Source organism: Papio anubis, chromosome 16, assembly GCF_008728515.1.
Source record: "Papio anubis isolate 15944 chromosome 16, Panubis1.0, whole genome shotgun sequence".
Classification (NCBI taxonomy): Eukaryota; Metazoa; Chordata; class Mammalia; order Primates; family Cercopithecidae; genus Papio; species Papio anubis.
The window spans coordinates 11,323,748-11,386,295 of record NC_044991.1 but is presented as its reverse complement, the minus strand read 5'-3'; the positions used below and the strand labels follow the sequence as shown (position 1 = coordinate 11,386,295).

Below are 62,548 nucleotides of genomic sequence, written 5' to 3'. Positions count from 1 at the left end.
GCTGGTCTTGAACTCCTCACCTCAGATGATCCACCCGCCTCAGCCTACCAAAGTGCTGGGATTACAGGCGTGAGCCACCGCGCCCAGCTATGTTGGTCTTTTGGATGCATAAATATTGTCAGTGAGACCCCAGGCTTGGCACCCCCTTGTCTCTCTAAACTGCATCTCTATTTAGATGGGGCACAGCCTTTTCTGCCAGAATATTTAATGGTACAGTTTTTTGTCCTGGCCCTAAAGTCTCTGGGAAGGAACCTCCTCTTTTTACTCTCCCCAAACACCATGCCCTATGCCCCCAGGATTTTACTAGTTTGACCAGTGCACCTAATATCCATCTGAGTCTTTCTTTCTTTTTTTTTTTTTTTTTTTTTTTTTGTGAGATGGAGTCTGGTTCTGTCTCCCAGGTTGGAGTGCAGTGGAGTGATCTTGACTCACTGCAAGCTCTGCCTCCCGGGTTCACACTATTCTCCTGCCTCAGCCTCCCGAGTAGCTGGGACTACAGGCGCCCGCCACCACACCCGGCTATTTTTTATTTGTATTTTTAGTAGAAATGGGGTTTCACCATGTTAGCCAGGATCGTCTCAATCTCCTGACCTTGTGATCCGCCCACCTTGGCCTCCCAAAGTGCTGGAATTACAGGCGTGAGCCACTGCGCTCGGTCATTTTTTTTTTTTTTAGATGAAGTCTCGCTCTGTCGCCCAAGCTGGAGTGCAGTGGCGCGATCTCGGTGCCTGCAACCTTTGCCTCCTGGGTTCAAGCTATTCTGCCTCAGCCTCCCGAGTAGCCGGGACTACAGGCGCCCACCCGCCAACATTGCTGGCTAATTTTTTTGTATTTTTAGTAGAGATGGAGTTTCACCATATTGGCCAGGCTGGTCTCGAACTTCTGACCTCAAGTAATCCACCTGCCTCAGCCTCCCAAAGTGGTGGGATCACAGGCGTGAGCCACCGCGCCTGGCCCATCTGAGACTTTCTTTCCTCTGGTGTAAAGTGTAAACAAACACATTTAAATCAAGGGGTTACTCGTGCATTCATTCAACAAATATAGAAAGAGGTCCCATTACAGGCCAGATTCTGTTATATTCATTGTATAATTACATAATGAATATATTCACTATATAGTTATAATATTCACTATCTCAGTCAATCTTCAAAATCCCCTAAAACAGTGCTTCTTAAACTTTTAATTTTTATTTTATTTTGAGGCAGAGTCTCACTCTGTTGCCCAGGCTGCAGTGGTGCAATCTCCGCTCACTGCAACCTCTGCCTCCTGGGTTCAAGCGATTCTCCTGCCTCAGCCTTCCAAGTAGCTGGGATTACAGGCACCCATCACCACGCCCAGTATTTTAGTAGAGACCGGGTTTCACCATGTTGGCCGGGCTGGTCTCAACTCCTGACCTCAAGTGATACACCCGCCTAAGCCTCCCAAAGTGCATGGATTACAGGCGTGAACCACCGTGCCTGGCCCATCCCTGCCTTTCTTTACCTACGTCTGTCTTGGTAAATTATTTTACCACCAGAGACACCAGCCCCAGCCAGTTGCACAGGGGATGAAAGTTAATTTCTGTTCACCAATCCATTCATTCTCCCTGGTAATCCTTTATTGAGAGGCACAGTAGAATTCCCCTTCTCCCCACTTCCATAACCTGTTTTGCCAGGATGGTAACAAACTTCTGAACCCTGTTGGGCAAGGTAGAAATCACTGCGTGGTTCTCCCATGTACACATCAAGAACATGTGTATGCCTTTTATCCAATTAATCTGCCTTTTTTGGTTTCTTTGAGACAGCATGTTGCTCTGTCACTCAGGCTGGAGTGCAGTGGCGCTATCATGGTTCATTATAACCACGAACTCCTGGGCTTCAGCAATCCTCCCACGTCAGCCTTCTGAGCAGCTGAGACCACGGTGCCCACCACCATGCCCAGCTAATTTAAAAAAAAGTTTGTTTTTGGTAGAGCAAGGTCTCCCTCTGTTGCCCAGGCTGGTTTTGAACCCCTGGCCTAAAAGGATCCTCCCTGTTGGCCTCCCAAAGTGCTGGGATTACAAGTGTGAGCCACCGTACCCGGCATGATCTGCTTTCTGTGAGTTAATTCTTCAGGGAAACTTCATATGGGGAAGGGAGAGCTTTCCCTTGTCCCCTGCAATACACACTTAATCCACAGGGTGTGTGCACAGTCCTCCTTACATCTGTTAAGTGCAGCCTAAAGGTTTTTCTTTTTTTTGAGACAGAGCCTCGGCCTCCCGAAGTGCTGGGATTACAGGCGTGAGCCATGGTGCCCGCCCATGAAAAGATATTCAAGACACATCATTAACTTAAAAAAGCAAGTTAGGGAATAATACAAATGCTATGATCCCATTTATTTAAAAATTAGAGACATAGCTGTTTAGGAAAAAAAGGTGTTTCTTTCCCTACATTAGCTAAAGGAAAATACTGGCGTTTCCCCCCCTCCCCCCCTCTCGCTGTGCTGCACAAATACCTCTGGCCACTTCACTTCTTACACCAGATGGGGGAGCTAGTGGGGGCATTCTTCCTACATCAAGCGATTCTCCGGTCCTCTGCAGACACCAGCTGGGTGTACACTACAATTCAATTCAGTTCTATTAGCTGGGGCCGGGCGCGGTGGATCATACCTGTAATCCCAGTGCTTTGGGAGGTGGAGGCAGGAGGATTGCTTGAGGCTAGGAGCTCGAGACCTTGCCTCTAAAAAAAAAACTTCATAACAACCCTGTCTCTAAACAAAAAAAAAAAATTTATGGGCCGGGCGCAGGGGCTCACGCCTGTAATCCCAACACTTTCGGAGGCCGAGGTGGGCGGATCACGAGGTTAGGAGTTCGAGACCAGCCTGGCCAACATGGAGGAAGCCTGTCTCTACTAAAACTACAAAAAAAAAATATATATATATATATATATATAAGCCAGGCGTGATGGCGGGTGTCTGTAATCCCAGCTACTCGGGAGGCTGAAGCGGGAGAATCACTTGAACCCGGGAGGGGGAGGTTGCAGTGAGCCGAGATCGCGCCACTGCACTCCAGCCTGGGCAACAAGAGCGAAACTCTGTCTCAAAAAAAAAAAGACTATTTTGCCTTTTAGTGCGTATGCCTGAGCCCACTCACCCAACTACCCAACTCCGTTTTTTTTTGTTGTTGTTGTTATTGTGTTTTGTTTTGTTTTGTTTTTTTGTGAGATAGAGTCTCGCTCTGTCACCCAGGCTGGAGTGCAGTGGCATGATCTCAGCTCACTGCAACCTCTGCCGCCTGGGTTCAAGCGATTCTCAGCCTCCCTAGTAGCTGGGATTACAGGAGCCCACCACCACACTCGGCTAATTTCTGTATTTTTAGTAGAGACGGGGTTTCACCAGGTTGACCGGGCTGGTCTCGAACTCCTGACCTCCTGATCCTCCGGCCTTGGCCTCCCAAATTGCTGGGATTACAGGCATGAGCCACTATGCCCAGCCCCAACTCCTGAGATCTTATCGGGAAGCTGCTAGTTACCAGCTTCAGATATTTTCTGTCTATTGGAAAACTGCCTTTTCTTGGTGCCACTGCAACCAAGTTTTTTTTTTTTTTTTTAAATTTTTGTTATCCCATACTTAAATACTAAACCAATTATTTTATTTTATTTTATTTTATTTTATTTATTTTTTGATGGAGTTTTGCTCTTGTCACCCAAACTGGAGTGCAATGGCACAGTCTTGGCTCACTGTGACCTCCGTCTCCCGGGTTCAAGCGATTCTCCTGCCTCCACCTCCCTAGTAGGTGGGATTACAGGCACACACTACCACACCCGACTAATTTTTGTATTTTTAGTAGAGATGGGGTTTCACCATGTTGGTCAGGCTGGTCTCGACTCCTGACCTCAGGTGATCTGCCCACCTGGGCCTCCCCAGGTGCTGGGATTACAGGCGTGAGCCACCGCACGCTACCATAAACCTGCTTGTCTTGTATTAAACCGCGTTTTGTTCTTGTAGTCTGTCCCAGCCCTAAAAGGGTTGAGATGGATCTCACTCTGTTGCCCAGGCTGAAGTGCAGTGGTGCTGTGGCAGGCCAAACCTTCCTGATACTCACACAGAGAAGCCTGCATAGCACTCCAGTTTCCCAGACAAATTTCCACAGTGCTGCTTTAACATTGAGCAAATAGTTAAACCTAGGGAAATCGGTGCCCAAATATCAAAGCTAGAAATGAAACATATGATCAATAGGAACCTTGCAGAGGCTTCTCCCTAACCTGGAGAACGTCAAAATAATAGACAGCCTCACATTCCTAGTGCCAGGACCTGACTTGGGTCAACTAAATCTGAGGTGAGTCAGGGTAACAGAGGCAGCTGTTTGAATAGATTCACTGGAGAGCCTAAGGCAGCTCTCCAGACCAAGCCATAAAACAGATAACAAAGAAGGAATCACTCTGGTACCACAGTAGATAGGCCTTGAAGATACTTGGGCCCTCACAGCTTAATTGGACTTAAAAAACGTTTCTCCGTCTCTGACCTAGTTGAAACAAAATTAGTTACCTATAGACTTCCGCCAATGCTATACTGCAGTTAGGCACATAACCCCAACCTACATAAACACTAAGAAAATTGTAACACTTTGAGTTGTTCTGGTGGCATTATCTCCCACCTTCTCCCTGTATCCAGTTACAGCAAGAAATTCCCTTCTTTCCTAGTTTGTCTGCTTCCTGTTACTGGGCCACGAGAAAACGCAGCCAGACCCGGCCTGTTTCTGAGGACAGTGCAATCACGGCTCACTGCAGCCTCTACTTCCCAGGGTGAAGTGATCCTCCCACCACAGCTTCTCGAGCAGATGAGACTACAGGCACAGACCATCGTGACTGGCTAATTTTTTTTTTTTTTTTTTTTTTGAGACAGAATCTCACTCTGTCGCCCAGGCTGGAGTACAGTGGCACGATCTCGGCTCACTGCAATCTCTGCCTCCTGGGTTCAAGCGATTCTCCTGCCTCAGCCTCCCGAGTAGCTGGGGTTACAGGCACCTGCCATTATGCCCAGCTAATTTTTTGTATTTTTAGTAGAGACGGGGGTTTCACTGTGTTGGCCAGGCTGGTCTCGAACTCCTAACCTTGTGATTCGCCCGCCTCAGCCTTCCAAAGTGTTGGGATTACAAGCGTGAGCCACTGTGCCCGGCCATTTTTAAATTTTTTGTAGAGATGGGGTCCCCCTATGTTGTCCAGGTTGGTCTCAAATTCCTGGGTTCAAGCAGTCCTCCCACCTCAGCCACCCATAGTGCCTAGCCAACATTGTTACTTACTAGCGAAATATTTAAAAATAAAAATAAAAGTGAACTTCAAAGAAAATCCAAAACAAAGAAATCATCTGGGCTTTTTCAAAATATAGATACCACCCCAGAGCCTGCTGAGTCAGAAGCTGGGGGAAGAGGAAGCACAGGCGTTCTATAAAAGATTCCCAGGTAACTCAGATGGGCACGCCTGGTTAAGCACCATGCAGCTAGGGAGAGTTTGGGCAAATCATTTAAACTTAATGTCCAAGTAATTGCGAACCAAATAGCTCTTCTGGGACATTAACAACTCACATTGGGAGACTTTGAGTGAGTCCTTTCCTATCTCTGGGCCTGAGTCCCTTCTGGAAAGTGAAGGGGCTGGATGAGAATCTCTTTAATGGATGGCCTGAGACTCCTTCCACGTACTTACCTTTTAGAATTCTGATGAGCTGTGTTTCTTTTTTTTTTTTTTTTTTTTTTTTTTTGAGGCGGAGTCTTGCTCTGTCGCCCAGGCTGGAGTGCAGTGGCCGGATCTCAGCTCATTGCAAGCTCCGCCTCCCGGGTTTTTACGCCATTCTCCTGCCTCAGCCTCCCGAGTAGCTGGGACTACAGGCGCCCACCACCTCGCCCGGCTAGTTTTTTGTATTTTTTTGTAGAGACGGGGTTTCACCGTGTTAGCCAGGATGGTCTCGAACTCCTGACCTCGTGATCCACCCGTCTCGGCCTCCCAAAGTGCTGGGATTACAGGCTTGAGCCACCGCGCCCGGCCCGGCCCGGCCTGTAATTCTTTAGTAGAGACGGGGTTTCGCCATGTTGGCCAGGCTGGTCTTGAACTCCTGACCTCAGGGGATCTGCCCAGACCGGTATGAGAGTACAGGAGGATTGTTTATTTTAGGTACGCACCAGCTCAGTGGGCTCACATCCAAAAAGCAGAGCCTAGATCAAAGACGCAGCAGGGTTTTTACAAGCTGGCTTACAAAAGTAAAGCAAAAGCAGCTAATCATACGATAGGTCACATAATCTATAGCATAGCATAACTTGTGGCCTTGCATAGCTGGTGGCCTTGTCGCTGCATTGAAAGAAAAACATGAACTGGCTAAATACAGACATTTGTAAAACATAATCATGCTTAAGAAACCAGGGAAAGGAGTAACAGTAAAAAAAATTTGTCTTTCTCTCTTTTTTTTCCTTCAACCTGACTCTGGAGAGGAGGTGTCTGGAGCACACTCCTCTGGCCTTGGCTTCTCAAACAGTGTTATCATGTAACTGTCCTTGAAGTGTGCTTGCTGTTCTTTCCTTTCCTAGGCAGAGGAAAACGTGTTATTTTCCTTTTAACCCTTGCCTTGCCTGTTACTTTTCTTTGAATGAATGCATATTTGTTTTTAAATTTCTGCCTCAGTAGTATTGTTACAGGAGAGGGGTCCAGTCCAGATCCAGGTCCCAAGAGAGGGTTCTTGGATCTTGCACAAGAAAGAATTCAGGGTGAGTCCACAGAGTAAGGTGAAAGCAAGTTTATTAAGAAAGTAGAGGAATAAAAGAATAGCTACACCATAGACAGAGCAGCCCCAAGGGCTGCTGATTGCCCATTTTTATGGTTATTTCTTGATTACATGCTAAACAAGGGGTAGATTATTCATACCTCCCTTTTTAAAATTTTTTATTTTTTACCTTTTATTTATTTATTTATTTAAGATGCAGTTTTGCTCTTTCACCCAGGCTGGAGTGAAATGGCACAATCTCGGCTCACTGCGATCTCCACCCTCCGGGTTCAAGCGATTCTCCTGCTTCAGCCTCCCAAGTAACTGGGATTATAGGCACCTGCCGCCATGCCCGGCTAATTTTTGTATTTTTATTTATTTGTTCTTTTCGAGACAGAATTTCACTCTTTTTCCTCAGGCTGGAGTGCAGTGGTGCGATCTCAGCTCACCGCAACCTCCACCTCCTGGGTTCAAGCTATTCTCCTGCCTCCGCCTCCTGAGTAGCTGGGATTACAAGCATGCGCCACCAAGCCTGGCTAATTTTTGTATTTTTAGTACAGATGAGGTTTCTCCATGTTGGCCAGGCTGGTCTCAAACTCCCGACCTCAAGTGATCCGCCTGCCTCAGCCTCCCAAAGTGCTGGGAATACAGGCATGAGCCACCAAGCCTGGCCAATTTTTGTATTTTTAGTAGAGACAGGTTTTTGCCATGTTGGCAAAACTGATCTTGAACCCCTGACCTCAGGTGATCCACCCGCCTCCCAAAGTGCTAAGATTACAGGCGTGAGGCACTGCGCCCAGCCTGGTTTTTTTTTTGTTTTTTTTGAGATAGAGTTTCACTGTTGTCACCCAGGCTGGAGTACAATGGTGCGATCTTGGCTCACTGCAACATCCGCCTCCCTGGTTCAAGCAATTCTTCTGCCTCAGCCTCCCAAGTAGCTGAGATTACAGGCGTGTGCCACCACACCAGTCTAATTTTGTATTCTTACTAGAGACAGAGTTTCACCATTTTGGCCAGGCTGGCCTCAAACTCCTGACCTCAGGTAATCTGCCCGCCTCGGCCTCCCAAAGTGCTGTAATTACAGGCGTGAATCACCATGCCTGGCCATGCCTTCCCGTTTTTACATACCATATAGGGTAACTTCCTGTCGTTGCCATGGCATTTGTAAACTTTCACAGCGTTGGTGGGAGTATAGCAGTGAGGACCACCAGGGGTTACTTGCCATCTTGGTTTTGGTGGGATTTAGCCGGCTTATTTACTGCAGCCTGTTTTATCAGCAAGTTCTTTATGACCTGTATCTTGTGCCATCCTCCTATCTCATCCTATGACTTAGAATGCCTTAATCATCTGGGAATGCAGCCCAGTAGGTCCCAGCCTCATTTTACCCAGCCCCCACTTAAGATGCAGTTGCTGTGGTTCGCACACCTCTGACAGTTTTGCCTTTGGAAGGTGGAGCCTTTGGGAGGCCCTTGTGTATGTAATTAGTGCCCCAGAGAGAGCTGCCTTGCTCGCTTCTACCGTGTGAGGATACAGTGGGAAGGCACCAGGTGGGAATTAGGAAATGGGCCTTAGTAGATGCTGAGTCTGCTGGGGCTTGGTCTTTCACTTCCCAGCCTCCAGACCTGCAAGAAATACATTTTTGTTGCTTAGAACCCACCCAGTCTATAGTATTTTGTTATAGCAACCCAAACGGAATAAGATTGTTATTAAAAACAAGACACCTAGGCCGGGCGCGGTGGCTCAAGCCTGTAATCCTAGCACTTTGGGAGGCCGAGACAGGCGGATCACAAGGTCAGGAGATCGAGACCATCCTGGCTAACACGGTGAAACCCCGTCTCTACTAAAAAATACAAAAAACTAGCCGGGCGAGGTGGCAGGCGCCTGTAGTCCCAGCTACTCGGGAGGCTGAGGCAGGAGAATGGCGTGAACCCGGGAGGCGGAGCTTGCAGTGAGCTGAGATCTGGCCACTGCACTCCAGCCTGGGTGACAGAGCAACACTCTGTCTCAAAAAAAAAAAAAAAAAAACAAGACACCCAATGACTGCCCTCCTGATAAACACAGAGGAAAAGCAGAAACTCATCCCTTTGTAATCTCCAATTGAGTCAGTCGAGGATTACCAAGAGATGCTAAAACCACTGAGTGAAATACAGGTGTTAACCACCGTGCCTGGTCAATACTCTATAATCCCAACACTTTGGAAGCCCAAAGCAGAAGGATTATTTGAAGCCAGGAATTCCAAACCAGCCTAGGTAACATAGAAGGCCCTGTTTCTACAAAAAAATACAAAAAATACAAAAAATGACCCAGGTGTGGTGGTGTGCACCTGTAGTCCTACCTACTGAGGAGATTGAGGTGAGAGGATTATTTGAGCCCAGAAATCTGAGGTTACAGTGAGCTATAATCATGCCATTGCACACCAGCCTGGGCAACAGAGTGAGACGCTGTCTATTAAAAAAATAATAATAATATATATATATATATATATCACTTTTAAAGTCAAAGTTGGACATGGGGAGAAAATTCTCACTTTAAATATAATGATGGAGGTAGGTTAAATGTGAAAGGATGGAAAAAGAAATATCGTGAAAACACTAGTTTTACAAAAGTGTTTACTAGTTTTAAAAAGTGTTGCACTCTTTTTAAGAGTGTGGCTGGACATGGGCTCACGCCTATAACCCAATCACTTTGGGAAGCCAAGTCAGGATTGCTTGAGCCCAGGAACTGGAGACCAGCCTGGACAACACAGTAGGACCTCATCTATTTTATTTTATTTTATTTTATTTTGTTTTATTTTATTTATTTATTTTGGGCCAGGATTCTCACTCGCCACCCCAAACTAGAGTGCGGTGGTGCGATCTCTGCCCTGCAACCTCCCACTTCCTGGAGTTCCAGAAGTGGTCTCAGCGCCCTCACAACTTCTAGTGGCTGGGATTACATGTGTGCCCTACACCAGCTCATATATATATATATTTTTTTTTTTTTTTTTTTTTTTGAGGTGAGTCTCACTCATGCGCCCAGGCTACAGGTGCAGTGGCAGGATCTCAGCTCACTGCAAGCTCTGCCTCCCAGGTTAATCGCATTCTCTGACTCAGCCTCACGAGAGTAGCTGGGACTGGCCATACCTCGCCCTGGCCTAGTTTTTGTACTTTTTAGTAGAGGCGGGGTTTCACCATGGTTAGCCAGGATGGTCTCGATCTCCTGACCTCGTGATCCGCCCGTCTTAGCCTCCCAAAGTGCTGGGATTACAGACTTGAGCCACTGCACCCAACCTTATTTTATTTTTTAATCCTTCTAAAAAAATAAGGAAGAAAGAGTGGCTATATTAATATCAGGCAAACTAGGTCTCAGAACAAGTCAAATTAGCAGGCATAAACAGGGACACTACCTAACAACAAAAGGGTCAATTCACCATGAAGACATAACAATCCTAAATGTGTATGTGCTAACAGAACCTCAAGATATATAAAGCAAAACACGGACAGAATTAAAAGGAAAAATGCACAAATCCACAGTTACAATGAGATGACAACACTCCTTTTATAGCAATTGATAGAAAAGTAGAAAAAAATACTAGCAAGAATATAGAAAAACAACACCATCAGCTACCAACTGGATCTGATGGGCGTTTACAGAATACTCCACAGTAAGTAGAATACACGTTACTTTCAAGTGCACAAGCAAAATAGAATACACATTGTTTTTATGTGCATATGCAATATTCACCGAAAATGGACCATGTCCTGCCTCATAAAACAAACTTCAACAAATTTATTTATTTATTTATTTTTGTGTTTTTTTTTGGAGATGGAGTCTCACCCTGTCACCCAGGCTGGAGAACAGTGGCGTGATCTCAGCTCACTACAACGTCTGCCTCCCAGGTTCAAGCCATTCTCCTGTCTCAGCCTCCCAAGTAGCTGGGATTACAGGCGCCTGCCACCATGCTAGGGTAATTTTTGTATTTTCATTAGAGACAGGGTTTTTCCATGTTGGCCAGGCTGGTCTTGAACTCCTGACCTCAGCTGATCTACCCATCTCTGCCTCCCAAAGTGCTGGGATTACAGGCATGAGCCACTGGGCCCAGGCAACACATTTTTTTTTTTTTTTTTTTTTTGAGACGGAGTCTCGCTCTGTCGCCCAGGCTGGAGTGCAGTGGCTGGATCTCGGCTCACTGCAAGCTCCGCCTCCCGGGTTTACGGCATTCTCCTGCCTCAGCCTCCCGAGGAGCTGGGACTACAGGCGCCCGCCACCTTGCCCGGCTAGTTTTTTGTATTTTTTAGTAGAGACGGGGTTTCACCGTGTTAGCCAGGGTGGTCTCGATCTCCTGACCTCGTGATCCACCCGTCTCGGCCTCCCAACGTGCTGGGATTACAGGCTTGAGCCACCGCGCCCGGCCAGGCAACAAATTTAAAATAACTGAAAATATATAAATAATGTCTTCCTACCAAATGTTAAAGCACCAGTTATCAGAGTGTGGGTTGCAGACTCCTAGGGTTCCTGAGATACTTTCAAGCAAACCGCAAAGTCAAAATTATCCTCACAATAATAGCAAGATTTTATTTGTCTTTTTCCCTGAGTTGACATTTAAACTAATGATGAAAAATAATTATAGGTAAAATTTCTGGCTTCGCACTATGACAAGGCAGTGGCACAAACTCCATATGTGGTCATTATGTGCTTCACCTCCCTGCTCTAAAAGTAGAAAAAAAAAAAAAAAGACACTTTTACTTAAGAGTGTCCTTGAAGCCAGGCGTAGTGGGTCACAACTGTAATCTGTAATCCCAATCCATTGGGAGGCCAAGGCGGAAGGCTCACTTAAGGGCAGGATACCAGTCTGGTCAACATAGCAGACCCTGCCTCTACAAAAAGATTAAGAAATAAAAATTTAAAAATTAACCAGGCACGGTGGCACATGCCTGTGGTCCCAGCTACTCAGGTGGCTGAGGCTAGAGGATCGATTGAGCCCAGGATGTTGAGGCTGCAGTGAGCTGTGATAGCACCACTGCACTCCAGCCTGGGTGACAGAACGAGACCCGACTCTAAGAACAAAAAGAAAAAAAGAAGTTAAAATGGAGAAAATTTTAAAACCACAGTTTGGCTATCAGTTTTCTTTCAAATAAAAACGATGCTACATTTGGCTGGGCGCAGTGGTTCACACCTGTAATCCCAGATACTGCGCCTGTGGTCCCAGATACTCAGGAGGCTGAGGCAGGAGGATCGCTTGAGCCCAGGGAGGTTATGGCTACAGTTAGCTGTGATTGTGCCACTGCACTCCAGTCTGGGCAACAGAGTGAGACCCTGTCTCAAAAACAAAACAACAAAATTACGTTACATTTTGAAAAAACCCAACTAGTTCAGCTCAAAAATCAAACAATTGCATCAGTGGATAATCAAGTTCACATCAACCATTCAGTATGCCACCCAAGGAGGCATATGTGTGTTTCTCATTTTGTAACACAGATGTTAAAAAGTCCTGTTCCTGGCCAGGCAGAGTGGCACATGCCTGTAATCCCAGCACTTTGGGGAGCCAAGGCGGGCAGATCACCTGAGGTCAGGAGTTTGAGACCAGCCTGGCCAACATGGTGAAACCCCGTCTCTACTAAAAATACAAAAATTACCCGGGCATGCTGGCGGGCACCTGTAATCCCAGCTACTCGAGAGGCTGAGGCAGGAGAATTGCTTGAACCCGGGAGGCAGAGGTTTCAGTGAGCCGAGATCATGCCACTGCACTCCAGCCTGGGCAATAGAGTGAGACTCTTGTCTTTAAAAAAAAAAAAAAAATTAACCGGGCATGGTGGCATGTACCTGTAATCCCAGCTACTCAGGAGGCTGAGGCAGGAGAATCGCTTGAACTCAGGAGGTAGAGGTTGCAGTGAGTCGAGATCGTGCCACTGCACTCTAGTCTGGGAGACAGAGCAAGATCCATCTCAAAAAAAAAAAAAAGACCTGTTCCCAAGGTTGAGATTTAAGTAATAAGTTTTATCGTTATATCAAGGACATCACCTCCATTTAATTTTTAATTTTTATTTTTTTATTTTTTTTAACACACAGGGCCTTGCTTTGTTGCCCAGGCTGGAGTGCAGCGGCGCAAACATGGCTCACAGCAGCCTCAAACCCTGGGTTCAAGCAATCTTTCCACCTCAGCTTCCCAAGAAATTCCCAAGAAGCTGGGACTACAGGCGTGTGACACCATGCTCAGCTAATTTTTTTTTTTTTTTTTTTTTTTTTTTTTTACTTTTTAAAATCTTTTTGTGGAAATGGGAGTCTTACTATATTGCTTAAGCTGGTCTCGCATTCCTGGGCTTAAGCAATCCTCCTGCCTCAGCCTCCCAAAGTTGTGGGATTAGAGGTGTGACCACTGCAGCCAGCCTTAATTTCTAATATGGTAAGTATTGATAGCTCTTTGGGGTTGTTCAATAATTTTTTTTTTCTTTTTTTTTGAGATGCAGTCTCACACTGTTGCCCGGACTGGAGTGCAATGGCATGATTTCGGCTCACTGCAACCTCCGCCTCCTGGGTTCAAGAGATTCTCCTGCCTCAGCCTCATGAGTAGCTGGGATTACAGGCGCCCGCCACCACACTTGGCTAATTTTTTGTATTTTTAGTAGAGACAGGGTCTCTTCACTACCTGGTCTCGAACTCCTGACCTCGTGATCCACCTGCCTCAGCCTCCCAAAGTGCTGGGATTACAGGTGTGAGCCACCATGCCCGGCAATAATTTTTTAAGGTATAAAAATGTCCAGAGACCAACAAGCTCAAGAACCACTGCTTTAAATACATAAATGATAGCAAACCATTTATATTATTTCAAAACTACTTTTTAAAAAATTTGACACAGAGCATAAGCTCCATGAGGCAGAGGTTTTTCTTTTTGTCTTGTTCATTGTGGAAACTAAGTCCCTAGAACAATGCCTGGAACATAGTGGGTGTTCAATAAATACTGATTGAATGAATAAAGAATTATATTTTGGGTTTTATCCATTCTGATACATGGACCTCAAACTCGTTCTACTGTTCAGTATTCTATTATTCCTGAAGATGAAAATATCACAATAACAATTCTCCTATTAATGAACATTCATGAACATTTGTTCATAATTTTTCATGGACATTTTTATACACAGATAAAGAGTTTCTTCAGGGTATATACCTAAGAATGAAACTGTAGTAAATAAATCTTCTGGCCGGGCGCGGTGGCTCATGCCTGTAATCACGGCACTTTGGGAGGCCAAGGCGGGTGGATGACAAGGTAAGAGGATCAAGACCATCCTGGCCAACATGATGAAACCCTGTCTCTACTAAAAACACAAAAATTAGCCGGTTGTGGTGGCATGCGCCTGTAGTCCCAGCTACTCAGGAGGCTGAGGCAGGAGAATCGTTTGAACGCGGGAGGTGGAGGTTACAGTGAGCAAGATCCCACCACTGCACTCCAGCCTGGGTGACAGAGTAAGGCTCCATTTCAAAAAAAAAAAAAAAAAAAAAAAAGTGGTCTCCGTTCTTTTCCACCAGCAGAGTTTGAAAGTTCCTCTTGCTCTACAGCCTCAGAATCTAACATTTTCACCCATATGGTGGGTAGAAAATGGTATCTCATGATGGTTTTATTTTTTATTTGCCTGACTACTGATAAGATTGAACATTTTGTCATTTGTTTACTGGCCATTCTTAGGCCCTGTCTTCTGAAATGCCTGTTCATTGGCCAGGCACAGTGGCTCGTGCCTGTAATCCCAGCACTTTGGGAGGCCGAGGCAGGCGGATTACTTGAGGTCTGGAGTTTGAGACCAGCCTGACCAGCCTGGTGATACCCTGTCTCTACTAAAAAGAAAAAAATACAAAAATTAACTGGGCATAGTGGCGTGCGCCTGTAGCCTGTAGTCCCAGCTAATCAGGAGGCTGAGACAGGAGAATTGCTTGAACCCGGAGGCAGAGGTTGTAGTGAGCCGAGATCATGCCACTGCACTCCAGCCTGGGCGACAGAGCAAGAGCCTGTCAAAAAAAAAAAAAAAAGATTTGCACTCAATTATGTCTTCTTTATTCTCTATCACACGACCCTTCCTTGTCCCCACATCATAAAAATATTCTATCATTCCCCTCTCCTCTCTCTTCTTTCTTTTCTCTCTTTCTTTGTTCACGGTAACCTGTCTCAAGGCATTACATCATTCTGATTACCCAGCTCATTCTTCAGCTCTATCCATCTTACTGTTTTCTCCTCCTATTGCATTCTTTATTTCAATGTTTATATTTTCCATTCTTAATATTTCTACTTGATTCTCTTTTATTATTTCATGTTCTTTTATTTATTTATTTATTTATTTATTTAGAGACAGAGTCTTGCTCTGTTGCCCAGGCTGGAGTGCAGTGGTACGGTCTCGGCTCACTGCAACCTCCATCTCCTGGGTTCAAACAATTCTCCTGCCTCAGCCTCCTGATTAACTGGGACTACAGGTGCCCGCCCCCATGCCCAGCTAATTTTTTTTTTTTTTTTTTTAATTTGAGACGGAGTCTCGCTCTGTCGCCCAGGCTGGAGTGCAGTGGCCGGATCTCAGCTCACTGCAAGCTCCGCCTCCTGGGTTTACGCCATTCTCCTGCCTCAGCCTCCCAAGTAGCTGGGACTACAGGCGCCCGCCACCTCGCCCGGCTAGATTTTTGTATTTTTTAGTAGAGACAGGGTTTCACCGTGTTAGTCAGAATGGTCTTGATCTCCTGACCTCGTGATCCGCCCGTCTCGGCCTCCCAAAGTGCTGGGATTACAGGCTTGAGCCACCGCGCCCGGTCTTTTTTTTTTTTTGAGACGAAGTCTCACTCTGTTGCCCAGGCTGGAGTGCAGTGGCACGATCTTGGCTCACTGCAACCTCTGCCTCCCGGGTTCAAGCGATTCTCCTGCCTCAGCCTCCCGAGTAGCTGGGATTACAGGTGCATGCCACCACGTCCGGCTAATTTTTTGTGTTTTTAGTAGCGACGGGGTTTCACCATGTTGGCCAGGCTGGTCTCAAACTCCTGACCTCAGGTAATCCGCCCGCCTCAGAGTGCTGGGATTACAGGCGTTAACCACTGTGCCTGGCCTTCTCTATTTTTTTTTAAAGGAATGTTTTTAATGTTTCCATTGAGTATACTCATTCTGCGGGAATTTTGTAGATAATCTTTATTAAGTTGAGGATTATTTTTAGCTTAGTAAGAGCTTTTACATTGAGTGTACTGATTTTACTAAGTACTTTTACTGCATTTACTAAGATGATCATATAGTTTTTCCCTTCGAATCTATTCATATGATAAATTATATTTATAGATTTCCTAATAATGAACCAAAACGCATTTCTAGGATAAACTCAATTTGTTTATAATGTATTATATTTTTATACATTCCAGGATTAAGTTTGCTAATATTTCCTCAGCATTGTTTGCACTGACATTCATGAGTGAGATTGGTCTGAACTTTTTCTTAATTTAAACTAGGATAAAACTAGGAAAATATTCCTTTTTTTTTTTTTTTTTTTTTTTTTTTGAGACACTTTGTTGTTTAGGCTGGTTTCAAATTCTTGGGCTCAACTGATCCTCCCGCCTCAGCCTCCCAAAGTGCTGGGATTACAGGCATCCACCGTGCACCGTGCCATGCCAAGACTATTAAAATTTCAAGGTACTAGGGAGCAACAGTTGTTAGGGAAGCTGTGCCTTCAGGACGCACTCATTTCTCTGGGTTCGTGCCTTCCTGCCTTCCTGCCTTTTTGTTGTCCATTCATTTTTTTCCCCTAGCATTTACAGTTTTCAGCTATCTAGACTTCCATATGGCTAGTCTTGTTCTTTTTTTTTTCTTCATAAAGATTCTTTCTTTGAGGATTCCAAACATTTATTTTAGTCTTTTATCTTTCTATAAATTCATCTCATCTGCAGTTACTTCATTTTCTTTTTCTTTTTTCTTTTTTTGAGGTAGAGTTTTACTCTGTTGCCCAGGCTAGAGTCCAGTGGGACGGTCTCGGCTCACTGCAACCTCCATCTCCTGGGTTCAAGCAATTCTCCTGCCTCAGGCTTCCGAGTAGCTGGGACTACAGGTGCCCGCCACCACACCCGGCTAATTTTTGTATTTTTAGTGGAAATGGGGTTTCATCACGTTGGCCAGGCTGGTCTCAAACTCCTGACCCCAGGTGATCCGCCCACCTTGGCCTCCCAAAGTGCTAGGATTACAGACGTGAGCCACCATGCCAGGCCTGCAGTTACTTCATTTTCTGCTTATTGTGATTGGTGAATTTGCTGCCTCTCAATTTCAACAAGGCTTCTGAAGTTTGGGTTGCAGCCTCATTTGCAATGGCAGGGTTTTGTTTTTCTTTACCCTTTCCCTTCCCTGTGTGCTCACCCTCCCCCTCCAGCCGAGTTACTCCTGCTTCCACCAGGCTTCCAGGAACCCATCTCACAATGATGTCTGTGGCCCCTTCCCATGGGCACACTGGGGACACTGCAGCCTCAGTGGCAGATTCAGAGGGAGGTTTGTTTCAGCATCCTGTGGGCTGCCGAAATCTGTCCTTCCCTCGCTGAACCAAGCACTTTGTCTAAGCCAGAGTCCCAGGCAGAGATCCCCTGCAGTTTTATTTTTTGCTTCCATTCCCGATAGTGGAGCGCCACCCCTGTTGCTGGCTTCAGGCAGGAGGCTGACTTGGCTTCTATCTCTTGTGGAGCATTTTAATCTCATTACCCTAAAAAAGCTGAAGATTTGGTGGCTGTGTGGACCCAGTACCCAAGTGCCCATGGCTTCAGTCATTTCCCTGCTTTCATCTCCAGAGAGTTGCTCATTTTTGAGCATGGCTTCGTCTGTTTAGTTTTGCCTTATGTTTTATCTGCAATTGCTTTGGGTAACATGCAGAAGTTTCTGTTGACTTATTAGGCTTGTTATGTATTCCATTGCAAATGACAAATTACTTTAACACTTAGTGGCTCAAAACAACAGTCATTATATATATACACACGCACATATATATATATTTAAGGCAGAGTCTCACTCTGTCACCCAGGCTGGAGTGCAGTGTCATGACCTCGGCTCACTGTAACCTCCACCTCCCAGGTTCTAGCAATTCTCCTGTCTCAGCCTCCTAAGTAGCTAGGACAACAGGTCCTGCCACTATGCCTAGCTAATTGTTTGTGTTTTTAGTAGAGACGGAGTTTCACCATATTGGCCAGGCTGGTCTCAAACTCCTGACCTCAAATCATCCACTGGCCTCAGCCTCCCAAAGTGCTGGGATTACAGGCCTGAGCCACTGTGCCCTGCCTGTATATTATATTATATGATATTCTATTCTATTATAGTCATGATACGCTTCATTTGGGCAAGGCTTAGCTGGGTGATTCTTCTCTTCAAAGTGCAATCAACTGAGGTCACTTTTTGGATTCAGTTGGTTACACGAGTTAGTCCTGGGAGCTCAAGATGCTGGTGCTGATGGCTGGAAGGCTGGAATCCCCTGGGCCTCTTGGCCAGAGTATTTACATGAGGTCTTGGTGGTCTCAAGACTTCTTTCATGACAGCTCAGGACTGAGGTTCATGGTAACCTGTCTCAAGGCATCATTCTGATTACCAAGAGATGATTTCCAAGAGATGAAAATTGAAAGCAAATATTTTCTTAATGCCTGGGCCAGGAAAATGGCCCAATGTTGCTCGGTTAATCAATCACAAGCCTCCCCATATTCAAAGGGAGGAGTTTCAAGGAATTTGTGGCCATATGTCACCTGCTACCCTTGCTTATTATTATCCACCCCCCACCCCCCAGGACTTTGAGATCCTTTAGGGCAGAGACCATGTGTAATGTCACTGTTGGATCCCAAGGGTCTTCAATGACCTGGCTCAAGTGATGTAGGCTTGCCACCAACTAGATCCTGTGTGTACTCCCTTCATCCCTTCTTTGAAAAAAGAAGGCCGGGCACGGTGGCTCAAGCCTGTAATCCCAGCACTTTGGGAGGCCGAGGCGGGTGGATCACGAGGTCAGGAGATTGAGACCATCCTGGCTAACACAGTGAAACCCCGTCTCTACTAAAAAATACAAAAAACTAGCCGGGCAAGGTGGCGGGCTCCTGTAGTCCCAGCTCCTCGGGAGGCTGAGGCAGGAGAATGGCGTAAACCCAGGAGGCGGAGCTTGCAGTGAGCTGAGATTCAGCCACTGCACTCCAGCCTGGGTGACAGAGCAAGACTCTGTCTCAAAAAAAAAAAAAAAGAAAAAGAAAAAGGAATAGGATTGCTGGGTCATATGGCACATTCTTCAGTCAATTGAAACACACTACCAAGCAGCTCTCCAACTAGGTACCACTGGTCAATGTTTATTATTATTATTATTATATGTTTGTTTTTTTGAGAGGGAGTCTCGCTCTGTCACCCAGGCTGGCATGCAGTGGTACAATCTCTGCTCACTGCAACCTCCGCCTCCCAGGTTCAAGTGATTCTCTTGCCTCAGCCTCGCAAGTAGCTGGGAGTACAGGTGCACACCACCACACCCAGCTAATTTTTGTATTTTTAGTAGAGACGAGGTTTTGCCATGTTGGCCAGGCAGGTCTGGAACTCCTGACCTCAGGTGATCTGCCCACCTCGGCTTCCCAAAGTGTTGGGATTACAGGCGTGAGCCATCGCATCCAGCCCCGTTGGTCAATTTTGAAGATTATCATTATGCTGGGACTGGTGGCTTACTCCTCTAGTCCCAGCAATTTGGGAGGCTGAAGAGGGCCAACCCCTTGAGCTCAGGAATTCAAGACCAGCCCTGGCAACATGGCGAGACCCCATCTCTACAAAAAATAGAAATAAAAAAATTAGCTGGGTGTAGTGGCACACACCTGTAGTGCCAGCTACTTGGGAGACAGAGGTGGGAGGATCGCTTGAGCCCAGAAGGTTGAGGCACCATTGAGCCGTGATCACATTACCGCACTCCAGTCTGGGTGACATTGAGATCCTGTCTCAAAAAGAAAGAAAGAAAGAAAGAAAAAGATTATAATCATGCTGTGGCTCATGCACTCAAATATGGTGAATGCATCTCCCTTCTGTTCAGGCAACTCCAACTTCACATACAGAAAACAGAACTAGCACCTTGGATGTCAAAATAGCCTCAAGAGGGCAGGAGAGAGGGAGCAAAGGCCCGCTGCAATTGGGCTGGGGCTGGGAATTCGAACTACCGGGCATGGTGCAGGCAGCTCCGTGTTTGCAAAAGCTTGTCCTGCAAAGACCAGCCTGACTTTCTCCTTTGGTCTCAACACTAACACAGAACATGTAATTCCAGATGGCAGAGGAGGACGTTTCTACAATTTGCAATGACATAAAGTATATTTATATACTTCGCAATGGTATAAAGTAGAGGTTCATGGGTGAGCCTGAGAACCTATCCACCATTCATAGCTTTGTGTTTCAAAGAAAATGCCTACATACCTTGTTATTCTGTTAAAGAAAAAATTATTCAACGATATGTGTTAAAGCATGATCAGAAAAACTTTACGCAAGACCATCGTTATAGACACAGGAACCACTGCAATGAAGTCTTGCAATGGGATCGAGAGATTGGGCTTAACTCCAAACATGGCCAAGTGTGGGGGCCAATGGACGGAAAATTACTAAGAGGAAGCATCAGCGGTAAGGAGGATACTGGCTAAACTGACCTAACGGGATTCCTGCTGAAGACCAGCCCGGGTAATCAGACATCACCTGGAGTGGAGGATGAGAAACCCGATCAGATATGGAGGCGATCCCACATGGAGGATGAGGGGTTCTGGCTAAACTGACTTAGGAGGGTTCTTTGCTACAACTGGATTTTACAAGGAAGTGCATAGGTGGGCTTAACAGAAGATCCAGAAGCCTGACTAAAGTTTGGCAATGCAAAGAATCTTTGTCAGTACATATCTTTGTCACCCACCTTGAAAACCAACCGTGACGGTGCGGCTAATAACATTTACTGAGCCCATTCTTTGTATCAGGCACCATTCTAAGCATGTCTTATGCATTCTCTCATTTAATCTCAGCAATCATCCTCCGAGGCAGGTACTATGCTTATTTCTATCTTCCAGATCAGGGAACAGGCTCAGAAAAGTGAAGCTGTTTGTCCAAGGTTACACAGTGAGTGAGGATAAGGGAAGCCAAGGCTTCCATTAGTCCCCCCAAAATATCTGAATCTGAAACTCAGGATGCTAAACAGCATGCTTTCTGAGATTTAATGTATTAGTATGATCAAATCTTAGGGGCAGAGGGTTAGGGACAGTCCAATTATTCAGCCATATACCCCATGGCTAAGACAAAGCCTAATGCAGGGTGGACTTCAAATAAAGGTTTATTGAATTAATAAATGAAGGAGGCTGGGCGTGGTGGCTCACACCTGTAATCCCAGCACACTGGGAGGCCAAGGCAGGCGGATCATGAGGTCAGGAGTTTGAGACCAGTCTGGCCAACATAGTGAAACCCTGTCTCTACTAAAAATACAAAAAATTAGCCAGGTGTGATGGTGTGCACCTGTAATCCCAACTACTCGGGAAGCTGAGGCGGGAGAATTGTGTGAACCCAGGAGGCGGAGGTTGCAGTGAGCTGAGATTGCGCCATTGCACTCCAGCCTGGGTGACAGTGTGAGACTCCATCTCAAAAAAAGTAATAATAATAAATAAATAAATAAATGAAGGGATATTGTCCCTGAGAGACCAGCCTGAGCAACATAGCGAGACTTCATCTCTACAAAAAATAAAAAATAAAATAAGTAAGCTCAGTGGCACGAGTCTGTAGTCCCAGCTACTGGGGAAGCTGAGGCAGGAAGATGGCTTGAGCCCCCGGATTCAAGGCTTCAGTTAGCTATGATTGCGTCACTGCACTCTGGCCTGGACAACAGAGTAAGACCCTGTCTCCAAAAAACAAGGTGTAACTTAATGCAGTGAAAATCACCTCTTGTATGGATAGCTCTGCAAGGTTTTTGTTTGTTTGGAGACAGAATCTCGTTCAATCACCCAGGCTGGAGTGCAGTGGCACAATCTCGGCTCACTACAACCTCTGCCTTCCGGTCAGTTCAGGCGATTCTTGTGCCTCAGCCTCCTGAGTAGCTGGAATTATAGGCACACACCACCACGCCTGGCTAATTTTTGTATTTTTTGTAGAGATAGGGTTTCACTATGGTGGAGAGGCTAGTCTCCAACTCCTGGCCTCAAGTGATTTACCTGCCATGGCCTCCCAAAGTGCTGGGATTACAGGCGTGAGCAACTGCACCTGGCCTATTCTGCAAGTTTTGATAAACAATTTTTTTTTTTGAGGTGGAGTCTTGCTCTGTCACCAGGCAGGAGTGCAGTGGCCCCATCTCAGCTCACTGCAACCTCTGCCTCCTGGGTTCAAGTGATTCCCCCGCCTCAGCCTCCCGAGTAGCCGGGACTACAGGCGTACACCGCCATGCCCAGCTAATTTTTTTTTTTTTTTTTTTGAGACAGAGTCTCACTCTGTCACCTGGGCTGAAATGCAGTGGCTCGATCTCAGCTCACTGCAACCTCCACCTCCCAGGTTCAAGCGATTCTCCTGCCTCAAGCCTCCAGAGTAGCTGAGATTAAACAGGCACCCGCCACTACGCCCAGCTAATGTATTGTATTTTTAGTGGAGACAGAGTTTCACCATATTGGACAGGCTGGTCTTGAACTCCTGACCTCGTGATTCGCATGCCTCGGCCTCCCAAAGTGTTGGGATTACAGGCTTGAGCCACCACGCTCGGTCACTAATTTTTTGTATTTCAGTAGAGACGGGGTTTCACCATGTTAGCCAGGATGGTCTCAATCTCCTGACCTCATGATCAGCCCACCTTGGTCTCCCAAAGTGCTGGGATTACAGGCATGAGCCACCATGCCTGGCTGACAAACTTTTTTTTATTTTATTAATAAAACATGTTTTATTAATAAAATAAATTGACAATTTTATTGTGTAACCAGTCCCATAAACAAGACATGGAATGATTCTATCATGCCTCTAAATTTCCCCATGCCTCTTAGTAGTAAATCTCTGCCCACCAATCCCCTGGCAACCACTGATCTTTTTTCTGTCCTTAACAGTTTTGCCTTTGCAAAAATGTCACATAAAGGGAATCCTGCAGTCTCTAGACATTTGAGTCTGGCATCATTCACTTTGCATAATACATTTGAGGGTCACCCATATTGTTGAGTGTATCCACTGTTCGTTGCTTTTTATTCCTGAGTAGTGTTTATTCCTGAGTAGTGTACCACAGTTTGTACCCTCCCCACTTGAGAAGCATTTGGGTTGTTTCCAGGTTTGGGTTATTACAAATAAAACTGCTCTAAATATTTCTGTTTAGGATTGGGCTCGGTGGCTCATGCCTATAATCCCAACACTTTGGGAGGCCCAGGCGGGTGGATCACCTGAGGTCAGAAGCTCAAGACCAGCCTGGCCAACATGGTGAAACCCCATCTCTACTAAAAATACAAAAATTAGCCAGGCATGGCAGCGGGCACCTGTAATCCCAGTTACTCATGAGGCTGAGGCAGGAGAATCACTTGAACCAGGAGGTGGAGGTTGCAGTGAGCCAAGATCGCACCACTGTGCCTCCCATAGTGCTCGATTAAACTTCTGTACATGGTCTCGATCTCCTGACCTCATGATCCACCCGTTTCAGCCTCCCAAAGTGCTGGGATTACAGGCATGAGCCACCGCAGATGTTGGGCATCTTTTCATGTGCTGAGTTGCCATGTGTGTATCTTCTTTGGTGAGGTGTATAACTATTCAAATCTTTTGCTCATTTTTTTTTTTTTTTTTTTTTTTTGAGACGGAGTCTCGCCCTGTCGCCCAGGCTGGAGTGCAGTGGCGCGAACTCCACTCACTGCAAGCTCCGCCTCCCGGGTTCAAGCCATTCTTCTGCCTCAGCCTCCCGAGTAGCTGGGACTACAGGCGCCCGCCACCTCGCCCGGCTAAGTTTTGTATTTTTTTAGTAGATACGGGGTTTCACCATGTTAGGCAGGATGGTCTCGATCTCCTGACCTCGTGATCCGCCCGTCTCGGCCTCCCAAAGTGCTGGGATTACAGGCGTGAGCCACGGCGCCCGGCCTGCTCATTTTTTTAAAAGTGGGTCCTCTCCTTATTTTTGAGTTTGAACGTTCTTTATTTGGGATGCAAGTTCTTTATATCTATGCTTTGCAAATATTTTCTCCCAGACTATCGTTTGTCTTTTCATACATTCTTTTAACAATGTCTTTTAAAGAGCAGAAGTTCTTAATTTTGATAAAGTCCAGTTTATCAATTGTTTCTTTTATGAATCATGTTTTTCATGTTGTATCTAAGAACTCTTTACTTTACCTAAGGTCACAATGTGCTTTTTTTTTGAAATGGAGTCTCACTCTGTCCAAGTTGCTTACTGCAACTTCCACCTCCTGGGTTCAAGCGATTCTCCTGCCTCAGCCTTCCGAGTAGCTAGGACTACAGGTGTGTGCCGCCATGCTAGGCTCATTTGTGTATTTTTAGTAGAGATGGGGTTTCACCATGTTGGCCAGGATGGTCTTGATCTCTTGACTTCATGATCTGCCCGCCTGAGCCTCCCAAAGTGCTGGGATTACAGGCGTGAGCCACCGCGCCCGGGCTTCTCTTGTGCTTTCTTCTAAAAGTTTTATATAGTCATAGTAGCACCTTATAAGTGTGCTGGATTAAATGCAGAAATGTATGTAAAGCCCTTAGAACAAGGCCTGGTAAAGACTAAACAATCAGCTGAGCCTAAGATGGATATTGCGTATGTAATGTTTATAAGGAACACCCTCAGGCCCAGCACACATTTCCTCCACACAGATGTTGTGTCCTGTCATCACAGAATGGCAGGATGCTAGAGAAGCAAAAGCCTCTACCCATATCCTCATCCAACCTGCTCCTGGAACCAGTGAAGGTAACTGAAGACATAGAGAGGCCACAGAGCTACAGGGCAGCAGGAGAGCCAGCCCTGGAAGGTGGCCCTTCCCCTGCAGGGAGCCCTCCTCCATCTAGCCTCTGTTTCCGTGAAACCTGGAGGTCTAGCCCAAGCTGTGATGGGCTGATGGGGACTAGGCTCTGTTTACTGAGCACCTACTGTATGCCAGGCCCTTGGGTAAGGCACTGAATAAGTTAGACAACACCTGGGCGTCGGGAGCTCACGGACTAGCAGAGGAAGAGGCCATGAACAAACGATTGCGTAATTTATTGATGGATTCAGGAAAGGGGCAACGTTCTGGGGTAGGAGGGGATGGGGAAGAGGAAGTCTCAGCTGCCGCCTCTGTGCTAGGCCCCTCCAGGCTGGGGGTGGGAGGGTGCGCGGGCACAGGGACACAGATGACGTCATCGTAAGAGGCAGGGGAAAGGTGGTCCTGGGAGGTGGGGGCTGCTCTGGAGGGCTCTAAGAGGGTCATTCACTCGTGGTTCATTCATTCATTTGAGAAATACTCATGCGGCGCCTACTGTGTACAAAGCACCCCCTAAGAAGGACGAACACGGCTCCTGCCCTCTCACTATGTTTGGGGCCAAAGCGGCAGGAAACAGCCAAACAAATCAAGCATGAAGATGGTTTCAGCAGAGTCGACGGCTCGGAGGGGCTGCGACCGGGGCAGGGGACCGGGGATACGGTGCAGGGACACGGCCCGCGCGAATGCACACACACCGCCCTCCCCAACACTTTGCATGCAAAGAGGTCACCGCACTGGCTGCGAGCGCGCCTGAGCCCGGGCCGCCGCACCTGCCCCGCCCGAGGTCAGCGCGCCCGCCCAGCCCGCCGCCCGCGATACCGCCCGCCGCGCGACGCCCGTAAGGGAGCCTGGAGCCGCCGACCGCGCGCTCAGGGGAGGGGCGGGCGCCGCGCACGCGCACGGGCCGGCGGCGCGCGCCGAGCGGGGGGCACCGCGCGGGTGCAGCCACGATGGAAGGGGGTGCGTACGGAGCGGGCAAAGCCGGGGGCGCCTTCGACCCCTATACCCTGGTCCGGCAGCCGCACACCATCCTGCGCGTCGTGTCTTGGGTAAGGACGGACTGGCCGGCGGCTCCGCCAGGCCGGGGTGGGGGTGTGGGCAAGGGCGGCGCGCCCGGACAGACCCGGACCCCACCGGGCCCCCGGCGGCGGCGCGGCGGCACGGCGGCGGGCGAGGAGCTGTCCTGCCTGCGGGGCCCGCTGCCGCTGCTCCTCCTTCCTGGGCCCCGGGCGGGCGGGAGCCCTGGCGCTCGCGGGAGACGCCGCTCCCGCTCCCGGAGCCCTGGTTTCCTGGGGCCCCCCGGTCCGTGCGCCCCCCTTCCCGCCCCGATTGCTGTGACCTCCAGGCGGCGGCTATGCAGCTAAAGGCTCGGATTGTGCGCGGCCGCCAGGGCGGACTGGGGACCGCGGGGACGGAGCCGGGGTTTAAGGTGGCCTTTTTAGAGGGTGGATCAGGGCGTGGACCATCTCGCTGGGGTGTACGCCGCGCCTGCGATGGACGTTGGAGGAGGAGAGGGTAGGGAACCGGGTTCGTATTGCCTAGCCCGGCCCGTGTGGAGCGATGAGTCGGGAGCTGGGTACCTCTTTTCCACCCGGGAACTGCCTCTCCTTCTCGCGTGACCTTGGGAGCCACCCAGGAAATGTTCTCGAGAAATGAGGACTTCAATTCCAAGGTGGGGAGTGTCATCTCCTCTTTCATGCCTCAGTTTCCCGATTTATAGACAAGGTGGGAGGAGCCTTCCTGAGGCCCCCTTGGGCTCTGACATTTCATGAACCGGTAACACCCCTCCCACTCAGCATGCACCTGGATGCCCATGGCGGGTGTCTGGGAGAAAGGTCTGCTCCCACAGTGAAGAGGCCAGGGTGGCCTCCAGCCCAGCTGAGGGGTAGGGTCCTCAGTGCGGAGGGCTGAGTGGGACTCTTGTTCAGTCCGGTGGTCAGGGGGAGGATGGGTCAGAGACAGTGAGCACAGAGGGAGGAGTTCAGGTGCCTTGAGTGTCACCCCATGGAAAGAAGCCCTGCTGGGGTCTGAAGAGGGGGTTCCTGGGGCTCCCTGGGGTTGGCTGGCTGTAACCCAGAAACCCCCACTCTAGGTTCTGGCCTCTCCAGGCCTGGGGCCCATTCCTGATGGGCTCAGACTAGAAGGGCTTGGACTGGGGATGCTGGGCAGGGGCACTGTCAGGGACCCCAGGGGCTACCCCAAGGCCAACTGTGACCTCAGGGTGCTCAAGCTCCCTCGTTTCCTTGGTTTTCAGGGTCTGGTTGGTAGGATGGCTTGGGTATGTATCCCTGGCCTGCCAAGGATGACCCCATTTAAAGCCTTTTCTTCTCAAATGCCATCAGATGGGAGCTCTTTGAGGGCAGGAAAGCCTAATTCCTTTAGCCTTTATGTCAGCACCTGCACAGAACCCGGCACCCCAGCACATCTGCGAGTGTTTGTGGCTCTGAATTCATTCATCTGTGCCAGTCTCCTGCTCCCCAGATGCCCCGACAGACCCTTGGCAAAGGTGGGAGCCCTGAGGGGCACCTGCCGGATCAGGCGGGTGGGCTGTGTTCACTGCTTCAGTCTGCCTGCCCCTGGGCCTCTGGCCTGGAAGGGCGAAGCCGCTGGCTTTGTGAGGGGGCGCGGACATTCTGTCTGTTTGGGTCATTTCTGCCTGTGATACCTTCATTTAGCAAAGCTTTATTGAATCTGCTGGTCCCTGAGGGAAGGCAGCGTGACTCAGAAGCAGCCCTTGTTCTCAGGAAGCCACAGTCACACTGGGAAGTGAGCCAGGTGCCCCTAGGCAGAGGCCACAAGAGCCAGGAGAGGGGTCTCCCTGCTGTGGAATCAAATTTCATGGTGAAGGTGATGTCAGATTGGGCCTGGTGGGATGAGGGTTTACACGTGTGCACATCCAGGGGCGAGGACGTGGAAAGCAGGAGGAAGGATCAGCCTCTCTGAGCATCCATGGGGTGCAAGACCACACATAGCCACCCAGCTGGTTCCCCAACACTAGAGGAAGCTGAGGCTCAGCAAGGCCAAGTGCCTGGCCCAAGGTCACTAAGCATGTAAGTGGCAGACGAGCATTTGAGCCTAGGTCTTCCTGTCTCCAAAGCATAGTTCTCCCCCTGGGACAGGGAAGAGTCCAGAATCCTGGAGTGTCAGGATTGGAAAGGACACAAAGGTCACCTGTGCCAACCAATGCTCAAACAACGCCGCAACCTCCCAACCCCGCTCACACATGTGGATACAAGGCGCTCACTACTTTTGTCGAACCAAGAGATAGGCTGATTGACACCTTTAAAAGTAGCTTTTTTTCCTGATCAAAGTAACACCTGCCAATTATTGGAAAGTATACAATTCACGTGTGATGGTTGCACGGTAGGAATGTACTTAACACCACTGAAATGGTGAAGATGGCAAATTGTATGTTACGTGTATTTTCCCACAACAGAAAAAGTTTGGTGGGGGGTGGTAATCATGTGATACCACCACTTAGGGAGGGCTGCAGTGAATATGGGGCTGTTTCCTTCTGGTCTTTTCAAAACTGTGTGGTGTGCTGAGCCATTTAAACACATCAGGAGCTGCGGGGGATGCAGCCGGTGCCTGCTCTTGGGCCTCACAACACAGGGCAGAGCAAGTGAAGACTGACCTCCAGGACTAGGGTAACCCGTTTATCCTGGTGTGCTGAAACTTCCTGCCTTTAGCGTTCCGAGAGGCCCTCAATCCAGACAAACAGGGACAATTAGTCACCCTGTCCAGGACTCCTGGACAACCCAGACCTCTACCACAGCCCTGGAGGGGCCCTACCAGTATGTGCATGTGGACCTGTGATTTTTTTTTTTTTTCTTTTTTTGAGACGGAGTCTTGCTCTGTCCTCCAGGCTGGAGTGCAATGGTTTGATCTCGGCTCATTGCAACCTCCGCCTCCCAGGTTCAGGCAACTCTCCTGCCTCGGCCTCCCAAGTAGCTGGGATTACAGGCACACACCACCCGCCCAGCTAATTTTTGTATTTTTAGTAGAGATAGGGTTTCACCATGTTGGCCAGGCTAGTTTCGAACTCCTGACCTTAGGTGATCCACCCGCCTTGGCCTCCCAACATGCTGGAATTATAGGCGTGAGCCACCACACCCTGCCTAGACCTGGGATTTTTGTAAAATTTGTAAGAGAAAGATTTTTTTTTTTTCCTGCTGCTTTTCCAAAAGAGGGCCTCCAAATCATTTTAGCTTCAGGGCCTCACCAACCTGGACCTACCCTGGAACCCAAGCCCTCCCAGTCCCTGGGTCAGCCTGCGCAGAAGCAGGGCCTCCGGGACCTGGCTTGTCTCTTTTTAATTTTTTTAGAGACAGGATCTTGCTGTGTTGCCCAGGCTGGTCTCAGACTCCTGGGCTCAAGTGATCCTCCCACCTCAGCCTTCTGAGTAGCTGGGATGACGAGGCGAGGCGTGGGCCACTGCATCCGGCATGGCTTGTCTCTCGACTAAGGCTTTCTCACCTCTTGGTGTCATCGCCCCGGTGGCAGATCAGCTGCCACTCCTGGCACCCCCAGGCCACAGCTGTGACCTTCAGTAAGCGTCCCCTCCCCACCCTCTGTGCCTCAGTCTTCCCACCCAAACTGGTCTGGGCTGGGGCAGAAGTGCCTGATCTGTTGCGCTGTGACTGCAGCCTGTCAGTGACTCATTTCTTTGTTCTAAAGCCAGATGGGAAAAAAAGGAGTTACAGGAAGGAGCTAAACTGATTCAATAGAAAGGACCACCTTTTATTTGGAGTTTATATTCTTTTTTGCAGGGGGCTAAAATGGACTATAGGGAATGAATATCAGTGCTGGTAGATGAGTTTTTTGTTTTTGTTTTTGTTTTTTTTGAGATGGAGTCTTTCTCTGTCGCCCAGGCTTTGGCTCACTGCAACCTCTGCCTCCCGGTTTCAAGTGATTCTCCTGCCTCAGCCTCCTGAATAGCTGCGATTACAGGCACCTGCCACCACGCCCAGCTACTTTTTAAATTTTTAGTAGAGACAGGGTTTCGCCCTCTTGGCCAGGCTGGTCTCCAACTCCTGACCTAGTGATCCACCCGCCTCGGCCTCCCGAAGTGCTGGGATTCCAGGCGGGAGCCGCCGCGCCCAGTCGATGTTTCTTTAGTTCTCCATTTTGACAAAATGACAATGATAAAATGTTTGAAATGTTGCCATTTTCAGGGTTCATTTTTTAAGGGCTTTGGCTGTAATACCACATGGTTCTGTAAGTGGAGTGGGTATCTTCCCCCCCCATTTTACAGATGACAGAATTAAGGCTCAGCCTGGAGAAGTGACTTGTGCTAGCTCAAGGCCTGGGCTTGTCAGAGCCTTGGTTTGAACCCGGCCTACCGGGTTCCACGTTCTATGTACTCCCTGTGGCTTCCCTGCCTGGATCTCCATGACTCCAAGGGGTGGCCTGAGGGAGGTGGCTTTGTACCCCTGGTTTTATCCACCCCTCACCCCACCCCCCATCATCCCAAGTGAACACTGAGTAAAAAAAGCTGAACTTGGCCAGGTGAGGTGCCTTACGCTTATAATCCCAGCACTTTGGGAGGCCAAGGCGGGCGGACCACTTGAGGTGGAGAGAGGGGCTATGAGCAGATCAAGGGTATTTCAGAAGCTCGTGTAGAAGCTTGGTTTGGAGAGGGCTCTGTGGCTGGAAATGTATGGTCACATCCAGCTTGTCCTCTCCCAGTACCAGGCACAGCCCTGTCACCTAGACAGGAGGGTGGACCCGTGGCCCTCATTTGGCATTTATTGCTGACCACCCTGCAGTGTTTCTCGCCTCTTCACCTCCTGTGGCCGGCTCCTCTGCTGCTTCTTCTCTCTCTGGTCTAGGACAGGGTCAGCTGCAAGGAGACCCCCAGGAGGTGATAGATTTCTGCTGTGTCTTGGGCACTTCCTCATGTCCAGGGACAGCCCAGGGGCAGCCTGGAGAGCCTGAGAAAGCCTGGGGCATCAGGGGCAGGGCCATCAGAGTGGGACCTTGGAAATCCCTACCTCAGTTGCCTCACCTGTAACATGGGATTGAAGGGCCTGGGGTTGGGGACGCTGCGAGGGCTTATGAAAATTCTAATTTTGGCTGGGTGCAGTGGCTCATGCCTGTAATCCCAGCACTTTGGGAGGTGGAGGCAGGTGGATCACCTGAGGTCAGGAGTTCAAGACCAGCCTGGCCAACATGGTGAAACCCTGTCTCTACTAAAAATACAAAAAATTAGCCAGGCGTGGTGGCGGGCGCCTGTAGTCCTAGCTACTTGGGAGGCTGAGGCACGAGAGTCACTTAAGCCCTAGAGGCAGAAGTTGCAGTGAGCCGAGAACATGCCATTGCACTCCAGCCTGGGCTAAAAGAGTGAAACTCCATTTCAAAATAAATAAATAAATAAAAATAAAGGAAAAGAAAAGGCAAGTTTTTTTGGTTTGTGTTTTTTTTCTTCAGATTGGAGGGCAGTGGCACGATCTTAGCTCACTGCAGCCTCTGCCTCCCAAGTTCAAGCAATTCTCCTGCCTCAGACTCCAGGATAGATGGGATTACAGGCGTGTGCCACCGTACTGGACTAATTTTTGTATTTTTAGTAGAGACAGGGTTTCATCATGCTGGCCAGGCTGGTCTTGAACTCCCGACCTCAAGTGTTCTGCCCGCCCCAGCCGCCCAAAGTGCTGGGATTACAGGTGTGAGCCACCTCACCTGGCCTGAACGCAAGTTTAAAAGGCCTGCCATACATCTGCTGTGGTGGGTTTTGTTATCCCCTCCTTAGATGAGAAGCTGAGGCCCAGAGAGGTTAACTGGAGTCGCTGGGATGGGAACCCATAGCCCCTGCTCCAGGGAGTCCCCAGCCATGTGGGGAGTCCCACATGAGCAGCGCGTGCAAAGCTGTTGGGCGGGCCTGAGCCCCAGAGAGAAAAACAGAGGCTGGGAGAGGAAGGGAAGAGAGGAGGAGAAGCCAGGAGGGGGAGGGAGGGAGGAAGGGAGAGGCAGATGGCAGGGCTGTTGGAGGGAGCCACACTTGGCACCCAGACCGGAAGAACCAGCTGTCAGGTGGGAGGGGAGGCAGAGCAGGCGCTGGGGAGTGCCTTGGCCTGGAGACCTGAGGCTGCGTTCTGCACCCTGTCTGCCTGTGATTGGCCGTGTGACTGGAGCAAGAGGCCGATGCTGTCCTGGCCTGAGTTTCCCCATCTGTCAAATGGGAAGAGGATAGTTGGATTGCTCTGGTGGTTCCCAACCTTTCCACCCTTGAAGAACCTCAGTCTTGCTCCTAGTGGACTCCAGGTTGGGAGCTTTGGATCGGTCAGTGTTTAGAGAAGTGATGTTGGGGCCAGGCGTGGTGGCTCAAGCTTGTAATCCCAGCACTTTGGGAGGCCGAGGCAGTTGACTCACTTGACATTAGGCTGGTTTGAGACCACCCGGCCAACATGGTGAAACCCTGCCTTTACTTAAAATACAAAAATTAGCCGGGTGTGGTGGTGCCTAGGATTATGCTTGTAATCCTAGCTACTCGGGAGACTGAGGCACGAGAATCACTTGAACCGCGAGGTGGAGGTTGCAGTGAGCCAAGATCCTGCCACTGCTTTCCAGCCAGAGCAACAGAGTGAGACTCTGTTTCAAAAAATAAAAAAAGTGATGTTTGGAGCCATCCCCTCATGCTTTGCGGGGGCCTGCAGCAGAGGGGAGCCTGGGCCCCAGGTCTATCCATGGGAGCAGAGCAGATGGCGTCAGCTGGAGCCTGGAAGGGCAGTCATGCCCTGTGTTTTGGGAGAACCTTCCCTTCCAGGGATGGAGATTTGCTCAGCTCTCTGCTGCTGATGGAGCAGGGGCCAGGTGAAGGGGACTGGGAGGGAGGGGCGGCTGTGTAGCTGGGACAGCCCCAAGCTGTCCAACCCAAGCTGCAATCATGCAGGAACTTTAACAAGCTGGGGCTCCTCCAGTACCTCACAGTCCAGGGGGCAAGAGTTCCTGAGCCTTCAGCCCCTTCCAGAATGTCCCTGACACCTTTTGTAAATTGCACTGTTACCTGGCCTCCCCCAGACCCTGCTTCCTGCAGCCTGCTCAGTGGGGGTCTCTTTATCCCTCAGACCCTCCCTCGCTGGGCCTAGAGGTCGAGGGTCCTTCTGGTTCCTGAGGCCACTTCCAGGCCATTGTCCCCCGGCTTTGAATCTCACACCAACACTGGGTCGCCCACTCCCCTTCATGATGAGCCGGCTCCAGGCCACTTTGCCCGTTCTTCAAAGATGCCTACCCAGGTCGGGCGCGGTGGCTCACGCCTGTAATCCCAGCACTTTGGGAGGCTGAGGCGGGCGGATCACGAGGTCAGGAGATCGAGACCATCCTGGCTAACACAGTGAAACCCTGTCTCTACCAAAAAAAAACAAAAAAAAAAAAAAAAAAAAAAAAACTAGCCGGGCGTGGCGGCGGGCGCCTGTAATCCCAGCTACACGGGAGGCTGAGGCAGGAGAATGGCGTGAACCTGGGAGGTAGAGCTTGCAGTGAGCCAAGATCGCACCACTGCACTCCAGCCTGGGCGACAAAGCAAGACTCCGTTTCAAAAAAAATAAAATAAAATAAAATAAAATAAAAATAAAAAGATGCCCACCCTGGCTCGGTGTCAGCCCTCTCCAGCACTACTCCTGCTCCAGTCCTGGCCATTGGAGTGTTTATTTCTGTGACCCTTCCCACACCCTTGCCTCCTCTCCCCGCGTGGTCTTGTCCGCCAGCCTCAGCCACTGTCACAAGCTGGACCCTAGCTAGGCCTGGCCCTGCTTTCCCAGTAGCCTCTCGCACTTCCTGATCCTTCTTCCAGGCGTCTCCTCCAACCTTCCTACCTTTCCACCTCCCTCTCCCTCCCCTGATCCTAGGTCCTTGGGCCTGGGGCCTCTGAACCGCTGATCTTACCCTGTGCACTGGCCCTCACCACCCCTTGGTCCCTGCTGTCCCCCTTCCCACCTCCCGGTGGCCACGTGCTGCAGCTCCAGCCCTTCTGTGCATCACACTCACCTGGCACAGCTCTGGTTAAATTCGGTCCTAGGCGTCTTCACACCTGCCCACCTCCTCCTAGACTATCTCCCCTGTTCTGGTGGCCCAGGCCAGCCTGGCTGCAGCCTAGTGAGCCTGTTTCTCTCACCTACTCGTGGACACACGTCCATCAATTCTCTCTCCCTCTTTCTCTCCTCCACCCTCAGTTTCGCCCTCTCTACTCTTGGCTCTTCTGCATCAGCTTGCAAATGTGCGTGATTCCCCATCTCAGGAAGACACTCCCTCACCCATTTCTCTGGTCCTTCAGAAGGGTTGTCACCGTCTCCAGGGTTTCTTCTGCAGTCTCCCACACGCACTCCCCACGGGCTCGCTCTCCCCTCCTCGCCATCTTCCCAGGCTCATTCCTGACCTTCACATTGCCAGTCTCACGGCCGACTGTTATTGATGGATCTCTCAGCAGCATCTGGCAGCTGTGAGGGGTTTATGCATCCTCCCTTGAATCCAAACAGCCGCAGAATGTGGACACCCTCACCCCGCTCGTCCTCTCTTTAATATACATGCTGAGCACGGGCCGGATGAGGTGCCTGGTCTGCAGGGACGGCTGACAGTCTAGTGGAGGGAAATGTGACAGAAACCTGTTAAAATATGGAGATGAGCACAGACCCTTAGAGAGGGACAGGCAGGTGACACCAGCATTGAGTCAGCGTTGAGAGGGCAGGAGCCAGCCAGGCAGAGAAGGGGGAAGGAGGAAGAGCGAGGGCAAAGGCTGAAAGGCCTGGCAGAGCAGAGACAAGGCTGTCGCCCCTGCTGGGGGGTATGCTTGGAGGGCAAGAACTGCATCTGTCATAGCCCCAGGGCTACATTGGTTCCAGGCATCTCCTAAGGGCCCCACCTATGAATGGATGAGGTGGGAACTGCACTGATCAGTCTTCCTCCTAGCCACTGTTCTCCTTCAGGTGTCCCAACTGGCCTTTAGGGCCCTGCCTCCCCGTGAAGCATTCCTGGATTCTCCCAAGCTTGCGCTCCCCTCCCTGCTTCCCTTGGGTTCTGTGGGGATGACTGACAGAAATCTCAAAACAGGGAGCTTTCCCCTTCTATGCCTTTCTTCACTAGAGGGTGAGGCAGGGCCTGGGACCAGATTATTTCCCTGATGACCTGGAATTTGCACAGCAGGAGAGAAACCAAACATCAGGCATGCAGGGACTGGCAGGGTGGAGGCAGGCACTGGGATGAGGAAAAGCAGACAGAACTGGATGGGTTAACCCTGCCCTTTTTCTTTTTCTTTTCTTTTTTCTTTTTCTTTTCTTTTTCTTTTTTTTTTTTGAGATAAAGTCTTACTCTGTCGACCAGGCTGGAGTACTGTGGCACGATCCCAACTCACTGAAACCTCCACCTCCTGGGTTCAACCGATTCTCCTGCCTCAGCCTCCCAAGTAGCTGAGATTACAGGCATCTACCACTATGCCTGGCTAATTTTTTTTTTTTTTTGTATTTTTAGTAGAGATGAGGTCTCACCATGTTGGCCAGGCTGATCTCGAACTCCTGACCTCAAGTCATCCACCCGTCTCTGCCTCCCAAAGTGCTGGGATTACAGGCATGAGCCACCACGCCTGGCCAACCCTGCCCTTCTTACCAACTGAGAGACCTCACAGAGCCTCAGTGGCCACATCTATAAAATGGGTACAACAGTGCCTACCCCAGAAGTCTTGGGGCATGTAAATGAGGTCTAGCCCTGAAGGGCTCTGCAGTGTTTGGTTGGCATTTACACCCCTTTCCAGGTGGTGAAGTTGCTCCCCTCTCCCACCTCTTCTATGCCTCTGAAAGGGCAGAGGTGATAAGACGTGGGGTGAAGAAGGCCCTGGGGGGTACAGGATTATGGGGATGGCGGTCCAGCTACTTCTGCCACTGATAGTAAGGCCCTGGGCCAGTCAAGCGAGCCCTCTCTGGGTCTTCATTTCCTCCTTTCTCTCCTTTTTTTTTTTTTTTTGTACAGACGAGGTCTCACTATGTTCCCTAGGCTGGTTTCAAACTCCTGGGTTCAAGTGATCCTCCTGCCTCGGCCTCCTGCATAGCTGGGATTACAGTCATGAGCCACTGTGCCCAGCCAATTTCCCCCTTTTTCATGAGGCTCCAAGAGCCCCTTGAGGTTACTCAGCCAGAGGAGAGGAACATGGGGCATACTGGAAAGAGGGCGGGCAGATCACGCAGGCCCAGCCTCAGCACCGTGGGGAGGCTGGGGTCTTCTCACCCAGGCCCTGCCCAGCGGAGCCCACTCCACCCCCACTGTCCAGCACTCCGAGGGGACGGCTTGCAGAGATTACACCTAATCCCCAGCAGGTCACTTCCAAGGCTGCACAACCCGGTGTGAAGCAGGGGTGGAGGAGGGGCCCGGAGCCCCACCTGCCCCACCCCCACCTATTCCCCCAGGCGAGGCTCTTCAGGAAACCAAGGGGCTGCTCAACACCCATCATGTGTCCATGCGGCTTCAGCCGTTTTCCTCACATGACCCTGGGGGGAGGCAAGGCCCTGTTCCTGTGAAGGGGGGCCCTTGGCAGTCTGACTCATTTCTCAAAGCGTGACCGCTCCTTTCTTCCCTCAGCCTTTCCCAGGAGGCAGGATGGATGCCTGCACCAGGACAAGGGCAGGAAGGCTGGGTTCAGCTTGTGGGGAGAAGACTCGGCAGCCCCCTTTCCAGGGAGTGAGCTCCCTGTGCACAGGGGTGTGCAAGTGGAGGTGCCAGCCAAGGATGCTGAGGAGGGGATAATTCTCCTGCCCGCCGTGTGCCACCCAGGCCTCTCTATCGGACCTCCCCTCGAAGCCTTTCCTGACCCTCTCCCTGGGTCTGGGGGAGAGACATACACCCAACCACTGAACCACCAAATAGCAGAGAAGTTATATAGTGATGTTACCGAGAACATTCAGGCACTGGAGAATACTTGAGATCTGGAGTCTGGTCTGGAAGGCTTCTCTGGGGAGGTGTCTTTTGCATTGTAGATGTGGATGTTGAGGAGCCAGCTGAGGGAAGATCTGGACAAATACAGGCATCCCAGGCCGAGGAAAGAGCGAATGTGAAGGCCCTGAGGCAGGAATGAACTCAGGAGGGCTTGGGAGGAAAGTACTGGGAAGCTTCAGAGGCAGGCGGGAGCCCTGGGGTATAGTGGGAGAAGGTCCTTCCCCGGGCAGGGGGCGGTGGGTGAGCGTCGATCCAAGAGTCTAGAGCTGGGGGGTGACATGTCCTGACTTGGGTTTAAGGGGATTGTTTGGCTGCTATGAAGGGACAGAGTGTGGGGGTGCAAGTGGACATATGGGCTGCTGTCATTGCCTGGAGAGGGGTGACAGAGGCCGGCCCCCGGGTGGAGGGACTTGACAGTTTCGGGAGGAGGCTGAAGCTGCTGGCCCGAATGTCAGACTGGTTGGAGGGGTCGAGTATGAGCCCAGGACTAGGGCCCAGCAGCTGGTGCTGAGGAGGCTGAGAGAGGTCACTGGGGAGGCTGAGAGAGCCTGGGGAGGCTGAGAGAGCCTGGGGCACTGGAGGAAGGACTCAGTGGCCCAAGCAGGGGGACCTCAGGGCCATTCCAGGGTGATGGACTTTATCTTCAGCCTGCAGAAAGACTGTTGAAGTTTGGAGTGGGTGAGATCCCCCTGGCTGCTGCCTGGGGACTGCCTGAAGGAGGCTGGAGAGGAGGCTGTGGTGGTGTCAGCACCTGGGCATGGGCAGGGGCCAGCTGCCTGGCTGCCTGTGCCGCAGGGCAGGGACCAGGGCTCCCCTGAGCCACCCAGCTCAGGGATGTTCCTGTGCAGGGCAAAGTAGACAGTTCCGTTTGCAGCTGGGAGGACAGAGTGCCATGGGCTCTAGATGTCATCTCTCTGCAGCTTATCTGGGGAGAGCCAGCATTTGTCTAAAGACGTTTAAAACCAGGCCTCTAGGAGGTTCCTGGCAACGTAACAGTGATCTCAGCCACCCCCATGCTGGCTGGGCACAGCTCGCCCTGAGCCTTCATTAGCCGACGCCCTGCAGTGGGTCCTAGGCACACCCTGGGTGGTCTGTCTGCAGAGGGGAGATACCATCTCCCCTCAAGTAAAGTGAGCCCAGTGTCCTTTTGCACTGCGGGACACAGGGCTCAGGACCAGCAGGTGTGCCTCCTTGGTCTCATGTTGACCTTAGAGTTTGGGATTCTGGAATTCGGTCCTTCATGGGTAGGCAACTGGACACAGAGGTCGTGGGTGAGCTGGAGGAGCAGGCCCGGATGTGAGACAGGTTCCCCATTTACCTGCTGTGGGCCAGCCAGAGGCAGGGCCTCTCTGAGCCTTAGCCTCCCCGACTGTGAAATGCTCTAAGTATAAGACTGATTTGTGGGGATGATTTCAGGTTTGTTTTTTCTTTGCAGATTTTTATGAGGATTAAAAGAGATGATTTAGGTGCCTTCTTCCACTGGCGCCAGTTCCGAGGAGGCTGTGGGCTGGTTCAGAGTCACAGGGTGGAGACAGACTTGTAAACAGGTCCTGGTCAGGAGTGCCCAAGGCTCAGGGTGGGAAAGAGTGACTGGAAAGTGGGGTGTCCCTGCAGGTGTCTGGGAGTCACTATATCCCAGCAGTGTTCAGAGGGCAAAGAGGAGTTCACTCCCATCGAAGATGGGGAAGGTAGGAGGGCAGCTGCAGAGCTGTCAGACAGCCTGAGGACACCACCCACCCTCAGCCCTCTGGGGTGGTTACATAGGGTGGGAAGGGGGACAGATGAGACCAGCGTAGACCACAAAGGGCTTGGTGCTTCCGGGGTCTCTGTTTCTATGTGTCTCTGAATCCGGTAGCCAAGGACCCTGAAATCCAAGATTCTGAGATTCCTTCTGATTTGTTTTTCTGAGTTTGACATAGATCTCCACCAAGCGCCATCTGGAATCCGTTTTTAAAAAAGACTCAGGATTGGATTTTAAAGAGGGCGGAAAAAAACCAAAGAGGCTTGGCAGGTTTACCTTGTGCCTTTTTTTAGCGTTTGCTTTAGCTCGAGGGAAGCTTGTTTTCCCTCTGCTTACTGGTGACCTGGGTCCTCCCTTGACCATCACCCCTCCGTCCTCTCCTGTTTCTGGGAGAGGCTCTGCCTCTGAAGACCTGTCTCCCTTCCCTGCAGCAGATCCACTTGTTGAATGAATTTCCCCCGGTGCCTCGGCTGCTGTGGCCAGTGTGGAATTTCATTCTGGTTTCATTTCCGGTTCTCCAGTGGCTCCTTGCGGCTGCTCTGCGTGCTCCTCGCTGTCCCTGCAGATCTGGCCTTAGCAAGTGACCCAGGGATGCTGCCTGGCACAGGGCGCCAGCTTTGGATCCAGAGAGACTCAGGTTCAAGCCTCAACTCCACTCCTGCCCAGTTGCGAGGACTGGGCAGGTCCCTAGAAGCAGCTCTAGAATGAGAATAAGAATATTGAGCTGGTAGAGTCGAGAGCATCCATTTCTGGGCACACAGCAGGCCCTGGGCAAGTCTCTGTTCCTCCTCCCATGTACTGTGAGTGGCTGAGGAGCAGAAACCTGAGGCTCGAGTCGTGCTTTGGGGGAGCTCCCACTCGGGGTAGAGGACAGCAGCTAAATGGAGAAGTTAAACCCTTGACATAGAGGGCAGCTGACAGTCTTGCAGGGGGTTCAGGAGACTGCAAGCGACTGGTTCTGTGTCCTCAGCGATGTTCATTCTCTTCCCCGAGCCTCAGTTTCCCCACTTGTGGACCAGCAGGCTGTAAGGGCGTGGCATTTGCAGGGAACGGCTCTGCTTCCCATTATCATTATTGAGCCTAAACTCCACGACTTCCTCCCCCATCTGCTCTTTTCTTTTCTTTTTCTTTTTTTTCTTTTTCTTTCTTTTTTTTTTTTTTTTAACCACACCTGGCTAACTTTTGTATTTTTAGTAGAGACGGAGTTTCACCATGTTGATCAGGCTGGTCTCGAACTCCTGACCTCAAGCAATCTGCCCACCTCAGCCTCCCAAAGTGTTGGGATTACATGAGCCACCGTGCTCAGCCCCTTCTTCTTCTTCTTTTTTTTTTTTTTTTGAGACAGAGTGTCCCTCTGTCCCCCAGGCTGGAGTATAGTGGTGCGATCAGAGCTTACTGTAACCTTCACCTCCTGGGCTCAGGCAATCCTCCGGCCTCAGCCTCTGCCTGGCTAATTTTTGTATTTTGGGTAGAGATGGGGTTTCACCATGTTGCCCAGGCTGGTCTCAAACTCCTGGGCCTACCCAGGAGTGATCACTCACCCTCAAGTGATCCACCTACCTCGGCTTCCCAAAGTGCTGGGATCACAGATGTGCGCCACTGTCCCCAGGTTTTTCACTCCTCCTCTCACGCCCCACGTCGGCTGTGTCTGCAGATGCTGGTGGCTCTCCTTTCAGAATATATTCAGGCCAGTCACGGTGGCTCACGCTTGTAATCCCAGCACTTTGGGAGGCCAAGGCGGGCGGATTTCCTGAGGTCAGGAGTTCAAGACCAACCTGGCCAACATGGTGAAAACCCATCTTTACCAAAAATATAAAAATTAGCTGGGCGCAGTAGTGCACGCCTGTATTCCCAGCTACTCAGGAGGCTGAGGCAGAAGAATCACTTGAACCCAGGAGGCGGAAGTTGCAGTGAGCCGAGATTATGCCCCTGCACTCCAGTCTGGGCGACAGAGCGAGACTCCGTCTCAAATATATATATATGTATATATATATTCAGGACCCACCACTTGTCTCCAGCTCCACTGCCTGTACCAGCCCCAGGCCCATCCCTCACCTGGATGCTGCCGTAGTTCCTGGCTGGGCTGCTTGTGTCACCTTTACCACCAGTCTTTCCTCTCTATAGCAACCGGCCTGATTCTTCTTTTTTTTTTTTTTTTTTTTTTTTTGAGACGGAGTCTCGCTCTGTCACCCAGGCTGGAGTGCAGTGGCCGGATCTCAGCTCACTGCAAGCTCCGCCTCCCGGGTTCACGCCATTCTCCTGCCTCAGCCTCCCGAGTAGCTGGGACTACAGGCGCCTGCCACCTCGCCCGGCTAAGTTTTTGTATTTTTAGTAGAGATGGGGTTTCACTGTGTTAGCCAGGATGGTCTCGATCTCCTGACCTCGTGATCCGCCCGTCTCGGCCTCCCAAAGTGCTGGGATTACAGGCTTGAGCCACCGCGCCCGGCCAATTCTTCTTAAACCTAAGTCACATCAAGTCACTCAGCTGCTCTTCAGCCTGCAGTGTCTCCTGAACTCACCCTGGCTGTCGAGGCCAGCCCGTCCTCCTCGCCAGCCTCGCCTCTTGGTGTCTCCCTCACTTGCTCAGCTCCCACCATGCGGGCCTCTGTGCCGCTCCTGAACACACCCAGCTTATTCGCACCCAGGGCCTTGGCACCTGTGACTGCTTCTTCCCTGGGCTCAGGTCCCTCACTGAGTCGGGCTTCTGCTCAAAGGTCGCTGCATCAGAGACCTCCCTGGACCACCAGTCCGCCTCCTCTCGCTCTGCTGCGTTCTTCATGACACTTGTCTCCCTCAGTGAGAACAGGGACCTCAGGCATCTTGTTCCCAACTGTGTCCTCAGCCTCTTGCCCAGGCCTGGTACCTACTAGGTGCTCAGGAAATGTCGAGTGAACGAACGGCTGATGTCAAGCCCCAGAAGAGGCCTCCCAGGCCCCAGGGCAGGGCAGGCAGCTCACTCACTCCACTCCAGCAAACAAATAGCAAAATAGGTTGTAGCTCAGCCTGTAGCATGCGGTAGGGACACTCAGTCTTCCAGCGAGGAAAACATGGAAAGGGGCCTGGGGCGTGCAAAGGTGGGGAGGCAGGTGGTAGGGGGAGTGAAAGGAGGTGAGACCCCAGGAGTTGTGGGCAGGGCCAGTGCATGAAGGGCCTTGACCCCATCCCTAAAAGCTTGGATTGTAGGCCGTGCGAGGTGGCTCACGCCTGTAATCCTAGCACTTTGGGAGGCTGAGGCGGGCAAATCACCTGAGATCAGGAGTTCAAGACCAGCCTGGCCAACATGGCACAACCCTGTCTCTACTAAAAATACAAAAATTAGCTGGGTATGGTGACGCATGCCTGTAATCCCAGCTACTTGAGAGGCTGAGGCAGGAGAATGGCTCGAACCCGGGAGGCAAAGGTTGCAGTGAGCCAAGGTCACACCACTGCACTCCAGCCTGTGCAACAGAGTGAGACCCTGTCTCAAAAAAAAAAAAAAAAAAAAGTCCCCAGCACAGCCCACCAGGCCTTGTCCCGCTGCCTGTCCCATGTACTTAGTTCCCGGGTCACTGCTCCAACCGCATTCCTTCTCACCTCACCGTGCAAAACCTTTTCCCGCCTTCGGCCTTTGCCCTTTCTGTTCTTGTGCCAGGAACATGCTTTCCCCAGATCTTTGCAGGCCTGGATCATTCTTGTCTCCACCCAGAAGCCCTGCTTCAGGGCCCTTTTCCCTGGCCACCACTGCTCCCTCCCAGCATTTGCCAGGGACCGCCATTGCCTCTGTGATCTGTTCCAGAGTTTAGTGACAGTCTAGCCTTCTGGGGCTGCTTACTCCTGGCTAACACGGTGAAACCCCATCTCCACTAAAAATACAGAAAATTAGTCGGGTGTGGTGGCGTGTGCCTGTGGTCCCAGCTACTTGGGAGGCTGAGGCAGGAGAATCCCTTGAACCCAGGTTCAAGCGCCCTTGCCCTTCCTTGCATGCATGACCTCACTGATTCCTCACAATGCGTCATTGGTTTCGGTGCTATTGTTGCCCCCACTTGACAGATGCAGAAACTGAGGCTCAAGAGGTTAAGTCAATGGCCTTAGGTCACCCCACTGGTCAAGTGGCCATGCCGGGATTCAGTGGGCCCAGGTCATCTGAGTCAGAGTCCTGCTCCCCACACAATCGGCTCCCACAGCAGCGTCTCTTGGACTGAATTACCGCCTGGTGCCCCTCCCAGCGCAGTGCCAGGAGCTGAGAAACTTGTGACCTGTGATGAATGCCTGACCGAGGCGGGTGTCTGCTGGGACCATGGGGCCCCGCCCGGTCTCTCCGACGCTGTTTTGCTCTTGCTCTGCACCCTCTTAGGGACACATCCTCTCCCGCACTTTCCTCCTGGCTTCTCTGAGGACTCCCTGCCTCTGTCACCCAGGAGAGCCCAGTCTTAATGGTTCCTCCTCTGCTGTCCTGAGGGCCCAGGCTTCTGCCTGCCTGTTTCCCCTCCCACCTCCTCTCTGTCTTTGGGGAGCCTGATACTGTTCTGGTTTTGGAAGGAGATCCACAGTTATTTTCAGCGGTGGCAGCAGTGGGGTATCCTCCAGCCCCCGGGAGCACGTGTCTGTTAGTAAGTGTTCGAGAGGGGCCTTCCTGGTGTCATTCCTCTTTTCTGGGGCCTCTAGAGAGGAAATGAACGTTATGAAAAGCTCTACTCTGGGTACTTTCTCTAATTCTCCCATCAGCCCCAGAGGGGATGTTAATTTTTACAGAGGACCAGTCTGAGGCTTGGAGAGGCTAAGTCACTTGCCCGAGGCTACCCAGCATAAGCAGCAGGCCTTGGATTTGAATTGGCAGGTCTGTATGATTCCTCAGTGTCTGAAGTCTCTTTCTGATCAGGAGGCTTTTCTGTTCTGGTTTGGTGGCATCTGGTGACATCCAGGACTGGGCCTCAGATTCCCCACCTGACAGTTTTCTGGTAGGAGCCTTGGACTTGTTACAGTACATCAGTGCAAGGGGTTGTGTGACTAGCAGTCCATGGAGTTGTGCAGTCCACGGCCCAGGCAGCTGGCCATGTACTGCACATCTCCCAGTGTTCAGAGTCTGCCTTGCTTGTCTTGGTTTGTCAGTAACTCAGGAGCCCCTTTGACCATGGCTCTGAAGTCCTGACTTCAAAGGCGCTCCCCACTATGCCTCTGAGCACCAGACTTGAGACTGAGTCGAGCCACCTGATCCCCAGTCACACTGAGGCTACCCTCCCGGCCTTCCTCCCTGCTGGCCCTCTGCCTGATCCCTTGGGTCTCTGGGAGTAAATTCCACCCCTTCCTCAGGGCCCACCTGAGGCTGAGAGTCAGCTTGGCCAGGTGGAAAAGAACACAGGTCTAGGCATCAGGAGACCTGGGTTCAACTTCAGCCTCTGCTACTGACAACAGTGCCACCTTCTCTTTCTGAGCCTTAGTTTTTCTACTCTGCCAATTGGGGACAGTATAAATAGCTCTCTCCACTCAAGGGGTGATGGCTGCAGAGCCTGTGAGAGGCAGAGCTGTGGGCCCCGATGCCCTCATGGGTCTGAAGTCTCATGGTCATGGGGTCTTCCCAAATCAGAATTGGCAAATGGTGGCTCACGGGCCACCACTGCCCACCTCTGTGCCCATGGCTGAATCAGAACACAGCTTCAGAATCCTTTTTTTTTTTTTTTTTACTGTGGCCAGATTAGCATAACATACCTTTTTAATGTTGTATAATTCAGTGTACATTTTTTTCTTTTTTATAATTTATAATTTATTTATTGTAGAGATGGGGTTTTGCTATATTGCCCAGACTGGTCTCAAACTCCCAAGCTCAAGCAATCCTCCCACCTCAGTCCCCCAACTAGTTGGGATCACAGGTACATGCCACCGTACTCAGCTAATTTTTTTTTTTTTTTTGAGACGGAGTCTCACTTTGTCGCGCAGGGCTGGAGTACAGTGATGCAATCTTGGCTCACTGCAACCTTCACCTCACAGGTTCAAGCGATTCCTCTGCCTCAGCCTCCCGAGTAGCTGGGACCACAGGCACATGCCACCACGCCCGGCTAATTTTCTGTATTTTTAGTGGAGATGGGGTTTCACCATGTTAGCCAGAATGGTCTTGATCTCCTGACCTCATGACCCGCCCGCCTCGGCCTCCCAAAGTGCTGGGATTACAAGTGTGAGCCACTGCGCCCTGCCCATACCCAGCTAATTTTGGTATTTTTTGTAGAGATGTGGTTTTACAATGTTGCCCAGGCTGGCTGTTCCTTTTTATGGCTGGAAAATTGTCCAATGTATGGATGTACTACACTGTGTGCCCCCGTTCATCTGCTGGGCACGTTCAGGTCAGAATCCCCCTTAACACAAAGCATCCTAACCCAGTGGTCTCTAACCTTTTTTTTTTTTTTTTTTTTTAGGCAGTGTCTTGCTCTGTCACCCAGGCTGGAGTGCAATGACACGATCTTGGCTCACTGCAACCTCCAACTCCCGGGTTCAAGCCATTCTCCTGTCACAGGCTTCCAAGTAGCATGGGATTACACCATGCCCAGCTGATTTTTTGTATTTTTAGTAGAGACAGGGTTTCACTGTATTAGCCAGGCTAGTCTCGAACTCCTGACCTCAAGTGATCTACCCATCGTGGTCTCCCAAAGTGCTGGGATTATGGACGTGAGCCACAGCACCTGACCAGTCTCTAAACTTTTAATCATGTCTTCCTTTCAGGAAAAATGTTTGCACCAATCCTCCCATTCAATATAGATTTATTGGTTTTATATATGCTGCTACTGTACTAATATATCCTGTGCATTATAAAATCCCTGTAAACTATAGACATCTTAAAGAGATAAGATAATATTAAGAATGCTTCTCATATTTTTCCCATACCCGTCCTGGAATCATTACCCATCCTGGGCATCAGCCATGGAAGAAAATGTATTCAACTCACATTGAAATTGTAGTTTCTGAGGCCAGGCGTGGTGGCTGACTCCTATAATCCCAGCACTTTGGGAGGCCGAGGTGGGCAGATCACCTGAGGTCGAGAGTTTGAGACCAGCCTGACCAACACGGAGAAACCCCATCTCTACTAAAAATACAAAATTAGCCAGGTGTAGTGGTGCATGCCTGTAGTCCCAGCTACTTGGGAGGCTGAGGCAGGAGAATCGCTTGAACCCAGGAGGCAGAGGTTGTGGTGAACTGAGTTTGCACCATTGCACTCCAGCCTGGGCAACAAGAGCGAAAGTCCATCTCAAAAAAAAAAAAAAAAAAAAAAAGCAATTATAGTTTCTGGCAGGGCATGGTGGCTCACGCCTGTAATTCCAGCATTTTGGGAGGGTGGGACCGGTAGATCACTTGAGGTTAGGAGTTCAAAACCAGCCTGGCCAATATGGCGAAACTCCATCTCTACTAAAAATATAAAAAATTAGCCAGGCATGGTGGCGAACACCTACAGTCCCAGCTACTTGGGAGGCTGAGGCTGGTCTTGAACTCCTGGACTCAAGTGATCCTCCTTTCTCAGCCTCCCAAAGTGCTGAGATTACACACGTGAGACACCATGCCCAGCCAAAAAGCATGAACTTTAGAGTCAGGTACCCTGTATTTGAAGCCAAGCTCTGTCACTGACCAGTTGTGTGACTTTGGGTGTGTTAACAATAGCTGAGCCTTAACTGTCTTATCTGCAAAATACTGATGGTGCAGGGTGTATTGGCAAGCTATTGTTGCATAATAAATTGCCCTACAACATAAGGCTTAAAACAAGAAATATTTGTTATCTGACAGTTCCTGTGGGTGAGGAATCTGCTTAGCTGGTGCCACTGCCTCAGGGTCTCTCACAGGCTATAATCACAGCATCAGGTAGGGCTGTGGTTTCATCTGAAGGCTCAACTGAGGGTAGATCCTTTTTTTTTTTTTTTTTTTTGAGACAGAGTCTCACTCTGTTGCCCAAGCTGGAGTGCAGTGGCATGATCTTGGCTCACTGCAACCTCCACCTCCCAGGTTCAAGTGATTCTCCTGCCTCAGCCTCCCAAGTAGCTGAGACCACAGGCATGTGCCACCACGCCCAGCTAATGTTTTGTATTTTTAGTAGAGATGGGATTTCACCATGTTAGCCAGGATGGTCTCAATCTCCTGACCTCGTGATTTGCCTGCCTCGGCCTCCCGAAGTGCTGGGATTACAGGCATGAGAGACACCACGCCCGGCCCTTTTTTTTTTTTTTTTTTAAAGATGGAGTTTCACTCTCTCACCCACATTGGAATGCAGTGGCACAATCTTGGCTCACTGCAACCTCCACCCAGGCCCAGCAAACAATTCTCCTGGGCTCAAGCAATTCTCCTGCCTCAGCCTCCCAAGTAACTGGATGACGGGCATGTCCTACCATGCCCGGCTACTTTTTGTATTTTTAGTAGAGACAGGGTTTCACCATATTGGCCAGGCTGGTCCCGAACTCCTGACCTCAGGTGATCCACCCACCTCAGCCTCCCAAAGTGCTGGGATTACAGGCATGAGCCACTGTGCCTGGCCTGGGTGGATCCATTCTTAAGCTCGCTGACATGGTATTGGCAGGATTCAATTCCTTGTGGGTGTTGGACTGAGGAGCCCAGTTCCCTGTGGGCAGTTGGCTGAAGACTTCCCTCAGTTCCTTGCCATGCGTATCTTTCCAAAGAGTAGCCCAAAACACAACAGCTTTCATCAGAGCAACCAGGGAGTGAGGGAGGAGAGGATGAGCAAGATGGAAGCAGAAATCCTTTGTCACTTACTCCCAGAAGTGATATCCCATCACTTCTTGCCATATCTTATAGGGGGGTCAGTGAGATAGCATGTGTAATATCCTTGGGATCATGCAGGGTACCCTGTATCTGGCAGGATTGTGTCCATTGTTATTTTCTATATAATACACACATAAACATAGATAGATTTTTTTTTTTTTTTTTTTTTTGAGACAGAGCCTTGCTCTGTTGCCCAGGCTAGAGTGCAGTGGCTCAATCTCGGCTCACTGCAACCTCCACCTCCCGGGTTCAAGCAATTCTCCTGCCTCAGCCTCCCAAGTAGCTGGGATTACAGGCGCCTGCCACCATGCCCGGCTAATTTTTGTATCTTAGTAAAGATGGAGTTTCACCATGTTGGCCAGGCTGTGTTTCAAATTCCTGACCTCGTGATCCACCTGCCTCTGCCTCCCAAAGTGCTGGGATTACAGGTGTGAGCCACCACACCTGGCCCGAGAGTTTTTTGTTTTTGTTTTTGTTTTTGTTTTGTTTGTTTGTTTGTTTTGAGACAGAGCCTCTCTCTGTCACCCAGGCTGGAGTGTAGTGGCATGATCACGGCTCACTAAAACCTCCGCCTCCTGGGCTCAAGAGATCCTCCCTCTCATCTTCCCTGGTACCTGGGACTGCAGGCACGCACCACCATACCTGGGTAATTTTTGTATTTTTTAGTAGACGCGGGGTTTTGCCATGTTGCCCAGGCTGGTCTCCAACTGCTGAGCTCAAGTGATCCTCCTGCTTTGGCCTCCCAAAGTGCTGAGATTACAGGCATGAGCCACCGCCCCTAGCCCACTGTTATTTTTTCATTCATCACTCTATCCACTTGCCGGGTCTGGGTAGGGGCCTGAGACCCCAGACCAGCCCACAGCTCTGCAGAGGGAAGGGGAACACAAGATGGGGCCAGGCGCATGCCAGCATCTGGAGGAGTCAGCCTGGGGGTGGGGGCTGGACAGGTTCACAGCCCAGGAGGGCCTATGGCTCCTCGTTATTTGGGGTGGGTCCAGTCCCAGGATATTTTGGTGTCAGTGCCCGGGAAGACCTTTAAGACCTGGCTGAGGGGTGGTGGAAGAGGCCACATCTATGGTCAGAGGGTCCTCAGTGCCTGTGGCTGAGGAAGGAAGTGATTGACACCCACCTGCGTTGTGTGACCCACGCAAGTTGCCCTCCCTCTCTGGGGACCCCCTTCTGAAATGCCTGCTTAACCTGGGCCTTGTAGCTCACGGAGGGCCAGGCAGCAGGTGAGGGTGGCAGGCTCCCTGTCCCCTGGGTGGTGTCAGGCAGGGCTCTGCCCAGGTCTAAGGTGTAGCCCCGCCCCCGACAGCTGTTCTCCATAGTGGTGTTCGGCTCCATCGTGAACGAGGGCTACCTCAACAGCGCCTCCGAGGGAGAAGAGTTCTGCATCTACAACCGCAACCCCAACGCCTGCAGCTATGGCGTGGCCGTGGGCGTGCTAGCTTTCCTCACCTGCCTGCTGTACCTGGCCCTGGACGTGTACTTCCCACAGATCAGCAGCGTCAAGGACCGCAAGAAAGCCGTCTTGTCCGACATCGGTGTCTCGGGTGAGCCCCACCCAGCGGGTACCCCCTGCACAGAGTCTGCTGAGGACTGTCCCGGCCATAGGAGGCGGCTGCCACCTTTCTTCCCATTTTCCAGATGAGGAAATGAGGTGCAGGCGGGTGAAGGGGCAGACTCAGGGTCACATGGCTGGCAGCAGGAAGGATGGGACCAGGGCCTGGGACTCCAAAATAACCCATGCTGCCCACAGGCAGGGGTGCATGGATGGGATTCCAGTTCCTTCTAGTCTAAGGGACCCATGGATGCCACTGGGCATGTCCCAGCCCCCATGGCTTGGCCTGTGTTTCAGTGGCCTCTTCTGTGCCACCTCCCCGGGGCAGCCTCATGAGGACTAAGCAAGGCGGTGACTGGGTGCCCACTGCACAGCAGGGGCCCTGGAGCCTCAGCCTCCCCACCCCTCCCAGCCCGACCTTGGCAGGACCAGGGCCTGGACCTGTAGAGCCACCCTGACCTGCTGCCCTTTGCCCTTCAGAAGCAGCCTTTGGCAGAGGCACCCTGATCTCTGCCCCGTGAGTTCCAGGAATCTGATTGGTGGATGCTCTCAGGGGTCAGAACCCCAGGCTTCAGCCTCACTGTTCTGAGGCTTGGGTCCCTGGACTGGGACCAACCCCTAGTTCTAAGCCTGGAGCTCTCAGGATAAGCCAGGCTGAAGGCAGGTCATGAGGCCTAGTTTTAGAAGGAGCTAGAATTGAATGAATGGTTCTCAAACTTCCGCAGAGCCTCAGGGTTCCCTGGCAGTGCCTCTGGGAGGTGGGCTGGGCCCCAGGTGGGTACCCCACCTGCTTGGCAGATACACCCCTTGTCCTGAGCAGGTCTGGGCTTCTCTGGGGAGACCTGGGCACTCACAGGAGATTGTGTGGCCATGAGGCTCCCACTGCTGATGCCCCCAGGCTCGGCTCTCAGTGGGCCCCTCACTAACCCTGGGGCTCTGTGTGGTCGCAGCACGTTAGAAGTCGAAGTCCACCCAGCCAAGCTGCCATCCTTGCCCCAGCCTCGTCCTCGTCTGCACACCTCATTTGTCTGGCAGCCTAGGGGTTGGGGTCTTCCTGCCTGCAGAGCTGCAGGCATCAGGGGTGGACCAGGGGGGCCCACATCAGGCGTGTGGCTAGAGATGGGGGTTTGGCAGAGGCTGCAGAAACGCGGCCTGAGTTGATTGCCTTCTCTCTCTGTCTCTCCCTCCATCCTCCCCTCTCACTGCCCGTGGCTCTCCTCTGTCTGGCCCTGACCCTGCCCTGTCTGTGGCCTCCTCCCCGCTGTATCTGGCTGGCTTCCCTCTTCTCGCCTGCATCTTCTCTTGGCTCCCCTCTCTCTTCCCCTGCCCCCCTTGCCTCTCCCTTTGGGGGTGGGGGAGCATGGGAGATGCGCTCTTGAATGTCCCCGTGTTCCTCGGCTTCCCCATTTTCTCGCCACTCACCCTCTACCCCATGTATGGCACTGCCCGTTCTGCCCGGCACTGGGACCCCCCAGCCTTCTGGGCTTTCCTCTGGTTCGTGGGCTTCTGCTACCTGGCCAACCAGTGGCAGGTCTCCAAGCCCAAGGACAATCCGCTGAACGAAGGGACGGACGCAGCCCGGGCCGCCATCGCCTTCTCCTTTTTCTCCATCTTCACCTGGGTGAGTACAGCCACCGCCTACCAGCCCACACTCGCCCCCTTTCCCCAATGAGCCCCTGGACTGGTGGCCTTTCGCTAGCCCCGGGCCCGCTCTGCCTCCGGGAACCCACACCACCCTCGCTCCCTCTTCTGCCTGCCTGTCTCTGCGGCGCCCACAGCGGTGCTGCCTCCCTCAGCAAGAAGGCTGCAGCCCAGTCACTGGAGATGGCAGACCCTCACTGGTGCAGAGCAGCCTTCCTGGGGGTCACGGACTACCCCCCCAAAACCACTCTGGGTGGATGAGGTGTTTATTATCCGCTTTCACAGATGAGAAAGCAGAGGCCTAGACGGGAAGGTGAGGCTTGCAGGGTTTGAGGCTAGGGAAGCCCTGCCTAGGAGTTAGGAGACCTGGTTCCCATTGGGGCTGCCTCTAATTTTTCCTAGCTTCTGTCTTCCCGTCCGTAAAACGAGGGGGTAGGATTTAGGGGAAACAGGTGTCGACATCAGATGCACATGGGCCAGGCAGGACCTGAGAGCCGTGAGCGGGCCAGGTGACACATGCGTGCGTTCTAAGAGGGTACCTCTGCTCGGCTGCCAAGCAGGAATAGGGCCATAGAGAAGGCAGAAGTCTGAATTTTTACATGAAATCTGATCTTGACGTGTTGGAAGTTTATTCAGGTTTAAACAATACATTGTGTGTGTCAAACAAAGCATGTCTCTGGCCCAGCAGGCCGTGGGCTGGCAGACTGGAGGGCCAGGCAGCACAGCAGCTCGGCCGGCCCCTCTTTCCTGCTGGTCTGGGTCATCTCTGTTTCTTCTTTCCTAATCACCCTTCTGTAGAGATCTAGGGTCACCTCACCTCCATAGTCCCATCCCAAGAGCCCTCCCCATAACCCACAGCTGCCTCCCCTCTGGGCCGGCCAGCAGCTCTGGGCCCAGCCTCCTGGAAGGAGACCCTCGGGGCTACACAGAGGCCGCCAGCCCTCCCTGTTTCCCCCATCCTCCTGGGCTTGTCCCGCAGTGACTTCTCTTTCTTTTTGAGGGCCCCTGGATATCCATTTTTGGGGGGTATACCCATCTCCCCAACAATATTAAAAGATAGCAGTTGGAAGGGGAGACCCGTGGTTCAGGCCCTAGTGGGCCAGCCTTGGCTGCCCCAGCCCTCGGTGTCCTCAGGACTGGGTAGGAAGAACCTGGTGACCCCAGGGGATCTCAATCCAGAGAAGGCGCCCCAGGAGTGGGGACCACCCAGCCTATGGGAGGAGCTTAGGGGCGGGCCTCACAGAGGAGTAGTGGATGATTTCTAGCCGTGGGTCTGAAGTACCTGCCCGACAGGTGCCTGCCTGGCCCCCTGAAGCCAGCCTCCCCCCTGGTACCTCTCCAGCTCTTCCCCACCGGCCTCACCCCTGCTCTCTCCTGGCAGAGCCTGACCGCAGCCCTGGCCGTGCGGAGATTCAAGGACCTAAGCTTCCAGGAGGAGTACAGCACACTGTTCCCTGCCTCAGCACAGCCGTAGGCCTCCCTGGCTTGCAGAGGCCGGCATCCTTGTATCACCCCTGGCGGTGAGGTGGCAGGAGCAGCCTAGTGCCAGAAATGTCCAAGATGCCAGGGCATGCAGGGCAGTGGAAGGCTGGCTTGAGGAACGGATTCAGGTTCTCCACTGACTCATTCATTCCTTCACTGCCTCCTTCATTTATTCTTCATGCGTTCTTTCATTCAGTAAACATTTATTGAGCCGCTGTTTTGTGCCTAGTGATGAATTAGGTGGGGTCCTTGGCTCCAGGAGCCCACAGGCTGGGGAGGAGAAAACAAACACATCAAAATCTCTTCCAAATGGACAGCCGTGGGCATTTACCAGGTTGGTGGTGGCCCCATACATGGGCTGCCCGGAGGCATTCATGGCCCCCGTTGCTGAGCTGTGGGTGCAGAGCAATAGCCTCTCCCTTCACCGCGGTGTGAAGAGTGACCTCACTGTCCTCAGGGTGAGCGGCCTGGCCGAAGATGTCAGAGGACTCCTGGTCTGGCTCTGTCCTCGTGTGCTGTGTGACCCTGACAAACCCCTGCCCCTTTCTAAGCCTTAGTCCACTTACCTGAAATGAGGGGTGATAATGGACAAACCTCTCAAGGCTGTTGTGCCAACGAAACAAAGGCCAGCACAGGGCTTAGGACAAGCATGCTCAATAAATGTAAGCTCTTTCGTTCATTCATTCACTCATTCATTCATTCATTCATTCATTCTTCTCTCCAGAGAGTCAGGGGCACCTCCAGAATCTCTACTTTGAGAGTAATTCTCAGGTGATCAATCCTTGTTCCTCCAAAATATTTTGGTTTCTGGTTCTACACAGGTTTCCTCCTGGGGGCCCCCAGCTGCCTGGGCAGGAACTCACCCATTCCTCCACTCTGCAGGAGTTGAGGAGGTTGGTGGAGCACAGACAGTTCCCCAAAGCAATGCCTCAACGCTGCCAGGGCCTGAGCACACCAAGAGTGAGCTTTCTGGCACTGGAGGCATCCCAGTGCAGACGCAAACTGCCTGCTGCACGCTGGAGATGCTGCAGAGAGGGCACCTGCACTGAGAAAGTGGGGCCAAGGGACCACCAGGTCCCTGGGCTCAGCAGAACTCCCATCCTCCCTCTGCAGCCCAGGCCAGCGGGGACCCAGGCCTCTCCTTTGCTGCTGTCTTGTGGCGGCCCCTTAAACTGGTTGCCCAAATGAAGCTGTGACTTAGTGAAGGCAGAGAGCTGACCACAGAGACAGTATGAGTGCCTACAGCCAGAGGCTTCTCGCTAGAAGGGTCAATAGGGGTCATCTGCTCCAGCCCTCTGCCTCTGTACAGGAAACCAGCCTGGACAGTAGAGCCAGGGAGCTCGGGGAGAACCGAGTCTACAGACATTGCTCTCAAGGTTCATTCAGTCTGTCCCAGTGGGCTGGCCAGGGCTCAAGTGTACCCTCAGGGGGCTTTTCACCTCTCCTGCTTCTTCAGGCTCTGGCATCTGAGCCCCCAGCAGCCAGGACCTCATACCAACATAGTGGGAAACCCCAGAGGGCCACACCTTATCCCTTAGCGTAATTTCTTTAGACCTGGTCTGCCTTTCCCAAGGCACTGGCACTTTGCTTTAAAAATCCACCTCCCAGAAAGGGCTGCCCCTCAGAACTTTGGTCAATGAGTACAATCAAAAGGTAATGCCCTAGCTGGGTGTGGTGGCTCATGCCTGTGATCCCAGCACTTTGGGTGGCCAAGGCGGGTGGATCACCTGAGGTCAGGAGTTCGAGACCAGCCTGGCCAACACGGCAAAACCCCATCTCTACTGAAAATACAAAAATTATCTTCGGGTGGTGGGTGGGCGCCTGTAATCCCAGCTACTCGGGAGGCTGAGGTAGGAGAATCACTTGAACCCGGGAGGCAGAGGTTGCAGTGAGCCGAGATTGCGCCATTGCACCCCAGCCTGGGTGACAGAGCGAGACTCTGTCTCAAAAAAAAAAAAAAGAAAAGAAAAGGAAATGCCCAGTCACTGGGTTTCTGGAACTTTGTGGAATAAAACACTAGGTATATTCACTCTCTACCTCTTCACCAAGTGACTCTTTTAGGTTGTTGGTTGACTTAGTTCCTTGTCAGGGGCCAATCAAAGGGAAGGCGGTGAGGGTGCCCTGACCTGGGAAGGGGAAGGGGTAGGACCCCATGTTTAGGGATGGGTTCTAGCAGTAACTCTGCCACGGCGCTTCTGTTTCTAGGCCTCAATCTTCCCAGCCCTCCAGGGGTCTGGAGAGTATCAGCACATTCCCATCACAGGCAGATTCCCTGGGCCGGGAAAGTTTCTGGAGAAGGCTTTTGCAATAAACCTCTAAGCTGGTTTTCTAATGACAAGTTTGATTTACTTAAACTTTGACTTAGCTCAGTGTGGTCAGTGTCATTGTCCTTAATAACAACGTAATTGCTTTTATTGAAAAATAACTTCCTAACCATGCATGTGTGCTGTAGACAAGTCTTTCCCAATCTGAGATCTGTGGAGAAAAAAAAGGGGCGGGGAGAGCTTCAGGCTAGGCGCAGTCACGTTGAATAGTCAGGGCTCTGCCAAGTCGGATGATCCTGAAACTTGTTTCACTCTATTTAACTCAGTTTCTCACTTAGAATTAGGTTTAGCAGCAGGTGACAGAAATCCCAAACAACAGTGATTTCAACCAAGACTGTGGAAGTGGTCCAAGGCTGGCATAGTGGCTCCAGAGGTCTTCAGTGACCCAGGCATCTTTCCTTTTTTTTTTTAGAGGCAGGGTCTCACTCTGTTGCCCAGGCTGGATCATAGCTCACTGCAGCCTCAAACCCATAGGTTCAGGCAATCCTCCCACCTCAGCCTCCTGAGTAGCTGGGACTACTGGCGAGCACCACTATGCCCGGCTAATTTGTTTTTTGTGGATTTTTTTGGTAGAGATGGGGTCTTGCTATGTTGCCCAAGCTGGCCTTTTTTTTTTTTTTTTTTTTTGGAGAGAAAGTCTCACTCTGTCGCCCAGGCTGGAGTGCAGTGGTGCTGTCTCAGTTCACTGCAACCTCCGCCTCCTGAGTTCAAGTGATTCTCCTGCCTCACCTCCCGAGTAGCTGGGATTACAGGCACTCACCACCATACCTGGCTAATTTTTTTATTTTTAGTAGAGATGGGGTTTCACCATGTTGGCCAGGCTGGTCTCGAACTCCCGACCTCAAGTGATCCACCCACCTCGGCCTCCCAAACTGCTGGGATTGCAGGCATGAGCCTTTGCGCCTGGCCTCTCCTGCTTTCAATAAGGAGGTCAGATTGTTATTGTGCCTGCTGTTTTTCAAGTGCCTTTAACTCAACATAGTCAATATGCCAGAGATGCATATTTTAGCCCAGGCTGGTTTTGATCTCCTGGCCTCAAGCGATCCTCCCACCTTGGCCTGTCAAAGTTGTGGGATTACAGGCATGAGCCGCCTGGCCCCCAGGCATCTTTCATTCCTACAGGCTTGGCACATGGTCTTTGTGGTCCCTTTTGGCAACTAGAGTTCCAGCCATCACATCTGCATTCCAGACATCAGGTCAGAGGGTGGGACAAAGAACATGAGGGTATCCCATTGGCCAAAACGTAGTCACATGGCCATGCCTAGCTGCAAGAGAGACAAAAGAATGGCTCCTAGGAGATGCCAACAGTCCTTCGTCCCACTGAGAAGCTTTTTTTAAGGAGGCTGTTGTGAGCCTTTGAGCCATCTTAACACTCCATAATGGAGATCTAGAACTTTTGGTAGCCCAGACTGACCTCTGGGATTGGGAGACAGGGGCAGGTGACTTCTGGGCTACTTTCTGGCTGGACGATATGGTTTTGGGCATTTCCGGGGATGGCTGTGAGAACAGCCTTCTTTCTCCACAGCCAAGCTTGGTCTCATGTTTGGTGCTTTGAAGATCTTTAACCCTCTCCTGCCTGTGTCCTGTGAACTAACCACCACTAACCCAGTGCCCTTGTCTGTCTCTCCCGTAACCACCCCCTCCCGCCTGTCCTTGTCCCCGCCGGCCTTCGTCCCTAGGCGGGCCAGGCCATGCTGGCCTTCCAGCGGTACCAGATTGGCGCCGACTCGGCCCTCTTCTCCCAGGACTACATGGACCCCAGCCAGGACTCCAGCATGCCTTACGCGCCCTACGTGGAGCCCAACACTGGGCCGGATCCCGCCGGTATGGGTGGCACCTACCAGCAGCCGGCCAACGCCTTCGACACCGAGCCCCAGGGCTACCAGTCGCAGGGCTACTGAGCCACAGTGACCGCCTGTCCCCGCCCCCTCTCCCATCTGTCCCCTCCCTCCACACCCAGCCCCTGCTCCCTCCCAAGCTGCCCTGCCCAGCACCTCATCAGCCTCTGCCGTGTCCCACTGAGGTCCAGGGTAGCTCGGGGCAGGGCTGGGGCAGTCCAGTGTTGGGGACTGTCTACATGTGTGCAAGTATATCCCAGGGCATGTGCCCCACAGGGGCCTAGAGGGTGGGGGCCAGGGGTATTTGCATTCATACATTGTGTCATCAGGCATTCCTTGAGCACCTGCTGGGCATCCGGCCTGTGCTGGGCATGGGTGGTGAAATTGGCCAAAACGGCCTCTGGAAAGGGGAGCAGTGAGCTGTGGAGGAAGCCCTGGTGGTACCAGAGGCCAGAATAGTGGGAAAGACAGACCCAGATAATGCTGGGAAGTGTGGCTACACCGTGGCTTGGTCACAGGGTGAGTGTGAACACCCACAGGACACTGGGGGCTGTCACCCTGCTCTGGCAGTCCTGCTAAGAGTGTCAGGGCTGTCTCCATTTTATGGTTGAGGAAACTGAAGTCTGGAGAGGTCAAGATTACTTGCCCAGAGTCACTCAGGCAGCCAGTGATAGAGGTGGGGCCAAGCCCAGGCTGTCCAACTGCAGACCACGTGCTCTTCCCTGGCCACCCACCTCCCCCCATCCCCACGCTTGGGGCTTCCCTGCTCAATGTTGCTGTCATTCTGGGAGGCCTTGGGGCCCTCAGCCCCTTGAGACACCCTGATTCTGCTGCAAGTCAAGGGCCCGTTCTGCCCCAGCTGTTCCTCCTCCCCTGGGGACAGCCCCACCTCCAGGTCCCTCCGCCCACATCCCCTTGGTACTACCCCTGGCCCTTGGCCTCCTCCGAGAGGGCTCGCCCCAGGTGCTGCTCTGTGCCCTGCATGTCCCACAGACGCTTGTTCCAGGGGGCTCCAGCAAACCCCTTCGTGGTCTCTCAGAGGACTGATCGCTGTCCTTGCCTCTAGGAGGGCTCACTAAGCCCTCACCTAGGGCTGGGTGGTCAACAAGGCACAGATCAGGGTGTGACTGGCCCAAGGTCACGGTGAGTGAGTGGCAAAGCTGGGCCTAACGCCCGGGTTTCTTGGCCCCAGCTGCCCAGCAGGTGCCTCGATTCCCTGCCCTTGTGACCTCCCAGGAAACAGAACTGATCTGGGATGCTATGTCACCTCTCCTCTCATCTGGGGTCAGTCAGTGTTCGGGGGCTGTAGCAGCCAAGGGCATGAGAGGTGTTTCCTTGGCCTTCCAGAAGGCCCACTGCAGAGCCAGCCTCCCTATGGGAGGCAGAGCAGCAAGGACAGTGGTTTTGGAATCAGCCAAGTCAGCTCCTGGGCTGCAGCTGTGGAGAGACACTGCCCCCAGGATGACACAGGCAAGAGCCCCTGAGGCATGGGAGGCCCAGGGAAGACCACGGGCTGTGGGGGAGAGGGTGGCAGGTGACCCAAAGGCACAAAAAGGGCTGTGGGGTCTGAGGAGGTCATAATCTCTTCTGAGTGGGGACAGGTCGATTCTTGCACAAGGTGGGCTCTTCACTGAGCTGTAAGGGACAGGGAGGTATAGGAGAGCACTGGGGGCCCGTCCCCCTGTCCACCCAGTGTCCACTGGCCCACCCCTCAGGGAGCAGAGTAGAGCAGGTGGTGGACGGGCCCGGAGCTGGGTGTTTCCACCACCATCCCCCCATCCCCCCTCCCAGAATCCTAAGAGGCAGGAGATCCCTCACCTGCTTACTCAGCAGTTATCCAGCTCCTGTGCTGGCGATACCAAGGGCATGGGTGGTCCCTGCTTCAATGGCCCTAAAACCTGGCCAGAGTTAAGGGAAAGAGGAGGAAGTCCTAAGCAGAGAAGTAGTACCATTGTCCCCATTTAACAGAAGGGAAACTGAGGCTCGGCAAGTATAGGCGAGTTGGCAGTGGAACACAGATCTAAACTCAGGTCTGTCCAAGTCCTCCCAAGGGACAGCAGTGATGGAGAGGACCCCAGGCAGCTGAGTGACAGCTAGTTGTTGCTGACTTCATTTTCTAATCTGGGGAAGGGGCTCTGTCCACAGTCCCCCCCCCCCCCCCCGCCAGGTGGCCCAAATGGGACAAGCATGGGGGCAGGTTATCTGCTGGCCTGAAGAGTGAAACCTACACCAGGCCATAGGCGGGGGTGTGAGTGAGTGCAGGAGTGTTTATGGCAGAGTGAAGTTCTGTGCCCACCACAAGACGCTGTGAGATGTTCTGACCCTCCCCTGCTGATGGGCACTAGGAGACCTCAGGGTGCTGCCCATCTGTTTCTCCTTGGGTGCCAGCCAGCTGCTGGTGATCCTCAGCTGGAGGGCAGGGTACCAGGTAAGCTTAACTCCATCCTGGGTGTTTGTTACAGGCCCTGCCTGCCACCCTAGGCGGGGAAAGTTGTCAAGACTCCTGCCAAGAATGGGGGTTGCTGAGTCATCTCACGAAGAATCCCTCACTCTTCCCGAGTTCAGCCCAGAAGCACTCCCAGGCATGATCTTCCCCATCAGGCTGGACTCTGGCAGGGACCTGCCCAGGATGGAGATGAGAGAGGGTGAGAGACGGAGGGTGGGATCTGGATGGGACCCAGGGCTCCTGACTCTGCCCTGGAAGGTTCATGGGGAAGCTCGCTCCTTCTGTTGGCAGAGGACAGCCCCTGGGGGACCCCAGGCCCAACTCTGTCTGGTATCCCTTTTCTTCCCAGCTGCCCTCCCCTGCTTCTCCCTTGCTCCCAAAGCTTTCCTTGGAGAAGGGCCCTGCTGCAGCTGGACCCTGCAGGGTGGCTCCCTCCTCCCCATCAAGCACAAGAGAGGGCCCAGGAAAAAAAGGTTTCGCATAAGTGTAGAGTCGCAAGGATGCTTAGAGTTGGCAGAGTCTGGGATAGGGAGACAGCGACTTGTCCAAGGTCAAGCACAGAGAGAGAGGTTCAGGAGCCAGGTCTTCTGGCTCATCCTGGGCAGGCACAGACTGTCCTGCCTGCATGACTCCTGATCCACCTGGGGGTGTCGCAGTTGAGGGGCTAATTCCCAGGGGACTGACGTTAGTTCCCCACTCCATCCTTCCCTGATGATTCTTGATCTTTGAAGCCTCGGGGATCCCAGGTTTCCCCATGTAACCAAGAGCCCCTGCCTGTTAGCCCTGGGGGACCCCTAACCTTGGCCCAAGACCCCTCTGATTCTCTAAGGAGCACGAAAGGAGGAATGCCCCTCCCAGGAGTTTATGGGAGAAGGGACTGGGCCGGCTGCCTCCCAGCGATGCACTTGACCTGACACTCCCCATGCCCTGGTGCGCGCAGCCCTTGTCGGTGCCCTGGCCCCTCCCGCAGCGTTACTGCCTGTGTATAGTATAAATATATATATTTTCTATATATAAGATGTATAATATAAGGCTCCACAAATATATCTGTGTGTGTGTGTGCGTGTGTGTGCGGTGAAGGGCGGTCCCCATCCTGGGCCCCCACTCTAGGCACCCCCACCACCTGGTTAAGTCTCGAGTGAATCCAGTGGCCCCGTGGCACCCTCCTTTATGACATCCATCCATCTGTGGTGAACCAAGTGAAGGTGGTGACTTCTGGTGACATAATAATAAAGTGAAGACTCAGAACCCACCAGCGATTGCCAGCGTGTCACCGTGTTTCTTTGTTCTTCATTCTGCGTTTGGCTTGGATGGTCCATCCCGTTTGTCTCCCCAGACAGGCCATGTCTTACTTGGTTATTATTGTTTGTTAATTTTTCATTACACAATGAACCTATGAATATATTATCTTTTTAAAAAGTAAAATTGGCCAGGCACTGTGGCTCATGCCTGTAATCCCAACAGTTTGGGAGGCCCAGGGAACTCCTAACCCAGGTGGATCACCTGAGGTTAGGAGTTCGAGACCAGCCTGACCGACATGGTGAAAACCTGTCTCTACTAAAAATACAAAAAAAAAAAAAAAAAAAATTAGCCGGGCGTTGGTGGATGCCTGTAATCCCAGCTACTTGGGAGGCTGAGGAAGGAGAATCACTTGAACCTGGGAGGCAGAGGTTGCAGTGAGCTGAGATCACGCCATTGCACTCCAGCCTGGGCATCAAGAGCAAAAATCCGTCTTAAAAAAAAAAAAAGAAAAGGAGGCCTGGCGCGGTGGCTCACGCCTGTAATCCCAGCACTTTGGGAGGCCGAGGCGGGCGGATCACAAGGTCAGGAGATCGAGACTATCCTGGCTAACACGATGAAACCCCGTCTCTACTAAAAATACAAAAAAAACACAAAAAATTAGCTGGGCGTGGTGGCGGGCACCTGTAGTCCCAGCTACTCGGGAGGCTGAGATAGGAGAATGGTGTGAACCCAGGAGGCGGAGCTTGCAACCTTAAGTGTGCACATATCCACATACATCCCCCATCACCATTTCCTATCCTGGTTCCTTCCCAAACCCCCCAGGAGTAAACAGGATTAGGTGCTTGGCCTCATTCCTTCCAGACCATTTCCATACTTTTACATACACATGTTTTACAAGACATGGTTTTTAAATTTACTGGCCTTCGGTTGGCTGTCATGGCTCACACCTGTAATCCCAGCACTTTAGGAGGCCAAGGTGGGAGGGTTGCTTGAGCCTAGGAGTTTGAGACTAGCCTGGTCAACATAGTGAGACCCCATGTCTAAACAAAACAAAACAAAAAATTAACCTGGGCACAGTGGCTCATGCATGTAATCCCAGCACTTTGGGCAGCTGAGGTGGGTGGATCACGAGATCAAGAGATTGAGACCATCCTGGCCAACATGGTAAAACCTTGTCTCTACTAAAAATACAAAATTAGCCGGGTGTGTGGCACACGCCTGTGATGCCAGCTACTCGGGAGACTGAGCCAGGAGAATTGCTTGAACCCAGGAGGCGGAGGTTGTGGTGAGCCGAGATCATGCCATTTCACTGCAGGCCTGGGCAACAAGAGCGAAACTCTATCTCAAAAAAAAAAAAAAATTAGCTAGGTGTGGTGCCCAGCACCTCTAGTCCCAGTTACTCAGGAGAGGCTGAGGCAGGAGAATCACTTGAACTCGAGAGGCAGAGGTTGCAGTGAGCCAAGATCACACCACTGCACTCCAGCCTAGCGACAGAGTAAGATTCCATCTCAAAAAAAAAATTAAATTTAGTGGCCCTGAGCTGGCAAAAAATTTACCCAGAGCCTGTAAAGTACCAGAAACTTGCTAGGCGCTGTGAGTCCAACACCAAAGGATGACACCAAATGGTGTCAACTAAACATGCAAGCAAGAATATCAATTGTGCTAAGTGCTGGAGTGGATTGGAGAGATTATGAGATGCAATTTAGACCACCCCTACTAAATCGACCATCACCGGTCGAGCAGGTGACCCTCGACTGGAGCGCTCTCCATAAGCAGTGGTTGGAGGTGAGCAGGCAGGCTGGTGAGTTATCGAAGCTGGTGAGTTCTGCAGGTAGGACCTGGGACTCAGGGGTCCTCGGCTGAGAAACAGCTTGGAAGTGGTGGAAGGCAGGCGCAGTGCACGCACAGAAGGGAGAGGCGAATGAGGAAGGACAGGCCAGAAGGTACTCATGGATCCCACAGTGTAGGGCCTGGAAGCCTCTGTAAAGCCACGAAGGGTGGCTGACCACAACAGTGCATGCTCTCAAAAGGCCACTCTGCTGGTCAGATGGCAGTCAAGAGACAGAAAGGTCACCATGACTGTGGGAGAACGGAGAAGTCCAGATGTATTTGATGAAGGCACAAATCTGCAAGTGAACCGAGGCCAGGCGCAGTGGCTCACGCCCATAATCTTAATACTTTGGGAGGCCGAGGCGGGCGAATCACCTGAAGTCGGGAGTTCGAGACCAGCCTGACCAACATGGAGAAACCCTCTCTCTACTAAAAGTACAAAAATTAGCCGAGCGTGGTAGTGCATGCCTGTAATCCCAGCTACTCGGGAGGCTGAGGCAGGAGAATAGTTTGAACCCGGGAGGTGGAGGTTGCGGTGAGCCGAGATGGCGCCATTGCACTCCAGGCTGGGCAACAAGGGCGAAACTGTTCCCAAAAAAAAAAAAAAAAAAAAAAATTAGCCAGGTGTAGTGGTGGGCGCCTAGAGTCCCAGGTACTTGGGAGGCCGAGACAGAAGAATCGCTTGAACCCAGGAGGAAGAGGTTGCGGTGAGCCGAGATCGCGCCACTGCACTCCAGCCTGCGACACAGCGAGGCTCTGTCTCAAAAAAAAAAAAAAAATCCCATGAGAAAAGGCTCTGGAGCCGAGGCCCGGCGGGAGGAGCAAGTGGGCGTGGCCTCGACATGGCCCGTCGGTCAAGGTACTGGCTCTGCCACGCCCTGGAGAGGGGCGGGAGAGAGAGATGCTAAGCCAATCGGATTGCGGTCATCGGGGTGGGCGGAGTCAGCAGGAGGTCCGAGGAGCTGCGGGTTCCAAGGGAAGGAGCGCGGCAGGGCGCGTGAGGGATTCCGGGGTCCGTTCCAGGACACCCAGGACGCCCCCCTTTAGGAGGGCCGGAGGGCCGTGGCTGCCTGCAACCCGATGAGCCCGAGCGACCCTGAAGGCCGACCCTGAGGCCGCTGCCCAGCGAGAGGAGCCGACCCTTGGGGGACAGTGGGGTCGGGTTCCAAGCCGGGCTGCTGGGGCTGGTCAGGCCGCCCG

At 51.6% G+C, this 62,548-nt stretch overlaps 1 protein-coding gene across 3 annotated transcripts; it reads left to right on the top strand.

The window, feature by feature from the left end:
• Positions 1–25,477: 25,477 nt before the first annotated feature.
• Positions 25,478–59,535, top strand: SYNGR1 (synaptogyrin 1). 3 transcript variants are annotated; one of them, XM_009217317.3, is made up of 4 exons: positions 25,478–25,649; positions 48,300–48,537; positions 50,021–50,166; positions 51,568–52,351. In XM_009217317.3, the coding sequence occupies exons 1-4, from the start codon at positions 25,551–25,553 to the stop codon at positions 51,658–51,660; spliced, it is 576 nt and encodes a 191-aa protein (XP_009215581.1). In that variant the 5' UTR covers positions 25,478–25,550; the 3' UTR covers positions 51,661–52,351. The 3 variants fall into 3 exon arrangements, with proteins under 3 accessions (XP_009215581.1, XP_003905612.1, XP_009215582.1); XM_003905563.4 differs by lacking the exon at positions 51,568–52,351 and adding an exon at positions 55,672–59,535 and having other exon boundaries at positions 25,494–25,649; XM_009217318.4 differs by lacking the exon at positions 25,478–25,649 and adding an exon at positions 37,615–37,812 and having other exon boundaries at positions 48,298–48,537.
• The last annotated feature ends 3,013 nt before the right edge of the window (positions 59,536–62,548 follow it).

Bases quoted from the DNA above. Each gene is read 5' to 3' on its own strand.
- SYNGR1 (XM_003905563.4), top strand. From the start codon at position 25,551: ATGGAAGGGGGTGCGTACGGAGCGGGCAAAGCCGGGGGCGCCTTCGAC. The intron at 48,538-50,020 runs GTGAGCCCCACC...GGGACCCCCCAG, and splicing joins GTCCGACATCGGTGTCTCGG to CCTTCTGGGCTTTCCTCTGG. The intron at 50,167-55,671 runs GTGAGTACAGCC...CTTCGTCCCTAG, and splicing joins TTTTCTCCATCTTCACCTGG to GCGGGCCAGGCCATGCTGGC.